The 72089-nt window shown below is 35.3% G+C and overlaps 6 protein-coding genes and 1 pseudogene across 11 annotated transcripts in view; 3 read left to right on the forward strand and 4 right to left on the reverse strand.

The window, feature by feature from the left end:
* Nucleotides 1-3773: 3773 nt before the first annotated feature.
* On the forward strand, nucleotides 3774-27996 carry LOC141847333 (mediator of RNA polymerase II transcription subunit 27-like). Of its 5 annotated transcripts, none has more exons than XM_074735391.1 (7): nucleotides 3774-4287; nucleotides 11219-11384; nucleotides 19255-19279; nucleotides 19499-19567; nucleotides 23388-23431; nucleotides 23511-24241; nucleotides 26297-27996. In XM_074735391.1, the coding sequence occupies exons 1-6, from the start codon at nucleotides 3987-3989 to the stop codon at nucleotides 23692-23694; spliced, it is 789 nt and encodes a 262-aa protein (XP_074591492.1). In that variant the 5' UTR covers nucleotides 3774-3986; the 3' UTR covers nucleotides 23695-24241; nucleotides 26297-27996. The 5 variants fall into 5 exon arrangements, with proteins under 5 accessions (XP_074591492.1, XP_074591642.1, XP_074591566.1 ...); XM_074735541.1 differs by having other exon boundaries at nucleotides 26575-27996; XM_074735465.1 differs by having other exon boundaries at nucleotides 23511-23781.
* Nucleotides 27997-29790: 1794 nt separating this feature from the next.
* On the reverse strand, nucleotides 29791-30998 carry LOC141847662 (uncharacterized). The gene is made up of 3 exons (XM_074735760.1): nucleotides 30758-30998; nucleotides 30254-30673; nucleotides 29791-30148 (listed from the first exon to the last, which is right to left on the reverse strand). Exons 1-3 carry the CDS (start codon nucleotides 30996-30998, stop codon nucleotides 29916-29918), a joined length of 894 nt encoding a protein of 297 aa, XP_074591861.1. The 3' UTR covers nucleotides 29791-29915.
* Nucleotides 30999-40402: 9404 nt separating this feature from the next.
* LOC141842975 (WUSCHEL-related homeobox 11-like) lies at nucleotides 40403-42187 on the reverse strand. Its single transcript, XM_074730986.1, has 3 exons — nucleotides 41440-42187; nucleotides 40810-40985; nucleotides 40403-40719 (listed from the first exon to the last, which is right to left on the reverse strand). The coding sequence occupies exons 1-3, from the start codon at nucleotides 42026-42028 to the stop codon at nucleotides 40702-40704; spliced, it is 783 nt and encodes a 260-aa protein (XP_074587087.1). The 5' UTR covers nucleotides 42029-42187; the 3' UTR covers nucleotides 40403-40701.
* A 9697-nt stretch (nucleotides 42188-51884) lies between these two features.
* Nucleotides 51885-54207, reverse strand: LOC141823772 (ribosomal RNA small subunit methyltransferase NEP1-like; annotated as a pseudogene).
* A 3286-nt stretch (nucleotides 54208-57493) lies between these two features.
* Nucleotides 57494-58300, forward strand: LOC141811642 (uncharacterized). The gene has a single exon (XM_074699666.1). It carries the CDS (start codon nucleotides 57560-57562, stop codon nucleotides 58112-58114), a length of 555 nt encoding a protein of 184 aa, XP_074555767.1. The 5' UTR covers nucleotides 57494-57559; the 3' UTR covers nucleotides 58115-58300.
* A 3052-nt stretch (nucleotides 58301-61352) lies between these two features.
* LOC141812309 (uncharacterized) lies at nucleotides 61353-62133 on the forward strand. Its single transcript, XM_074700355.1, has one exon. The coding sequence runs from the start codon at nucleotides 61428-61430 to the stop codon at nucleotides 61995-61997; it is 570 nt and encodes a 189-aa protein (XP_074556456.1). The 5' UTR covers nucleotides 61353-61427; the 3' UTR covers nucleotides 61998-62133.
* Nucleotides 62134-67222: 5089 nt separating this feature from the next.
* Nucleotides 67223-72089, reverse strand: part of LOC141836834 (SUN domain-containing protein 2-like) — a 5225-nt gene continuing 358 nt past the window's right edge. The window contains exons 2-3 of one of the 2 annotated variants that reach the window (XM_074724301.1): nucleotides 70836-72003; nucleotides 67223-67714 (exon numbers count right to left, since the gene is read on the reverse strand). In XM_074724301.1, coding sequence (XP_074580402.1) covers nucleotides 67421-67714; nucleotides 70836-71936 — 1395 coding nt within the window. In that variant the 5' untranslated portion in view covers nucleotides 71937-72003 and the 3' untranslated portion in view covers nucleotides 67223-67420. Of the gene's footprint in view, nucleotides 67715-70835; nucleotides 72049-72089 lie in introns of both variants that reach the window. The other variant, XM_074724310.1, reaches the window with a different exon arrangement.

Below are 72089 nucleotides of genomic sequence, written 5' to 3' on the forward strand. Positions count from 1 at the left end.
TGTAGGTAGTACTTTTACGAGCACCATACCTCTTTATATTCTTTTCTTGTCCGTAGACACCGTGGACAGGGGTGTCTTTGCATAGGCTCATCTTTTTGAATTTGCTCTGGAAAACAGCTTCCTGGCACATGTCAATAAGATAATTTTTTGTAAAGACAATTCTGGCAGATACTCCCACAGTATTAGTGGGATGCCTTTCTTTGAACGCCTTCTCAATTCTGTCACCAAGCGCTCTAGGCATTTTAGTAAAGAATTCAGAAGATAATTCTTCACTAGCCCATGGTCTGCCACATTTAGATGCTAAATGAAAATAATCATTCATATATCTAAATAAAGCCTTATCTGTCATTTCATTGCAGACCAGGCTTTTCAGTGTCTTGTATGCAGCATCCTGTTCATCTGTAGTTCCAGTCTTGGGATTTTCAAGAAAGAATATCATCCTTATTTGATTAAGGATGTTTTGTGTTCCATTCTGCCCTAATGCTGAAGATTTCAATGCTTCATACTCTGCGGGATAACTCATCCTCCAGGTCATAAACATCTTCTTCTCTGATTCGCCCAGTAGGTTTTCTATATACAAAACTTTATTTTCTGCATCCTCAATATTTTTGTCAGCCATTAATAATAAGGTTGAGCTTTCCCACCTTTCAAATACCTTGACATCGAAGTCATATGGCATGACAAATATGGAGCCTCTGTTGATGTTGGCAGTAGGTAATTGAAACCATTCGGAACTGTTATTCCATTTCGTTGGTTTCTTTGGCAGCAAGACATCATTTATATTAGAAGCCCATCCTCTTGCACCCACTGCTGGTGTGTATGCCGGTGCGTCCATCTCAGTATCCTGTGGAGGTCTATATGAACTAATTGCAGATTCATTAGTGGATAAGACCTTTTCAATATTTTGTAGTTCAGGGTAATCATCAAGATGATTAATTGCATAGTTACTCCTAAGTGATTCTGAGTAAATCATGGAGCTTTTGCTGCTAAATACATCATAGTCAGTTTCATAACCTGCCTCCGAATCATCATCTGATGACATTTGCTGCTGTAAAAATTGTGAAATTATATCTTCTTCTTCTTCTCCCACCATGTTTTCTGGATAAAGGGGTGGCTCTTTATTCACAGCTGCCAGCGCAGGATAGTCATCTTCAGAATCATCGAGAATGGTGATAACAGCGACTATATGTTGTTCATCATCAGTCTCATCATCATGTGAATTATACCGAGGTGGTTTTGAAGAGGACGCCGCTTGATAAGTATGGAATTGAAGCGTGTTGCTGCCATCATAGTTAGAAGAAGTAATGAATGAGGAGGGTAACATAGGGACAATTACCCTTGACGGCCGTAAGTTCCATGAAAGCCGTTGGAACTTTGTTGATGATTGTTTTGAGGCGTCTATAGCTTTAACACCTTTAGATCTTAGGTATTCCGCCACTTTGTTAACTTGAAATGCAAATCCAACATTAGGAGTGTTGGATAGTCGTGCGGTAATGCTTCTTGTAATTAGCAGATTAGCCTCTGCTTCCGTCCACGCTTCATAGCCACGCGTCTGTATGGATATCTGTATATGCCTAAAGAAATCCTTTATAGTCATCATTATGTCTGGCATAATATAGATTAATTGATTTCCTTCCGCTAAATCAACCTCCATAGCTGCTATGATACTTCGCTCATCAGAACTCCAGCGAGTATCCCTGAACACAATTAGTGCCATGGTTCCAGCATATCTTCTATGGAGTATTTGGAAACGTACCTGTAGTATACCCATATGGATATACTCTAGTCCCGCTTGAGCCAGTCGCTCATATGAATCCTCCATAATGAATGCCCTGTCTTGTTGGTCTGAACCAGTCACCAACATTCTTTCTTCCGCCCTGAAATGATAAACCCTATGATGTATAGTGTCACGGCGGGTCATATATAATACTTCTGCAGGCACCGTTCTTGCGCGTTGCTGCATGGATCTCCTGAGCTCAGTCTCAGGGTTCATTAGAAGAGCTAGGGTATGTTCCCTAGGTTGCAACCCAAGAATAGTCCTTCCGATGTTGGCAATATTTCTGCCAACCCTCTGCGCTTCATACCTGGCATGAGCAGTACGCCGGTAGCCTCTAATTTGATCCTCTACCAGCGGTGTTCCAGGAACTCTACTTGTTGCTGCTACTTCAGCTCCGGTGATGGATGGGAGATGAGACCTTTGTGAAGTCATTTTGAAATTTCCTTTAGCACATCAAAGGGATTTCTGTATACCTTGATGGTTCCCTTTTTCTTAGAGAAGGATGCTCCTTGAGGACTTAGGTGAGTCCTGTTGAGTTGCTCAATTAATGGAGAGAGGTCTTGAGCAGGGGCTTTGCCTCTGAGCTCCGCAACTTCTTGCCTAAGCTTAATAACAGTAAAGAGTATGGAATTAAGTTGTCTAGAAAGAGATGCTAGGTTTTGTACCGTCTCTTTCTCTGTTATGCCCACACCGTTCTCTGGCCAACCTTGAGATGTAGCGTTAACTGCCTCCTTGTATTCAGATGAGTCCTTTAAGGGGTTCATCCCATAATAGACTTCTTCAAATAATGAATCAGCTCCTCTACTTTATCAACCTTTTTTGACAGTTCTTCAGTAAGAGCTTCTGTTTGCTTGTTGATGGTTTTGGGTTGTTCACTGACTTTAACAACCAACTCTTCAACGTCCTTTTTAGACAAAGGTCGCCTTGCCAGATAATCTTGCCTAAGTTGCAAGATCTCTTCTTTCAGTAGGTCTTGCTTAGTTAGCAAATCTTTCAGATCTGCTCGCTGTTGCTTTATGATCTTCGCAAGTTTTGGAATCTCTTGTAGTTGACTTTCTTGCTCCTGCAATTTAGTTCGCAGATCTAAAATATTTATGCAGTTTTGCTTACTTATGGCAAAAAGAGCTTTGTTGCCAAGGTCAACTCTGTATGCAGTTACTTGTAGATTATGAGCAAAATCTTCTTTTGATAAGGATTCCAAGTTTAAGTAGTCTAGATTCTTTCTTTCGTACCAGTGATTTCTCCACAGATTAAACTGTTTTTCGAATTCTTTAAGGTCTGAATTCATGCAACAATTGACTTTTTAGTTAAAAGAACAGAATAGGTTTACCCTTCATAGGATGCTTACCTTTGCTTCTTATTATCCTCTGCTTCGTACGTCTTACCAGGTATGTATAATTCCTTCTGATCCTTAGGAGGCATCTATCATGCTAAGTATGACAAGTACTTCACGTGGTTCTACTTCTTGATGGAGGATACTAGAAGATCTCCGAGTCTTGACACGGTCTGAACGCCCTCCTTGGCTAAAGAGACCTTAAGCAAACAACTCCTCCGATTTTTCTTTTGTTGAGAGAAGATAGATGGTTTCTTTCTGCACCCTATAATTTTGGGGTCTCCTACAAAAAATGGACAAAATTCCAAGAAGTCGCACCTAAATCCATCGATTCATTAGCAGTAGAGTAATATCAGAAAGGTGGAAACAAAAATAATCCAACAATAAAACAATCCAACAAATAATTGACAGATTTGCAAACACCTTTCACTGAACACCAGTTGCAATCGCAATTTCGTGGTCCACTTTGCATGGCAGTGTCGCCGTTGGCCAATCTGGCTCAGTGGATAAGATAAAGGTGGAAAGTGAAGAAGTATTTTTGGAATCATGCGATTTGAAATATTTTTTTTTTAAAAAAATTAAGTAGGAAAAAAACTGAAGAATTACCTTATTATTAATAATTTGGTTTTATTTATTCCGCCAATCGCTCTTGAAAAAAAAAGACCTCTACTCGCCGAGAGTGGTCGTCGGCTTGTCGCCGCTGCAGTGAGCATTCCTCCGGGGAGGAGATCGAGGCTTTTTATCGTCGGTCTCCTTCTCCTTGTCCATCCCCAACTGCACCCCAAGTTGCCCTTTCGGTTATGGAAGTATCAAGCGGGTTCATCGCCGACCTAACAACGTAAGGTCCCCGACCATATCTGAAAGGCGCAGAGCGGGATGATACCGCAACCCCAACAGAAGATCTCTGCGGGGGCAGCGACGGAGCAGTCTCAGGATCCGATGGAATCTGGCGGTGAAGCTTCCACGGAGGCTCCTCCGAAGCAGGTGGCTCTGGCCGTGGAGCGGCTGGCGTCCGCCGCTCGTAAAATCGCTGATATCCGGCTGGGAGCAGACCGCCTCCTCGAGGCGATTTTCTTGGCGACCGGAGGTCCTCAGCAGTCGAGCAACAAGACCGTACAGTTCATCCTCAGGGAGGAAACCTCCATGCGCCAGCGCTTCCAGGATCTGAGCAGACTGGGTGACCTCTTCGTTCTTCCCCATACTCTTTTGTTTCTCTTCTTCTGGTTATTTTCTTCCAGAGCTTGTTGTTTCTGTTTACAGCTTCCATAGCTCGTCGGTCATTGATTTGCTATTTCCAGTATGGATCAAACAATTTTGTCTAAATTACTACTCAAACTGTTTGATTTAGCTTCCCTTGTTTTGGGGACTTGTTTTCCAATCCCATCTAGGCACGACAGAAGTGTTTGGCTTTGTTTCTTGGTTGTGATGTTTAATGTGGTCTTTAGAGAGTGAACATAGGCATTCCTATTAGTTTTAAGTAGATTTAACATCTCAAGCATGCTTGCTAGTTCAGTCTGTAATAATGCTAGAATTATTATGTAAAGGTCAAAAAGTGAACGGAAATGAGTAATTAACTCAAATTGTTCTTAATGTAATTGTTAAATCCCTAGGTTCCTTGTAGTTTTTTGGATCCCAGGTCTTATATAAGGGAGAATACTAGAAAATGGAAGGGGATGGTCACTTCCATGGGATGGACCTCCATTTGCCAAAAACTATATTTTTTTTATTAATTTGTTTGACACAAAAAGATGCATATTGTGATAATCTATAGGAATCCAAGAGGTTGCCTTGTTGATAAATTCTAGAGAAAATAATGCTAGGATCATAATTTTCTATTATGCTGGAACTTTATCTTCAAGATTGGCCAGAATGAACTCTTATTTTCTATTATTTTTTGACAATGGCTCAGGTATGGGCATTGGTAGATATGGAGTTATGGCATAAGGTTGCCTCATATCAAGTCTTCTTTGAGTAGATATGGGCATATTGAAATTTTCTTTGGATCAATTGAGGATAGGAGAATGCAATGTCTTGCAACGAGTTTTCATAGAGTTGTGGCCAAGACATTGAGACTTTTATTTGTAGAGTTTGGCAACATGAACACCTTGCGCCAAATCTTTATTTTAGAAGAGGTGGATGCATTAAGACTTCTTTGGGATCAAGAGAGTAGTTGGGGTATTCTTTGTCTTCCTTGAGCACAAGTGATTTTGGACATGTTGAAACGAGGGAGATACTGAAGGTCATTGACAAGGACCAGGTCTCCATTCTGAAAGAACTCTAACCTGCTGTGCAATCTCCTAGCTTGGTAACATTGAGGAAGATGTACTCTCATTGGAGGATGACATGGCTCAATACAAGTGATTTTAGAAAGAGATTTTTTTGCTTGATGCTTACATATGCTGGAACATGGAAATGATGAATGTGTGGTTACTGCATATGATTGTAGTGATTGGGTGGATGATGGAGACTTGTAGTAAGGATTAATACAAAAACTTCATGTAGTATGCCAGGATGACTATAATAAGTGAATATTTCTAACAAATATTATTATATTTGGATCCACATGAGGGTTACCTCTATAATCCTGTTCTAATTGTCAATTATTTTGCTCTATCTCTTCTTGTAATGTTCTTACCCATTTATTGATCGCTCACAACTTTTTTATTTCCTCATCCTTCTTTATTGATCTTCTCTTGTAGTTGTGAAACATAGGATGATCATGGTTTACATCTTAACCTTCTGTGGGATGTTAGGATAGTTCTTCAAACGTATCCAATAATTGTAGTTCCACCAATCATGATCTTAGTTAAAGAGTCTTTGGTACTTCAGTAGTATCATGCTTCATACACATTTGACCAACCTTTCATCTACACTCTCATAAAACAACTGAAATGGATAAAAAGACCAGCCATAAACTTTTTCTACGATGAATGCCCTCGAGATGACTCAAACTAATTGTCATGACACCACCTTCGATGTCCAAAAGGTTGATCTCCACCTTAGTACCACCTCCTGTATGGTGAAAGTGAAAATAAGAACTTTTTAGTTTTTGAAGTTTACTTAGTAGGGCCTTCACTTTTCCAATGGGTGAATTCTTCCTCCACTCAAGAAGGAAAGATTGTCTCAATCTTCCTTATGGTCATTTTTATGATTTTGTTGGAATTGTCTAGGTCGATGGGCCATCATCCTAGTCTATCCCTATACTCATGACAATATTCATCACTACATCATAACCATAGGTAATACTGTAAGGGTGCACAAGGTTGTAAAAAACATGAATACTTAATAATTTATCTAATGATATAGACAAATGTTAACTCAATAATGATATAAAGAAATGTTAACACAATGCACAACTCAAAATAATGACCTTATTAGACAAATGATGCCATACAAAACTAGACTCACGTTGACAATTGAAAAGAATGCACCAAAGTACTAAAATATCAGAATGCATAAAAGTAACAACCATGCACTAGAAAAATAAATAAAATAAATGAACCTTAATAGAAATTGACTCTAATACTATTGTCGAACATCTTTGAGTAAGATCATCCCATAATACTGTCCAAACCTCGAAGATTGCTTCATGTTTGGGAATTTAGAGGTTAAGGGAAAACAAGGAGCCAACACAAAAGGGGAAAGTGCGGTAAGAAGAGAAGTGCATGAAACCAATCACAAAAGACAACGACATAAGCTATAATTTCTATTCTCATATCCTTTAACATAATTACATCATTACTCCTTTCTCGTTATTCTTCTATCATTCCCATTTTAATTAGTTTAATCAAATTCTCGTTTATTTCCCCTTTTACAATGTTACAAAAAGTTTAATCTTACTTTATTCTTGAATCAATAATTTATTAAGACGTGAACGACCCGCAATCCACCCATTAAAGGATGTGTCGTATATGTAAAGGCGACTTGCAATTCACTTGATGCTCGAACAAATCATACATAAATATAAATAGGAGTGAATGACCCACAATTCACTCGATAAGGATGCATCGTATATAGGCTGCAATCTACTCGCAACAAAATGCATAATCCATCTGAAATGACCTACAATCCATCATATATATATATATATATATGCTGAATGACCTACAATCCATCTGAAATGTACCTCAGATAAGAATATGGTGAGCGATCCACAATCCACCAAGTGAGTAAAGTATCTTATGCAATAGGCTGAAATTTACAAATGCGCGAAAAGACTCAAGAATCTTTTTTGAGCGTGAAGCTAATGATCTATAAGTAATTAATTTGTTTATTAATTCACTTTATGTAGTCACATAACTCCTTTAGAGAACAGAAATCAATGCTCTACAATTTATAGAAGTTTATTAGATTTTTATTTAGCATAACTAATTTCGTAGCTCTTATAAATTATAAAGTTGTGGTACAAGGTTGCATTCATTTCCTTATTAATTTAGTTAAGAATTCACATAACTTCTTCAGAGCACAGAGTAGAAGCTCTCTCATATTATTCATCTATATGTGATTGGTTTAGCAGAATTAATTATGTTATTTGATCAATTATGGTTCTCATGATAGTTCCATTTTCTTTAGAGGGGCTACCCGAGGTTTTATTATCTTTCTTTTAAATTTCAAGTTGTCTCTTGGTAACTTAATCAATAAATTTCAATAGAGTAACAACAAATAGATAATCAACTAGAACATAAAAGGCAAGCATAGAATAGGAAACATTATCGAGCAATAGAAGTAGATATGAGTTTGTAACTAATTTTCTCCTAATAAAGATATAATTAAATCTTAAGGAATTTATTTTTATCAAATCATGCACTAGGTAAACTTTTAGAAACAAGTAGGAATATACACTTGAGCAGACGGTCCAAATCACTCTGGTTTGCTACAAGACAACCTTAGATTTGGTGGGTCTAAACTCAAAAACCTACGATTGTTAGAGAGGAGAATGATAACAACTAGGGGCAACATTGACAATTGAGGGGCCCTCGGTTGAGGTTCCTTTCACAATGATAATGTGCAATAATGGCGATGATGATGTCAGTGTGTGGTAGTGACAATAGTGTTGACTGCAATAGTGCAGTGGGGTTAGTGTGTGTAGTGGCGGTTGTGATGGTGTGTGCAACAATAACGGTAGAGACGCGGCGTGGATGTCGGCGGCTTGGGGGAAGAAGATAAGGGTTTGGATGGGAAGGAATGGAACACACTCTGTAGGAGGGAATGGGAGTGTGGGTTATTAAATTGTAATTTTGGAAAAAGTTCTAAATTTTTTAAGGAATCACAAATCGGCTCTTCAAAATTCTCAATAATATTAATCTTTGGGTCATGATTGTTGTGGAGTTTTAAAGTTGCTTAAATTTGGTTGTAAACTTAGCTTCTAGTTTTGCAACCTCCTTTACTTCTAGTTGGAATGTGGAGTTTTGAAGTTGCTCAAATTTTGTTGTAAAATTAGTTTCTAGTTTCATTGTTTACTTTGCTTCTAGTTGGAAACCTCCTACTGTTATGTTGGGATAAACTTTCTTTCTTTTTTTAAAGTTAAGACTAAGAACAATTTGTTTAAACAATAGTTTTTACTTTTTTATAATATAAATAAACAATAAAATGAAGAGTAAGTTTTAAAGATGAGAATTCATGAGAGAGATTTTAGCTCAAGGCATCGACGTCCTTTGATACTAATGATGGGCGTAGTCACGTTGCAATAGAATTCCAATTATGCATCCTAATGTGAAGACAATGATGAAGGATCATAGAAGCTAGGACAAATTGCATGGTATTGGTAGTGGACATGGTTTAAAATTTTGACTTATGTCGGAGTTTTGATACTGTGTCATGCTTATCGATTCAATTTCGATACTTTTTAAAATTTTTAAATGTAAGTGTATATTAATTTTATTAATATTTGATTATTAAATATGCTCTATATTTTGTGATGTTGAGTTCATATGTCAATATTTTCTCATAAGATAATGCCTATTTAATTTTTATAAAAATTATTTAAAAAATAAGTAATTCTCAAAATTCAAAACTAGATATAAAATTATAAAATCATTTGAAAGACTCAAAGATAATTATAAAATTATTTTTGAATGTATTTATAAATTTTTAAAATTTATTTGAAAGGTTTAAGAATTATAATTTTAAAAAATTTTAGATTATTTTAAATTTATATTCAATTTTCAATATATATTAAAAATTTTGAATTATTTTATAAAATATGTTATTGATTTTTAAAAATATTTAAAATATTTTTTAAATATTTTATAACTATTATTAATAATAATTATAACTATTATATATAATTAATAGTTTATGTATAATTAAAAAAGAAAAAATCACTACTGTCATGGCCCCGCGGAGGCTGTCGCAAGGTTGCGACACCCTCCGCCACCTCACGAGGCCCTCGTGATCGTGGTGCCAGTCCCACGCCGGAAGGGTAAATATCGATCGTTTCGGACAACACAATTTGACATTTCAAACATTGATAGTGGTGTTGCATAAAAACAGGAGGTAGTGGTGGAACTGGGAGGTGATGATGGTGTTGAAACTTTAAAAGGGGTTGTGTCAACTATGGTGTAGATGGATAGTGGTGGAGGAGAGGACAATATCTGTCTTAGTTGATAAGAATCCGAGTCCTATCCGAGGGAGGACACCAAAGAATGGTAGGGGAGAGAGATGATTACTTTGAGGGGATTTGGTTGACCTCTATATGTCAAATGCATTTATTTTTTTTCTTATTAAAAAAAGATCCATATATTGATTAAAGCATTCGAGAGGTCCCTTGTTTGCAATAAAATAGTTAATTTTAGAGAAAAATTATGGAAATGACTAATTCTAAGAAATAAAGGAATTAACTTAATCTACAATAAAAGGAGATACTTCTAAATTGAATTTTTAATTGAAATAATTATCTTTTTTATGATCATATCAATTTTACTATCTTCTAAATTAAGTTTTTAGTTGAAATAATTGTCTTTTTTATTATCATAACAATTTTACTATCTTGGAGCAATTGAGGGTAATGCCAATAGATGATAAAATAAAAAAAAAGTTCAGATGGTATGGATATTCAAAGGCGACCAATGAGTATCATAGTTAGATGAATTGAATTGATTAAAATTAAAGTTGAAATGGCTAGAAGAACAAAGAAAATTCTAGTTAATATAATGAAAAATAATTTTGTTGATTTGAATATTACTGGTGATATAACTTTGCAAAACATTTTATAGAGGTGTGTGTAATTTACTTGATTTTCTAGATCACGGGTTGTCTAAGTACATTGGATAATGAGATGTCTACATCAACACTCTACAGTAGTAGTATAACACTATTGCTGGGTGAATGGCATGAGAAGAAAACAATAATGTCTCCAAGTGTGTGTTTTCTTGAGAGAGAGAACAAGAGAGATAGAAAAAGGTAGAAATAGAAAATTAAGGGAAGTATAAGAAAAGTTATATTACTCTAGCCATGTTTCCTAAAGGGGATATGGAAACAAGGAAAAAACAAAATTCTTATCATACCATCATCTTCTTCTGAAGGCAGAGGAGTGGAGACATTAGACAGTTTTGTAGTGTAGAAGCAGTGTCAAAGGCAAGCGTACGTAGATGAGGTGACTATAATTTTCTCCAGATTTGGACAAATCAAATTTGAGGAAAAGGAAGACAAAGCTTTCATTTCATTTTTTCCGTCTCTCCACCTTTTCTTTTTTCTCATAGTAACATAGCCTCAATCCAGATTTTGGCTTATGATTGATCAATTTGTGCAGTTTTATTTTGATTTCGGTAATACTTTCTTGCAAAGGTATATGATTCTTGTAAAAAAAAAGTTTAAAATAGCTATTGACAAGCACTTATATTCTTAAATTTGATTTCCATTTATCTCTGTGGAGTGAGTTATTTAGTGACCATAAGAGCTAGAGAAATTTCCAGCCACAAAAACTTCTACCATATGAAAGTATTTAATCAACTGAGCTTGCATAATATTTTCTATCAATCTTACTCTGTTTTTTTTTCTGTTTTATTTGCCTATTACAATGGCATTGTCAAAGAAGTATTTCATTTAGCTTGCATATTTCAAGAACATGGCCCTTAGCCTATCAGTGTTATTATTCTCTCTGCTCTTAGGAAACCAACTGGAAACATCTGGAGTTTTGAATAGTGCTACCAAGCTACAAAGTAATTCTTGGGGTTTGCACATGCCCCTTATTTGTCCAGATGGTGCTGTTGTTGCATATACTTGGAAACGACAACTTGCAGGGCAAGCTGGCACATCAGCTGTTGACAGGACTAGGTTGGATTTAATTAGTTTTTTTACATTATATATACATGATCATGAGTTTGTAGACAGTGATTTTAACTTTTATTTTGGCTCTTCATTTAGGTTGCCTTTCAATCTTTTAGTCTGATTTTGTGTAAGTTACTATTTACTCTTTCAAATGCAAAGAACACTGCGATTTTTCCTTAACAATGTAGGATGTAGTCATTTTGTCTACTCATCTTACTTTTGTGGTTTCTTAGCTAGTAATATAATAGCGTGCCATTAAAATTGTTGGTCATCTTCTTAGTCATTGTCAGTATACACGGTTTCTATGTGCATTTGTCTCTGGGCAATGCTGCCTTTCAGATATTTCAACATCGGTGTCATAGTTATACAATATAGAACATATTATAAATTTGAACATGCGCTTGCTGGTTTGAAATTCTAACAGCTTATTATGAATTCATGGTGAAGATATCAAATAGTTTATTATAATTTATTGTTCTACCTTGTATTCACCCACAATTACTTCTCCGTACTTCCACTATTTTAGTAGTGCAGTGTTGGAAATGGTATTTGCTAAACTTTTTTGTGATTTCATTTTTCATGCTCAAATCATTTCTTCCAATTTCCGATCTGCATATAGCTAAAACTTGGATCAGTGTTCACCTTTTTTATTTAGTATAACACTATATCATTTGAAAATAAAACCATTAATTTAAACTATGACAGAATACATCCATTTGCTTTTTATCGGGCTAAAAGGCTAGGTTGTTTGCCTGAACCAGCATGTCCACCTGACAAGACTAGTCTCAGATGATTTATCTCAACTTCATTAAATTTCTATTACTGTGGTTCTTTGGGTATGCTGTGAATGGTAATGAGTGTAGGATCGAGTGCACGTGAGAGGGGGGGTGAATCACGTGCTTTTTAAAAATTCGTTCGTTTAAAAATCAGAGTTAGAAACTTTATGCTTTGAAAAGCGTGCAGCGGAAAATAAATAGAAGCGTACGAAAGACACAAGTGATTTTTTTACTTCGTTCGGAGCCGTCGACGACTCCTACTCGAAGGCCCAGGTCCCTTGGACCTTTCCTGTGGGCAATCCACTAAATCTCTCTACCAGACAAAAACTCTGGTAGAGTAGGCGAATACAATAATCAAAAGTGTGACAACCCCACACTTTTGACTTTTAAATAAGTGCCGAAAATAACTATAAAAAAAACTTCGTTACCCAACAATAGAAAATTCTGGATGCGCTCGGATGTTGGGGGTGATCTTCCGGCAGAAGTTGGACGTAGTCGTGTCAAAGCTCGGGCTGCCGCAGAAGAATGACGTTGGTCGAAGTTGTAGGATTCATGCACTGAACAAGGCTTTATATAGAAACTATTGAGTTTATCTAGATCTGCAAATGTTTAAAAAAAACTGCAAAACTTGATCCACACTTGCAGTTTATCTTATCTAGGATTAAAAGATAATTTAAAAATAATATATTATTTTATTCTCTTATAAATATTTATCCTCCTTTATATTAAATAAGAATGATTTTATCATTTAATAAAATTTCATATTAACAAAATAAATAATAATAAAGATTAATTTTGTTTTACATGCAAAATTAATTTTATCCATATACCAAATAAATCATATAAAATAGAGTTAGTATATAATAAAATATATTAAAATATAGAATATTTAAAATTAATTAGATCCTGTCAATCCAGACCAGGATCTAACCAGGACTCAACTTAGATCACCCAAGTGGGTCTAAGTTGGACCGCGCCTAAAGTCCAAAATTGGACTCGTCCTCACTGGTTCGCTCCTCCAGTGACTTACCTCACTTACCTCGTGCAGCTCTACTTGACTTCTTAACCCACCAGGACTTCCTGCCAAGGCTCAACCACCCTGGTCTTTCTGCCAAGTCTCAACCAACTTGGTCTTCGGCCAGTTGTCAGGCTCCGCGGACCCAACTGGACTTCCTGCCAGGGCTCAACCACCCTGGACTTCAGCCTGGTGTCTGGTTCTAAGTCTTTCGACCCTGCACACTTAGTAAAGAGATTAAAAACAACAACCTAACTTTAACCACTTTGTCATACATCAAAACCTGAGTTTGATCGTTAGTGCAAACTGCACCAACAATCTCCCCCTTTTTGATGTATTGACAACTCAGGTTAAAGTTAGAAAAAACAACAGATATATTACACATGCAAATGGATAGCACAAGACGTAAACATGAAAGTGCAAGGTGCAAGCAAACATCAAAAATAGGCTCATTTTTCTAGACTTTAACCCTACTCTCCCCCTTTGTCATTCATCAAAAATAAGTATACTGGGTCTAAGGGAGTAGAAATGAATGCTAAGAAAAAATAGGCTTTAGGCAAGAATTAGAGTCAATTATTTTTCAAAGAAAAAAAATGAAAAGCTGATATGATATTTTTTAAAAAAATTATTTCAAAAGAAATATCTCAATATTTAGTAGTTTTCAAAACTAGGCGACAAACTTCCAAGTATTTCAGCTTGAACTCCCCTTTAATCTGGCAGGCCCTTAGGATTCCTCATCAATTATAAGGTAAACATCCTATTGTGTCGTAGGGATATCCAAACTAGAAATACACTTAGAAGAAAAAAAATATTTCCAAAGAATCATTTATAGAAGTAAATCAATAAAACTATTTTGATAATTTTCAAAAATAATTATCAACTAACAGATTTTTAAGGGGAAAAAATATTTTTAAAAATAAGTTTCAAAAATAATTTTTAACTAACAGATTTGAAAGAACACAAAATAAGAATGTTTGACTCATGCTCCCCCTGCACCATGTAAGAATTTTAGCTCATTTAAGTGTCTAATCTTAGTTACTAGCTAACTATCTAGATGATTAGTCAAGTCAAGCACTAGTGTCTAGCTTGGATTTACAGAAAGACTATTTGACTTAATTAATATCAAGTTGGTATTTAACGCCCAGATTTGCTGTGGTGCACAGACTAAAGCACTCTGAAGTTCAGGCAAAGTCCTATGCATCTCATAACCTTTCTATGTTTTGCAAGCACCAACAAGTTAACCTTAATGTTTTGTAAAGATGCTGCTACCTAAATCTATGGGTTCCTGTAGTTCTAGGGGTCAGACTCAGGCTAAGTTCACCAATTTTGAAACTCAAGTTTGAAAACTAAATCAATTTTGAAAATCAAGTTTGAAAATCCAATTCAATTTTGAAGATCAATTAAGTTGATTTTTCAAAAGGTAAAAGTAATCAGGTTGGTCCTAGTCTACAACACATATTCCTATTAACCTTCTTAAGTTGCTAAATTTAGATTCAGGTAGTGGTTTAGTAAATATATATGCCAAGTTAGCCTGGGTTGTCAGTGTGTTTGATCAGACATTCATTGGACAAGAACCTAACCTAAGCCAATTACCTTAAATTTATCGTTGTTTCCAAAAGCAACGGTTCCTAGTCTTTTCTACTTGAGTTTTGTAAATTTGGTGGGATCCCAGTTATGTGCCTGGAGCACCCACTGTCGATAATCCATTTATTTTTCTATAGTTAAATAAGGAAAATTAAGGCTTTGCCCATTTAGGTTAAATTGAGGTTCACAATTAAAAAACTAAAGCACGGTTAAAAAAATAGAAATAATTTTGAAAATAGAATTTTGAATTTTAAAAACTTAAAAAGAATTTTGAAAGTAACATTTTGAATTTAAAAACTTAGAAATAATTTTGAAAGTAAAATTTAAAATTAAAAATTTAGAAATAATTTTTGAAGATAAAATTTTGAATTTAAAAATTTAGAAATAATTTTTGAAGACTAAATTTTGAATTAAAAAAAACTTAGAAAAAATTTAGAAAATAAAATTTTGAATTTTAAAAAATTTAGAAAGAATTTTGAAACAAAATTTAAAAATAATTTTGAAAAAAATTTTAAAACTTAAAAATTTTTTTTTTTGGAAAAGAAAAAATTTTGAATTGAAGTTGAATTTTTTTTGAATTTTGAATTTTAAATTGAATTTTGAATTAAATTTGAATTTTGAATTAAATTTGAATTTATTAATTCGAATTAAATTAAGATACGATTTTAAGTTCAGGTTTGAATTTTAAATTTTCAATACTACAAATTTAGTTATCCTTATTCATCTCACTTGGTCTAAGTTGTCAATCAAAGGAATCCTATGATTTGTGTGAGATGAGTTTGAGTTTGATTCATAAAGGTTGATCTGATTTTTATTTTGTTAGATTCAGGTTTAACAAGTAGTAGTTTAAAAATACACTTCAATAATTGGCTTCCAGGCAGTGGCGAGGCACAGGGGCCTTCTTTGGCCGAAGCCTTATTGGAACAACAACCACTTTCTAGACAAAGCCGCTTAAGGAAGTTGTACTTTTAACCTACTCATTGAAACACCCTGGTCTAACTAGTCTTAGGTACCCAAATGGGTAAAGGCTGACTTTGAGGTGCCAACTAATTTGGTGCCTCCCCCTAAATGATAGGTAGGGTGTTTAGGGTTAATGTAATGGATGTCATTTTGGGGAATATAATATTGGTTCTGCCCTACTTGCCTTGTTAGATAGGCTTTCGGGACCCATGCTTTTCGTTGATTTTTACGGGGGTGGAAAAAAGAGGTAAAGGATCTTTGGGTCGATCCTGATTTGTACCCTATCCCTGATTTGTTATACATGCCCTTTTGAGATCCAAGAATAAGGTCAAGATTCTTGGATCGGGTTGTAAAAGTTGCTAGTAAATCCTTAAGTTTTTGAACTTCACCCTTAAGGGTGGAGTTTTCATTTTCAAGTTAGTTTGATTTTGGGTTTGTTTAGTTAAGTTTTGATTAAGAATTTGCTCCTTAAGGTCTTGATTTTCCTTAAGGAGCTGATCAGCCCTAGATTCGGATGCAAGCAGTTTCTTATTTAAAACAGAAATAATTTTAAAAAACTTTTCATTAATCGAATCTAAGTATACCTCAGTCGAGTCGTCCGAAAAGAGTCCGACCTCTTGGCTCGACTCGTATTCGGAATCTTCATCGAGCTCCGAGTCCGATCCAGGTCCGGTTGCCATTAGCGCGAGGTAGCTTGAGTTCTTCGGTGGTTCATCATCGGAGTCGTCCGAGCTCTCGTCCCAAGTGGCTTGAAGAGCCTTCTTCTTCTTGCTCTTCTTGGATTGGTCCTCCTTCTTGTAAGGACATTCATGTCTGAAGTGCCCTTTTCTGTTGCAGCCAAAGCAGGTTATGTTGTTTTTACCTTCCAAGGGCTTCATCATCTTTTGAATGTCCTTCTTTGAAAATTTATTTTTTCTTCTGGTGAACATTTTCCTTACCAAGTTCACCATTTGTTCTTCTTCATCTAGAGTCTGACTCTAACTCTTCTTCGGATTCTTCTTGAATTTTGCTTTTCGACTTGACATCTTTTGAAGAACCTGCAAACAAAGCAATACCTTTCTCGGCCTTGGCGTTAGTTTGTTCGTGCAATTCAAGTTCACAGAAATAACTCATCTAAATTAATTTTAGACAAGTTCCTAGAAATTTTGTAGGCATCTACGATAGATGCCCATAGTGAATTTCTAGGAAATGCGTTCAGGGCATACCTTATGATGTCTCTGTTTTCTTGTTTGTGCCCAATCAGGTGGAGTCCATTCAGTATCTCCTTTATCCGAGCGTGGAGTTGGCTTGCCGATTCTCCTTCCTGCATTTTTATGTTGAAGAGTTTATTTAATAACAAATCACGCTTAGTTACCTTTGCGTCGTTTGTGCCTTCATGCAACTCTGATCAATTTGTCCCATAGTCTCTTTAGCTGAATTGGTTGGGCCGATTCGGTTCAACTCCTCTTTTGTTAAGTCCGCACTGAAGTGTATTCTGGGCCTTGAATTCAATTTGTGCTTTCCTTCTTCATTTCTGTGTTCCATCTTTCTGGTTTCAAGGGGGCATTTGCACCTTCGTCCATGGGTGGTTCATATCCAATCTGGATTGCGAACCACTGATCCATGTCGGTCTTCAGATAGACCTCCATCCTTCTCTTCCAATAGGGAAAGTCTTCCCCATTGAAAAGAGGAGGACGAGCGGTGCTATAGCCTTCGCCTTGGGCCATTTAGATCTTGCACACACAAAAAAAATAAATACAAAAGTTCCAAGACTGGGTCTTGGATTAGCAGTGCGGGAAGAGGTATAATAGAGAGAAAAAATGACTCGAATGGTGTTGCACCAGATTCGAGTAAAACCAACGAACGAAACAAAAAAAAAATAATTTAAACTTAGGCACGACTCGAATGGTGTTGCACCAGATTCGAGTAAATAAACGAACGAACGAAGAAAAAAAAAATCTAAACTCAGGCACCAATGCCTAATTTAGATTGTAAAAAAATTTGAAACACGAAAAAAATATGGATCTCCCCCGGCTCTTACGGTGGTTGCACCGATTCAGAGCAAACCGGGCTCTGATACCACTTGTAGGATCGAGTGCACGTGAGAGGGGGGGTGAATCACGTGCTTTTTAAAAATTCGTTCGTTTAAAAATCAGAGTTAGAAACTTTATGCTTTGAAAAGCGTGCAGCGAAAAAATAAATACGAAGCGTACGAAAGACACAAGTGATTTTTTTACTTCGTTCGGAGCCGTCGACGACTCCTACTCGAAGGCCCAGGTCCCTTGGACCTTTCCTGTGGGCAATCCACTAAATCTCTCTACCAGACAAAAACTCTGGTAGAGTAGGCGAATACAATAATCAAAAGTGTGACAACCCCACACTTTTAACTTTTAAATAAGTGCCGAAAATAAATATTAAAAAAACTTCGTTACCCAACAATAGAGAATTCTGGATGACGCTCGGATGTTGGGGGTGATCTTCCGGCAGAAATTGGACGTGGTCGTGTCAAAGCTCGGGCTGCCGCAGAAGAATGACGTTGGTCGAAGTTGTGGATTCATGCACTGAACAAGGCTTTATATAGAAACTATTGAGTTTATCTAGATCTGCAAATGTTTTAAAAAAACTGCAAAACTTGATCCACACTTGCAGTTTATCTTATCTAGGATTAAAAGATAATTTAAATAATATTATATTTTATTCTCTTTAAATATTTATTATAGATAGAAATAATTTTATCATTTAATAAAATTTCATATTAACAAAATAAATAATAATAAAGATTAATTTTGTTTTACATGCAAAATTAATTTTATCCATATACCAAATAAATCATATAAAATAGAGTTAGTATAATAATAAAATATATTAAAATATAGAATATTTAAAATTAATTAGATCCTGTCAATCCAGACCAGGATCTAACCAGGACTCAACTTAGATCACCCAAGTGGGTCTAAGTTGGACCGCGCCTAAAGTCCAAAATTGGACTCGTCCTCACTGGTTCGCTCCTCCAGTGACTTACCTCACTTACCTCGTGCAGCTCTACTTGACTTCTTAACCCACCAGGACTTCCTGCCAAGGCTCAACCACCCTGGTCTTTCTGCCAAGTCTCAACCAACTTGGTCTTCGGCCAGTTGTCAGGCTCCGCGGACCCAACTGGACTTCCTGCCAGGGCTCAACCACCCTGGACTTCAGCCTGGTGTCTGGTTCTAAGTCTTTCGACCCTGCACACTTAGTAAAGAGATTAAAAACAACAACCTAACTTTAACCACTTTGTCATACATCAAAACCTGAGTTTGATCGTTAGTGCAAACTGCACCAACATTATTCTGGTAAAAGCCAAATCTTCCTCTGGTGTTTCCATTATATACAAAGTAACTCTTTTGGTCCAAAAAAATGCTCCTAGTTCCCTTGCCTGCCCACGAATAATTATCAGAAGATTTATTGCTTGTATTCAATTCAAGTATTCAACTATTGAACATTCATGTGGTTTATGTGCCTAGTAATCATCTTCTATCCCTCTTTTTTTTTAGTGTTAATACTGACTGGGACATTTTGCTAGGGAGGGAGCTACATACATGCAAGGGGTATGTCAGTTCATCATGTATTTAGACACGTCACTGTAAGTTTTCTTTAGGTTCATATTTTCTACTGTTTTAATTAACTTAAGTAGACATTGTAGTCACTTGCTGATATGCTTGCATTTATTTAAATCAAGTTAAAATAAGTTATTGGAGTGAAGCTACTTGTTTCCTAATTTCTGTTAACAGTTGCACCTTGAGCTCAATTTCTTGATTCCTCTGCAGGAGCATGCTGATAGAGCACTGCAACACTTCCTCAGTGTAGAAAATGATCTTTCCCTTGCTCTTCTTCTGGTATGTTTAATTCTCTGGTAGTTCAAGGTGCTATTTTAACAATATGAGTATAACATCAGATTTCGTAAGACTCAGGATCTGCGACTCTGTTAGGTATTTGTTTTCTTCTTCAAACTAGGTTGAGTTGACTACCTAGTTGACATAACCAACATTAGTCGATTGGACTCATCCTTAGTCTCGAATAGAGCCTTTCTATTCCTCGGCCGAATCATTAGAGTCGATCCACTAGTTGACTGGTATGCTGACTATGACTAATCTAATGTTTCAGTCATGGATTAAAATACTGAGCCGTTCTGTTCGATACTTACGGCTTTTATTAAAATTTAGATTAATAATTTCAATTAACTCCTGGTTATATTTGAGATAATCTAAATAGGATTTATATATATATATATATATATATTATTTATTTTAATTCTAAAAATATATAATAAAATTTATTTATCATATTTATATATATTTTATTTTTTTCAGATTTTTTTATTTTTAAATATTTAAGTTAAATTATTTATTTTTAATATATTTTATATTAAAAAATACTGAAACCATATTGATACGACACGATACAGTACCAAAATTGTATCGTTCCGGTCATAGATCGAAACTCCGATACAACTCAAAATTTTAAATCAGGGTTTCAGTTCACCTAAGTTAAGAACTATCCTCTCTCAAGTATATGTGAACTCCATTCTCAAGTCACCATACAACTATTTCTGCAACAAATCCATCTCTCTCTAAGTTTCTCATCTCTTAGATGCACTTGAGCTTGTGGCTGCGTCCTTATGCTATCTTTTATGCTTTGCTTCCATAGTTAACCTCTCAGCCACACTTGCATCTTGATGCTCCTCATTCTGCGATAACTAGGATGTCCTGTGTTACCCTTTTTAATCTTTATAAACCTTGAGCCATTGAACTAATAAATACCTTAGTCATGCCAAGTCATCGTGTGTATAAACTAAGTCCTACATGGCTTCATACATTAAATACGACAATGAGCCTAACTTACTTTTTTTTGTCTAAAACATCAAAACCATGATGGTTCCTCTCAAAGGGTGATTGCACCAACAGAAGCTATGCCTTTTACTTAGTTGTTTCCATGCCTTTGTACAAAGCTTGAACTTAACTTGATCATCAATATGATATAAGTTTTTTAACCTTGATTTGATTAAAACAAGGATAAATTAGTTGATATTTTTCTTTTATATTTTATGTATAGTCCATTCTTGTAGATGTTTATTTTTTTTACTCAAATCACTGAAAAAAACTTAACCAACTGACATAGGTTAGCGGTGTTAGGTACACGCCTCAAAAATAGTATCAAAGAAAACATGCATGACTCCTAGGATTGAGTAGTGGAAGTTAAAGTATAGGAAGCAAAGTATCTTGAAGGAGAGTGTGGAAGCACAAGTATTAGGAGAAATATATGATGACTCGAATACGACATAAGATATGATCATATCAAATTTGAAAATAGTGGCCAAGAGCGTACTTGGTGAGTCAAGAGGACAGACACTACCAAATAAAAAATTTTGATGGTGGAATGAGGAAATACAGGAAATAGTGACAGGAAACGAATAATGTATAAGTTATTGTACATTTGTAAGAACAAAGAAAACTTAAAAAAGTATACATAGCTAAGAAAGAGGCCTAAAAAGTAGGGAGTGAAGTTAAGAATGAAGTTTTCGAACGTTTGTATCGCCAACTTGATACAAAAGAAGGGGAAAATGATATATATATATATAGAATAACAAAAATGAGAGAGAGGAAAACAAGAGATCTCACCTAAATAAGATGCATTAAAGATGAATCCAATAGGATAATAGTGAAGGATGAGGAAATAAAAAAACAATAGAAGAGGTATTTTCATCAACTTATTAATGGAGATTTAGGTAGTCAACTTAGCTTAGAAAATTTAAGTAGGTGAGAGGAACATATAAATTTATATTTTTATTAGAGAATTCAAATTCCAGAAGTAGAACAGACATTAAATGAAATACAAAATAAAAGTGGTTGGGTGGAATGATATTCCAATAGAGGTATGAAAGCGTCTATGGAAGTAAGGTATTAAATGATTTACAAAGTTATCGAATTTGATATTGAAAATGAAGAAAATGTCTTATTAATGGAGGGTAAGTATTCTTATCCCTTGTATAAAACAAAGGAGACGTACAAAATTATGTGAATCATAGTGACATTAAAAATAAGTCATACCATAAAACTTTAGGCTAGAGTGATAGAAACAAATTAAGAAAGGAGACCAAGTTGATCGAAAATTAATTTTGATTCATGCTTGAAGACCAACAATAAAAGTTATACATCTTCTTAGACAACTGATTGAAAAATATCCAAAAAAGAATCAAGACTTATACATATTGTTCATTAACCTAGAAAAAGCTTATGATAAAGAAAAATTATGTGGAGAATTAGAAAGGTGTTAGTGTAACTTATTTTGGAATGATTAAGCATATGTATGAAAATGTAATAATAAGAGTGAAGACTCTAAATAGATTAACTGAAATATTTTCTATAAAGATAGGGGTATATCAAGGATCAATTCGTCCATTTAGTTTTTACATTAGTCATGGATGAATTCACTAGATACATTCGAGACATGTTATCATGGTATATGTTTGCAGATAACATTATTTTGGTCGATGAGACATATGAAAGAGCAAATATTAAGCTTGAATCTTGATTGGAAATACTGAAAGTAAAATGTTTTAAGTTTAGTAGAGTAAAGATATAATATATGGAGAGTTTAAAGTATCTAGAATCATTTTTTGCAAAAGGATGAAGGTGTTAATAGAGATGCTTTACATGGGATACAAACGAGATTGTTGAAATAGAGGAGGGTGTCAAGTGTTCTTTGTGATTGTAAGGTACCTTTAAAGCATAAAGAGATGATTATATGAAGTTGAATGTTGAGCTATGAATTGCGCACACGAGCAGAAAATAAGTCACAGAGATAAGGATGTAAAAGTGTATGTGCAGACATATGAGGAAGGACATAATAAGAAATATGAATATTAGAGAGAAAATCTAGATTGTCTATCAAAGAAAAACTTTGAAAGATGCGTTTAAGATAGTATGAATATGTGCTTAGGCGACCAATCAATGCTTTGGTTAGGCGATGTGAGACCTTGATCAATACACACATTGATCGAGGAAAGGGAGATTAAAGAAGACTTAGTTAACAACGATAAAATAGGTCCATATAGCTGACCCCGCTTTGTGGGATGAAGGCTTGATGTTGTTGGTGTTGCTGGTGACTCAAATCCATTAAATTGACTAGGTTTATATGAGTTAATTGTTGGCTAAAACGATATCAGCCTATAATACACTATATGATCTACATATCTTTAACATGATTGCATATGGACTCGAATTGAGGAAAAGGGAGACCAAAGAAAACTTAGTTAACAACGATAAAACAAGTCCATATAGCTGACCTCGCTTAATGGAATGAAGGCTTGATGTTGTTGTTGTTGCTGTTGTTGTTGCTGGTGACTCAAATCCATTAAATTGATTGGGTTTATATGAGTTAATTGTCGGCTAAAATGATATCAGTCAGTCTAAAATATGCTTTATGATCTACATATCTTTAACATGATTGCATATGGACTCGAATTGCATATTTTTTATACCTCATGGAATCACATTATGCTGAAGTTCATATGCAATCAACTTAAATATATGCTTATGCATATCTTTATCTCATGGTACACTTTCTAAAAGTATGATATGAAGTTCTGCTAGATTGTTTTGCTGGTGGTATGATATGATAGTATTTGCTTTCATATTAACATAGTATTCTTTGCAGCATTGGATCTACTGCCATCATACTTTATTTTCAAAAGCATGCAGGTAAAATGATGACTATTTTGTAATATCAGCTTTAATGCTAGTAGTAGAAATACACTGATAATCCTTTGATTTACTACAGTAAATGTGGCCGTCTCTTAATGATAGACAAATCATTAGCTTTGCTTTTACCTCCTGTTCACCATGCCTATTGGGAAACCACTGTAACCAATTGTAGCTGGACAGAATTGGCTCAAATTATGGCTAACCAACCAGTTTCTGCTTATCATATTGGGTGCTCAGCTGGTAATGCCCGAGAAAATTGACACTGTGCAACAATGTTCATCTTGTTGTGTTCCCATTGTTGATCCACTTTGTCACTTCTAAGATTTGTCCTGATATGATGCTAACTGGTAAATATTCTCATAGACTTTCCTTTATACCCTTGTAATGACATTTTTAGGTCTGATTTTTTTTCAGTTGTAGAAATGTAGCTATGATAATAGATCTGCGTACATTTTCTTTTATTTTCTTCCGTGCCATTGTGTTTCCAGTTATTATATGATCAAGCCACTTGAATGAAATTAGATGCAGAGAACTTGGTATGCTCATCTTTTCATGTTAGCTAACTAGCTATTTTCCTATTGAAATTTGTACAATTTCTCATTTGTCACGGACCATATCTCTTGGCCGTTCTTTGTGGTTAAGTGTTTTCTCTTGAAATGTTTATTTATTTATTTATTTTAATTTTTTTTACATATTCTAATGAATAGTATGCTTTGTTTGTTCAGGACCGAAGGACCTAAGAGTAATTTTGTAAATATTCAAGGGTTTGATCATCACATGTCCAAAATTTGATGACTATTTATATAGGTATTGGAGACTTAATTAGATGTAAGATTCCCTGTTCATTTAATATGATATCAGAGTCCTAAGCCGACACAGCACTAGTACCTGTTGTGCTAGAGTCCACAGCTAGCTTGGTCTAGGTGGAAGCATTCTAATATAACCCTATCATTGGTCTCATCTACTAGTTCTAGAGTTGAGAAAAATTGACAAGGCATGCTTACACGACACAACCTGTAATGTTATCTTGCAATTTTGCCGGTTTAGATTTGAAGTATAATTAAAAATGCAGTATAATATTTTAATTAAAAATTCGGTATAAATATACAGTATATAGCATATATGTTATAACATATAATTAATTATATGGAATATATTTTAAGTTTTTTACATAATTAAAAAATATTTATCATATTGCTTGAATATAAAATTTACTTGAGTTTATTAAATGGGTCATGTCATTTAAACTATTGATCCTTGATGATTAGGTGGTGGAGAAGCAAGTGTTCATAGTGCATAATGTATGTAAGATATACTTTGCTAATTATAGCCATGTCTGGCTCACAAGCCATGCAATGGGGTCTCAGGTGGTAAATTTGTTTGAGGCTTGACCTCACATTTAGGTGTAATAGTCCTACCATAAGTTCAAATTCTCCGTTGACCGCCTTTTGTCATTGTCCAAGCATGACCTACTCTCAATAGACCCGGTCATCTCAACCTTGACAATCATAATATATGGTCAGGAGATATGATTTTAAAAGATTTCTCATTATTGAGTCTATATGGGAAAAGTCATTTATCTTATATTGTTATTGGGCGATATTTATGTTCTGCAGTAAGCTAGCTTATGCAAATGCCTCAGAAGTGTTGTTAGGAAGCAATGTTAAGAAGCTTGCAATATATTAAAAGGATCTCAAAGAAAAGGTCTATTGTATTAGAAATATGGATATAAAATATTAGTATTTTTTCTTATACTATTGATTTAAGTCTATATGTATACTAGAGGCAACCTATAAGAAACAAAGCATTGTAGCATAGTCCAATGCTGATGCAAAATACAGGGTAATGGCACAATTTATGAGATGACATGGATCAAGTCTTTATTAATGACCTTAGTTTTACTATTATCAAACTAATAAATATTCACTGCCACAATTAAACAACCTTTCATATTGCAAATAATCCTGTGTTTATTCCATGAACACATTAAATAAATTGAGGTTGGCTGCCATTTCGTCTGAGATGTCTTGTCTTAGAAGATCATCACACCATATACTTTTACCTGCTACTTGATATATGCGTATGTAACAAGTTTATATGTATATGCTTTAGTTTGAGGGAAGTGTTAGATTAATTGAGGAGCTTACTTTTAAGTCATAAGCTAATATAATGCCTTAATTTTAGATAAAATTAGTTATCCCACATCATCATCATCATCATCAAGCTATATTTCCCAAACTATAAAATTAGTCACCAAAAAGGCTACAAAGACAAATTGTGACATTATCTTTCAACACAATAATTTTGCACCGGGTTTTTAACTTCTATCATATAGCTTCTGTAGAATAAGGATTTCAATACCAGAGGTAACTTTGAACAGTAGACCAAGCATCAGTGTGAGATATATGCTAGTGTGAACTAATTCATGTTGGGTAGTATATACAGTTCCATATTGGAATCCATGATCTATGATGTGTTTTCTGCAACAGAGGTTTGATTCCATTTCATTGCTTGAATGAATTAATGTGAAATGGAATGCCTGTTTTCTGAGAATGATAATGTATACCATTCATTCTAGAATTGAACATATGGAATGCACATCTAACTTTCGGTACATAGTTCAATTATCTACCTCTAACATTATGCATATAAAGTGAAAGGGTATTTTCTAAAGAAACCAAATATCAGATTAGAAGTAATTATTTGATTTATCATTCCATTCTATTTCATTTCTGATTCTATTTATGTACATTGTATTATAAGTTATAACTAAGGTCGGCCTGGGATTTCGCACGTTGGATAGTGTCATTTACAGCTCATCTAGCAGGGTCTCTGTTTTTGAAATGAGTTGGCAACTTGCAGATTCTAATGTTTTTCCTCTTCAAGCTAACAAAATGTGGTCAACAACGATCAACAGATGTAACATTAAAGCTTGATGGACCTGCTCCCCTTGTTAGTAATTGAATTCATTATTCTAATTAATGAACAATTTCAGTCATCAAATAATTTTATTATAACAAAGGACCTTTCAACTAACTGTATAATCCCTGTCACTGTTTCTGTTTTGAACATAAACACATCAAATGTAGCCAAATCCTTGTGAAGCATAATGCAGGAGTCATCTTTTAGGTTTATTGCAGGTACTTAAAATGGAACCACTCAAGAGGAAGAAGGGGACAATACTGATTGCCGAATTGACTAATGATTCTTGTTTTTGCCAAACTACTTTTTGATTAATTGTTTATTGAGATGGCATCACCAAAGTCATTTTCTTCTTTTGTTTGGCAATAATTAACAGTTGTTGCACTTTGAAATTTAGTTTGTAATGAAAGAGATGCACACTTAATTGAATAGTTAGAACCATAATGACAGAAAACAAACATGACTCATGTGGACCCTTGACTTGATGACCGTCTTTATGCTTCTGCAGAGGAAGTTGATTGGTCCCTCTTGGCTCTTGCCATAGAGAGGAAATCTTCGACAATTGACTGAATAACCTACATTTTGTTGTATCTGTTGTGTTGTCTGCTTTTTTTTTTTTGGGTGGTTAAACGTTTTACATTTTTTTCATGACCATGTCAACATTTATGCTTGTATTGTCTTCCTCCAGATCCTTGGAAGTATTAAAGTTAAAGTTATTTGCTTATGGGCTTCTAGATAAGATATATTTGGATATTTTACAGATGGTTTACCAAGTTTTGTTCATGGATCTTAATGAGAGGGGTGATTATTATCTTAGATCATAACTTTCAGGAACTAGATAGGATTAAAATTTCTAGGTCAATCATCCATTTGTAGAACCATTTAGGAAGAGTATACAAACTTTTCTTGAGGAATCCTGTTTTTCTTAGTACATATATATTAATTACATGCTATGCTTGATCCTTTCATAGTCCTATTATCTTACTAGGTTTGCTGCATTATTAATAGTTCTTACGACATTTTAGTTTGAAGTCCCTCTCAAACTCCCATACAACATAGTATTATTAGTTATTTTGTTCAATCAAGGATTTTACTTGTTAGTGAAAAATGGTAAGTTCCAAAGCTTGAGTGTAGACCCCGCACAAATGTCATCAAAATGTCTATCCATAATCCATGTCAATCATTAGCGCCTATCCATCTGTTTAGCATTTGGAGTCTGAATTATTGAAATGTGCACATAGCATACTTCAGCTTGACCTATTTCTAATTTGTCTTCTCCAAGCGATATGTTGATATACTTGGAGCACGCTGGGTATTGCTTTGAAAAACCAGTCATTGCTATTACTTCTTGGTATTTATCACTTCTCCTTGCAATGAAAAACCAAATGTATCTTTTCGTGTTCAAGACTATCATATATTATGAGCCCCAGTGCTGGGAGGTTTGCCTGTCTCTATCTATGGTGCAATTCCTCGTATAGTCTCCTGTTTAGTTTTGTAGCACTGTCAAGTTTCCACTTGCAACGCCTCGTTGAAGTGGGGACAAATAAGTGAACGTCATGCCATTTATTAGACACTGACTAGTAATAACCTATTTGACATAAGAGTATATACTAGTACTGCCTTTTCTTCTTATCACTTAAAAAGACATGGAACCTTTTTCCATTATATTTTTTTTGCCTGTAACTTTATACGGTTATTTTCGTGTGCATCTCAACCTTCTTACGGCTTTATACTGTCATTATAGAATTTGTGGGTGCTGTTTAAATTATATGTTTGCTTACGAATATTTTTGTGTACGCACACACACACAAACTGTTGTGCTAGTTGTGTTATGCAAACTTCCGTCAAACTTGGATTCAAAGTTGTGCTGAAAGCCGCCCCTGCCATTCTGCCAAGATAGAAGAATGTTTGGCAAAAATGTTCTGACAAATTGTATTCGATGACAAAGCTTGTTAAATGTCCCAACTATGGCACAGTTTATTTATATTGTTTGGGACATGTTTTCTTGGGTGGATAGATAATAGGATAGGTGGTTGGGTTGGATGGATTTCTAACTAATATATTGATCAAGTTCGTCTTTATCTCTTTTTTGCTTCAATGTGTGAATGCTTCGGGCTATCTTGTCCTTGTGCAATATACATGCTCCTTTTTCCTTTTCCAATCATGCTTTCCTCTGTTTTGTTGTGTGGTCGCCACCAATTCTTGGCGTACTGGAGTAGTCACCAGGTTTTAACTCTTGTACATGCATTATCACCCTATTTTGTTGTATTATGTCCTCTTTGTTGGGGTTTAGGGGTTTGGGGTTTTGTTGTGTGGTCGCCACCAATTCTTGCCTGTGTGATCACCACCAATTCTTAGCACACCGGAGTTGTCTATGTGTCGTTGCCCCTCCTTTTTATGACTAATGGCTGCCTGACCCTCTTTTCTCACAAAACTCAATCTCATTCAAACCCTTACCTTCTACAGAAAGTGGTGTTTTTGCAAGTTCTGGCTATGCCAAGGTTGATTTCGCAAGGAGATACATGGGCACATTACAAGTTCGAGGTCAGGTTATTTTTTACTATAAACTAATGGATCAAACACCATTTTGATCTACCTAAGTTTCCGATCAGTTCGAGTAAACAAAGGAACATGTGGAATATTTAAATGGCTCATCGTCTTATTGATACAACGATACATTTGTCTACTTATGACCAAGCAAAAGATTGTTTAAGGTGGAAGCTAATGGCAATATTTATTTTGTAGCAGTAATATTGTTCAAATTTTCGGCAAACACTTTAGGAACTCAAAATCCTGAGTAGTAGATTTCAAAATTCAAGAACTGGTGTGAGTTTCTATAACTCACAAATAAAAGCATTCTACACCGGTGATAAAATTGGTTCCTATCGTCATTACCCTCTGATTTTTAGCACCCCCATAAATTCGGCATACAAGATAGCAAGCTCCTAAACACGGCTCGTTTTCTTATAAGCCAGTTTGTGTTGTCGCCTTGTTTCAATGGGAGAATGTCTTTTTTTTTTAATTATCTGCACTTGAGAATAAAATCAACATAATCCAAATCGTTTTAAACAACTCTAATCCTTAATCAACATTTATAGTGCTAATTATATTCCAGTTAATATTTTTTTAAAAATGCAAAAAAAAAAATTACCTAGTTGTTTCACGAGATGGCCGTACACAACAGTTCAAACTGTCCTTTTTAGCTGGCTAGTAACTATAGGAAGACCTCGAACCAACGCAACTAACGCCACTGTACGCCTACAATGACAAATCGCCCAAGGTCTTGTTTTGGATTAATTATGAGCACCCACAACAAGAAATAGTGCTGGTCTAGAAACCGTATGAGCATTCTCATCGGTATAATCATGCACTATAAATCTAATGAGAATACGTGATAACTATGTTCTTATGAGGTAACGTCAAACAGTATATTAATGAAGATCCAAAAGAACAGAATAGTTGCAGCAAAAGTTTTACTTTCCATTCATCATCTATCTTGTCACTTTTCCAAATCTCTCTCTATCTCGCCATTGATTTCTATACACTGAGACCCATTTTCCTATGTTGCACCGACACCAAGGAAATCAATGAAAGGCAACTTCATCTCATCCCTTGCGTAACTCGTCTCGCCATGCAATCGACCACTGTTTTCATTTGCTGAATTGGTTTCAGGATTTGCAGAGCAAGCAGCAGACTGAGCCAAACCAGGCAGCGAGCTGATGAGTCTCCTGCCACAGTCTGCAGTCTTCTGGTCGCATTGATTCCCGGCACCCAACACCCTTTTCCCGTATCCTATACAGGTAGACGGGCAATCCACAAAATACATCAGATTTCAAATATGAAAATTTTAAGTGGCGTCAAGGAGCAAGTAGTAAAAGAACGTATGTTTGTTTTTACCATTCAGGAGATCATGGAGGTGTGTGCGGCGAGAGCCGCATCTGAAGTGGAAAGGACTGGCGTTGGTGGTGGATTCACCACTGCTTGAGTTGGGAACCACCTCGGTGTTCTTCCCGGGGATGGCTTGGGCCTGATGAGAAGATGATGGTGACGGGGAAGAAAGATTGGAGATGAGGAGCCTCCTCCTCCTGTAGCAGCAGCCATTGGAGGACTTATCCCTTTGCCTCCTGGCCATGATGACGTGCCAGTGATTCTTGACTGCATTGTCTGTTCTTCCAGGGAAGAGCTTGGCAATCAATGCCCATTTGTTGCCATACACTCTGTTCGCTGCAAGAAGCCTCTCCTCTTCTCCCTCGCTGAACGCCCTTCTGTTGATTCTTGGGTCCAGTTGATTGAACCATCTTAGCCTGCAGCTCTTCCCTGCCAACATACACCAATCTACAATCACAATTCCAAAAAAAAAAAAAAACAAGAAGTTTTTTTTTTCGAGATTGGAGGACGCACCTGATCTGCCTTGCAACTTCTCAGCTATGAGATTCCAGTTTTGGGGTCCATATTGGTAGACCAACTGCTTCAGCTTGGCATCCTCAGCTGGCCTCCAATGACCCCTGACACACACCCTGTGATGTTGCTGCTGCTGCTGCGAGTTCTTATGATGCTCTTGCCCCTCCTTTGGGCTCTGAAACCCCCAACCCCGCTCAACACTAGCAGCCCTGCACCCTTCCTCTCCAGATGCAGAACCCATATGTTTCTTTCAAGCTAGAGGCGATGAAGAAAACAGAAGGCACTATAAATGGACTTTATAGGAAACACTAGCTGATGATGAGCATAGTTTGCAAGAGAAAGTCGAGAATGGGTGGTCTCTTAAAGCAGCAGGAAGGAGACAGCTATGGAGAACCCAAAGCAAGGAAACAACCTTGGTGGAGGAAAACCACAAATCACCCCTCCCTCCCTCACTGTGACTGAGCATATGGTTCACTTAGTTTGAGACGGTCAGAAATGGAGCTATGCTGAGTGCGTTGGGGTGCGTAAGCAAGCACAGTTTCAAAAATGGTACCCGCTCGTGTGGGTTTTGGAGTTTGAGTCACAACCCGGAAATAGTTTGTTTTTTACAAGAGAAAGAGAGCTCGTGTTGTGTGTGCGTGCGCGCGTCCCTCTGAGCCTTGACAGTACCACCAGGGCTCCATCCATCCCTTGTCTGCTTAGTTACAGCCCCGGGTCTGGCCTCTCTCCCTGTGCTTTGGCGTTTTCAATGCAAATAAACAAGTTGCAAAACCGATGAATTTAAAACGATGTCGACTTTGACCATTGCCACGGAAACTGCACATCGCTTTGGCGTTTCAGAGAGAGAAGAGCCCTGCTGCACTATTTTTTTTTTTTCCAAATTTTCTAAACGACAACGTACTTAATTTTTTTTTTAAGGCAAAGATGAAAAATACTTTTTTTAAGATAATAAAAATAAGGAGCACCTTTTAAATAAATATATATATAGAGTACTTTTTATGAGATGAAACTAATTTGAGTTTAGAATTAGTTAATTTGTTGACTTAAGTTGCAATGACATGCCAAGTTAAGTGGATAAAACCCTAATTGATATTGATTATGTTTGTTAGGTTAGAAGCTAAGGTAAGAAGGATGATGAAGTGATAGAAGGAAGCTGATCAACTAATTTAATATTAATTACATTGACATATAAAAATAACAAATTTAGTAATTAATTATATTTTAAATATGAGTAAAGATACACTACATGAAAATAATGACATGAAACTTAACATGAAAGACGTGGCAAGCCACGTGTGTCATGCCACGTGGCTTTTTCAGCTGAACATAATGTCCTTTTAATGATCCCGACAACGAAATTGTAGGATTTAGAATTTAGGATTTAGAGTTTAGAGTTCAAAATGTTGAAAGACATGGCAAGCCATGTGTGTCATGCCATGTGATCGAAAAAGTCACGTGGCATGACACACGTAATTTGCCACGTCTTTTATGTTAAATTTCATATCATTATTTTCATGTAGTGTATCTTTACTCTTTAAATATTAAAGTGAGGAGATAGTATGAGTAATATGATTTTAGTGGTCGTCGACGTGGGCCAAGTATTATGTTAGATCGAAAAACATTTTCTAAAGAAAAATGATTCACTACATGAAAAATATATCATGAAACTCAACATGACACGCTCAACTACATAGATGTGGACCCCACTGTATGGATGTGGGACCCATTGTACGGAGTGTGTCATGTTGAGTTTCCTATTCCATTTTTCATGTAGTGTATCATTATGTTTTTTTAAATAAATCAAATTATTTAATACTTTAAGAAAAAGAAATAAATCACATGCTAAATCTTTAATCCAAATAAGTTTGAGGAACTCTTTTGTAAAAAAAAAATTTGTAGAACTCCAACAACACACATGTAACACATCCAATCTCATAAATAAATATTAAATCATCTCGTCTAAAAACACATGGACTGTTTTGATAGCATGTACTTGTTTTTATTAACAAAAACAATTTGAATTGAATCTCAATCTATTAACTTTAAAAGAAAGAGAGAGAGCAATTTAAATAAAGAGAAGGAAAGCCATAACAATTTTAAATAAGAGGCACCATTTGTTTTCCTTTTTCATCTGTTCCTTCAATCGAGTAAGTACATGATCACTGTCAAAGAATAGTTGTTAGATTATTGGTGGGTCAAGGATTGCTGCCCCCGATTCACTCATACTGCCCCCCATTAATTTGTATCTGTAATCACTGATCCAGCCCTTTTAATGATTAGGTTAAAATATTGAACAAAAGTTGACTAATTGTCATTAATTAAACTTAATGGGGGCATGTTAACCACGTTTCTAGGCAATATGAGTTAATCCCATTCATTATATATGTTAAAACTCCACTGCAAAAATTGTTCTCGAGGGAGTAGATAATTAAGAAGCTTCATTACCTAAGAATGCATAAACTTTCCCCTAGTTTGACTTGTTCTAATATTAGGAATGCCATTCACCATAAAAATTCTAAATACACTGGTTCTTCAGAGCCTTCTTTCTCAATCAGTTCCTTCAATTTAGGAGGGCACAATGAAAGGTTTACGGATGAGATCGAGTAGTAGTGAAAAATGACTGAGAAATAGCTATTATGAACATTCGTTTTCTCTTAAAATATAGCAATAAAAAAAATTATATGGCCTTGTCGGCCTTAACTTTGATAACTACATTATCATTTAGTTCATCCATGAATTTTCCATCCGTTTTCATATGCATGGATATAGTTTCCTTTTTCCACTAAAATTTGACTGCCGACACAATTATTATGAGATCCTAAAAACTCCCCTTAGCAAATGGACATGTGTATATATTTCTCATTTCAATTTACTTTTAATGTTTGTTATTTTAAAAAAAATAGTATGTTGGCTATTTTTATATTTGAAACATTTATTGGTTATATCTGTGGCATTTAACTCGTCCAAGCACACCGCAAAGTCCACAGTCAGAAGACATTCTTTATCACTCGCATAATTTTAATACCTTTCTCCATCATCCTCCCCAACTATTATGGACAGTCCGTTTCTTGAATTCAGAAATATTGTATTGGTTCAGCAAGTGAACAAATTTAATTATATTCGTCCATGAATAGATGATAGGGAAAAAAGGCAGAAAATTAGGTCAAGTTAATGATTTGGATAAGAGGGGATTTGATTGCCTTTTCATCTGTTCTAATCCATTGTTCTTCGTTTTGTTCTACATTTCAGTTCTGTTTTACTTCATAAACTCAATGCTCCATTTCTACCCTTCTTGCTGCTCTGGAGTTGGTGCTATCTGTAGATTCATAATTAATTAGCTGAATAATTTTACAGTAAAATAATACAAAAATAACACAGGAACTGACACTCGAAACAAGAAGGTAGAGTACGTACTAGCATCCAAATAAAAGAAGTGATTGAGTGTTAATTTCTTTGAACCTTTATAAGTGGAGTTTTGCTAGACATGGGGGCAAAAGGAATCAACCATTGCCTTGATTTGCCCCAAACTCCACGACCAAGACAAGCCTTAGTCCTTATCAATATTTTTCCCCCGGCCAAATCTCTTTTGCAAGTCCCTATTTGATCACTTGATTCAAGATTGGCTTAGTGGTTAGCTAACAAACTGCCCTTGTCCTTCTCTTCCAAATTTTCATTTCCAAGAGTCATTGATAGCTAAACTTCAACACCTCTACTAGAATCGACAAAGTTAGCTAGCGGCTTAAGTTTGACATTAAGCATGCATGGCCAGGGTGTGATAATTTAGTCCCAACATGGTCATTTAATTGAAGATGTTAAAGGAGGAAAGTGGCATCTCTAGATACCTACGACTTGATGCATCATGAATCCAAATCCAAATTGTCCTCCTAATTACTTGAACCTTAATGAACCCAATTGCTCTGATAGTGTTGTGGAGAGTAGATCATGACAAATGCTGCTATGCAATCAACATCTGCCTGCATGCATGCACTATTTATTTAAGACAATGAACTCACGGTAACACCACGGGGCACTGTGGCATTGTCAAAGGCAGAGGGAGCATAGGAATTGGGACCATCAGTGTGCATCAAATGCGGAACAGGCGACAATATTAATTTGAACAAAACTGGTGCATCTGATTTGCCTTCATAAGCTTGTCCTTCTGAAATCAAGGGGACAGATTTAAAGGCTATACATCTAAATGTACACACCCTCACAACTCTTCAATCATCCCTTTAAGTCATGCAACTGTGGGGTTAATTTGCTCCACTGTTTCTGTCCTTAAATGTTGTGTCAGCTTCAGCATGGATTGACTTAAATATGCAGTAAGGAGTCCTGCACAAGCTTCTGTAGCATTCCCAGCACCAGGAAGGGTAGATTGTCATGTATTTGACTATCGTATTGATAGCAGACGTATTTATGGATTCACACTGGAAAAGGAAAGATAAATGAGCTCCTTTATCACATAATTAAAAAAAATCTCTTTTCCTGATGTGTGAATAAATGAATTTTGTTTTATGGCTTAGTTTTTAAGTAGCATTGGATTGGTCATTAGGACCTATGGCTCCATTGCTGAAGGTTGGAGTTAGTTACGTACGTTCTTTTTATGAATTTTATCCACTGAGTTTTTGTGCATTAGATATCTGCATAGTCTATATCTCTGAAATTGTCATGAATTTGCCGAGACTGTTCCAGTCTAATCCCAGGTCTGCCATGCCCAAGTTGATCTTACCGATCAGATGTTGTCGTTACGTTCCTTCTAGCAGCAAATAGTCCAGAATAATCATTGAATAAAATGGTCTCTCCACAGGTCTATAGAGACGCCGGTGCCGACTTCTTTTCTAATAGATATCATGAAGATGGCCAACACTACTTGCGTTAGGTCTTTTCATAAATAGGATCATTGTTGCTTGATCTGAGAGATATGCTTGTGGCTTGGGATTTTCTGGACTAGGAGTTCGGGCCAAGCAAGGGCTGTTGCTGCTTCACTGTGCTGCAGTAGAACACCACTATCATGCATCAGTTGAGACTGGTTATGCTTTTGTAAGTTTATGATGAACAAATCCCCGAGTGAAGTAGGGTTGGTGCAAATGGTCCATGCTACTGAGCAAGGTCCTTTCAACTGCTACTGTGATACCTAAAACAATAGGAAGGTTCTTCGAATTTTATCAATCTCTCTGATCATTCATGCAAGAAGCAGATAGACAGTCTCAGGATAAATCACTTCGTGAATCAAAGCACTGTAAATGAGAGTTAGCCTTCCTCCAGTGCTTAGGTATCTTTGTTTCCATGGGTCCAATTGAGATGCAACTTTTGCTATATCATCGTTCTCCAATATGCTTTTTTTGGCCTAATAACTTCCTCCTGCTTGAAAAGTACAACAAGAGGTTCTCTGAGTTTTATGAAACACCCAAAAGGTTCTTATAGTAGGCTGTGAATATTTTTCATTAAACCATTTTAATTTGGTCTGTAATAATTTGATTTGTGATCACTGCTACCAGTGTAAGCCTTGATTATGAATCATCGTATCGAGCTTTAATTTCACTGGGAAATTTCAGATATGGTGTTGAAGCTCTCTTTGGTAGGATAAAGTTGTTGGTGCAATCGGTGTCGGGTCAAAGTTGACCAAGTTCGAGAAGACTCAAATTGAGTTTAGATATTTGATCAATATATTAGTTGGTTGAGTAAAAATCAAGTAAATCATGCAAGGTTGACCGAAGACTTGACAAGAAGTAAAAAAGTCAAACAGGAATTAACTAAAGAAAAGTTCAACTGGGTCATGATTGACTGGACACTTGGTGATCGGAAGTCTAACGGCGAATTGGCAAGAGGAAAATCCAACTGGATCATGATTGATTAGACACTTGGTAATCGAAAATCCAATAGAAAGTTACCAAGAGTAAAACCTTAATGGGTCATAGTTGACCTGACACTTGGTGATCGGAAGACCAATAGGAAGTTGACATGAGAAGAAAATTCTAAAGGAATCATGGAGGACAAAACATTTGACAATGAGGAAAGTCCAATAGAGAGGTGACAAGGCGTGAAGTCCAAGTGGATTATAAAAGATTAGACACTTGGCACATGGATGAAGTCATGATAAGTCAAGGATGACCGGATGCTAAACAATGACTAAGTCCCAATAAATCAAGGTTGACCGAATATTAGACAATTAATAACCTCGACAAGTGCTGAGTAAAGGGGGGTCTTAATAGGTTGAGATCAACCAGATACTAAACAAGATAATAACTTAACCTTGAAAAGACTGAAACAAAGATAGCGATCGATTGATAGGGTGTATCGATCGACTAATGAACTCAAAATCTTAAAATTAGGATTTGAGATGTTTTTAGGATTTGCTACAGTAACTAAGATTTCTGCTACAATAACTAGGGTTGCTAGTTTGATGCAAGTTGCAAACCATAAAATTAATGCTATTATAGTAACTTCGAGGGTTGCTACAGTAACTTATGGATTTACTACAATGTCGGGGTTAGGGCTTTGCTACAGTAGCAATCGATTGCTTCATTCCAACAATCAATTGATGACACTATAATAATAGCTAACAAAATATTGCTAAATCAATTATTCGGTTCGACTATTGAGCTACCAATCAATTGCTAGATTCTAGCAATCGATTGCTGCACTATAGCAGCATACAGAGAGGTGTTGTAACTTATTGATATAGATTAACAATCGATTGATAGACTCAATAATCGATTGTTGGTGTTTAGCAATCGATTGCTAGAATCTACAGGTCAGATTTGTAGAGTAGCAATTGATTGAGTCATTAAGCTGCAAGTCAGAGCAACGGTTGAATTTGTAGAGCGACAATTGATTATTAGAGTTCAGCAATCGATTGCTAGATGGAAAATAAGCCCGAAAGCAACCCTATAAAAGAGGGTTTCGAGGAGAATTTGAGAAGTCAATTTTTGAGAGGTTGAGGACGAAGTGCTGTTGTATTTCCTACCACCAAAAGGTATTCCAAAGCGACAAAAGAGCAAGTAAAATCCTCATGAATTTATTTTTGAATTTTAACTAAAATATCTTATACCAATGAATTAAGATATCTTCCATCTTATAAATTTATGATTTTTTTATATATTTTTAATATGAGACTTTGATTGGATTCCCAATAGCAATTGATTGTCAGAGTTCAATAATCGATTGTTAGGTAAAAAATTAGCCCAAAAGCAACCCTATAAAAGAGGGGTTCGAGGAGAATTTGAGGCGTCGATTCTTGGAGAGGTTAGAAATGAAGTATTATTGAATTTTCCATCACCAAGAAGTATTCCAAAGTGACAACAAAGCAAGTAAAGTTAAGATCATTATGTAAACTTATTTTTATTTTTCATTTGTATTTGTATTGTTTGTATTTATTGTGAAATCATGTTACGTTGTAAGAGACTTCTCTGTCTTTGAAACGTATCCGAGAAGGAGAAGAATAGTGGAATAGTTGTTAAGACTAGACCTTAGATATAACAGTCTTGGAAGACGATGAATCAAGTAAACAAAAAATGTTAACATTTTACATTGGGCGTTGAGTTTGTTTTAAATTTTTCATGTGCAATCTATCGATGTGATCAAAATTAAATTATTCCTTCGTTTCTAGTTCACATGGATCCTAACAAAAGTCTCCTATCGTTGATGCTAGTGGTAGGATAAAGTCTCATGTTGTTGGCTGCCACTTCCGTTGGATACAATGTTCTAGAGTGTTATTGTCCCACTGAATGAGCGAGGACTCGATCCCCATTGGCTTGTCATGAGCCTCGAGCATGCATTCAGGAGTTCTATTTCTCTGATTTGAAGGCATAAAGGCCCAGTAAGGAGATGAAACTGTAAGATGCTAATTAATCTATTGCAAAAGCCTCATTGGAAGTTTTTAAGTAGAATATTAGGCTCATCGAGATTAAATTTGCTTGCAGGTAAGTGTCTAAGAGCATTCAAACATGATGAAGAAGACCAAGTGATGACATTTATCTTATTTTTTACTTTCTTCATACACAAATTTCAGAGGAATTGTTGCGTTAGGTTCTGATCGAATTAGAGAACTTGAATAAAAAGTTATATGGAGAATCACTTTATATATATTCAAGGTAATTGAAGCGTCAGAGGGGAAGATGAAATGTCAAACAACTCTATCACACTGTGCAACCATCATTCAATGTCATTATTTTGGAAGGATGAAGAATCGCGAAATGGGCAACGATTTTTTAAATTTTGTGACAATATTTGACATTTTCCTGAGTTATTGAAATAACATTATTATTCAATATGAATAGTTTAAGGATTATGCTTCACTTTGGGTTATGTTAATTTAGGGTAAAAATTAAAAGGGTATTATTTTTATTAAAATCATCAAAAGACGTTTCTTTTTTATTTTTTATCAAAATAATATTCCATCCTAACTCAACTCATTTTAATTTTCAAAAATATTTTTTTAATGCTATCGCGATAAGTTGATATACAATTATAGCGATTATGACATTATAACTACTACACAATTATAGTATGTATGATCCTACAATTACTACAACATAATATTGACTTATGTTGATTAAAGATGAAATATTTAAGATTCATAGTTGCTAGAATAGAATATTCATCATTGTTGATCAAAAATAAAATATTCATATTGTAACAGTTATAAATTGTAATTACTATAATATAATTTTACAATAATTATGAATCCATAGATGTTACAACAGTGGTGAAAAATGATATTTAAAAAAATAAAAATAAGGTAAAACGAGATGAAATACTATTTTGATGATAAATAAAAAAAGTATGCTCTTTCTACGATTCCATTAAAAAAGAGACAGAGTTTTATACAATTTAATTGAACAAAGAAAGGAAAACGATGAAAATCAATGAAAGGGAGAAAGGAGAAAGGTCTTAAATGAGGAGGTTAGGGAAATCAAAGAACGTTGATCGAAAGAAAAAAAAAAATCTTTTGTTATTTCACAAAGACAATTAGCACTTTTAGTGATGTGTATAATGTTGTATGGAAGTCATGGCATATCATTCCTTTTGTGATAGCTTGGTTCTCATCGCTAAATGTTAAAGTAGATTTATGATAAAGCTAGTATTCCTCTAAATCATGACAAATTGTAAAAGACATTTTTATACAGTGAAAATTTTATTACCAATATAATATTTTAGTTGAAAATTGATTCTCTCAAGTAATTGGGTTAATCAGATTACTTTAATATATTTTGACAACCTAGATTTCTGAGTTGTTTTTTACTATATGCATCAAGTGTGCAGGTATTTGTAACACCACTGTGCCCACTGAACTGCAAATACTGTCTGAGGGGCCAAAAGAGACTCTGCCAATTAACTGTATCTATTTTCTTGCATCTTCCTATTCCAAAATTAAAATAGTGAACATTAATCTCAGCAGTCTGCGAAAATTGATAAAGGTTCTCTCAAATGGGCCTGCAAATTAAATATGGGTTGTGTTCGTCCATAGAAAAACAAAACTTAATAAGACTTTTGTCATTTTGCTGTATAAATACTGAACCAACATTGCATTGAAATTAAGAATAGAAGTTTCTAAAGTATCAGAATTAGTATATCTAATGTAACAGAACTTCGCTATAAACTTAATTATTCTGGTCTTATCAGTCAAAAATTAAAATTCATTGATTATGACAACACCCACTTAATTATAAGAACATCAGTGCAGGATTACAACATAGAATATCTAATTTGAACATGAAATGACTGCATTCAGCTAGGCCTACTCAAACTCTGAAATTAAGTTTGTTTAATTTGCTGGTACGGCCCTGCAAATATTTAAAAAGCTTCAACCCATATGATAAACATAATGCAGATATATATTCTATATAATCTTCAAGTCTCTGCTTTCAAGTAGTGCAAGTAGTGAACATGCTAGCTATTTGCTCTCTTGTTGGCACATCTTTAACTGATGCAGCTTGTAGTAATTAAGTAGATGAACAAACCTGCATAAAGGATAAACATAGTCTCAGAGTGAAGCCAATTAAGCTTGATCATCTTAATGTAATTGTAAAGATCTAGAAGAGAAATCCGACCAGGAAGTAACTTTCACCCATCTCCAAGCTCTGCATTACGAAACCATACTCATCGACTGGAACAACTTCTCCAGAGGAATGGACAAGCATCACATTATAACCAAACATGGATCTCATGTTGAACGACCCCCTCGGCACCTCTGAGAGGATTCCATTAATGAACACTGTGATTGTTCCTACAGCAGTTGATGGCGTTAATTGATAGTATTTGTACTAATGTGTTGGAGTGGTATAAAATTCAGTAGTCGCAAATGAAATAACGTGTTTCAAAGAAAAAAAATAGTAAGCAAATTAATGTGACAAATTTAGTAGAGTTTTACTTAGTTAACCCCAATACTGAAAGAATAAAGTGAAGGAGCTCAAGATGTGTATTTTTTTTTAAATCTAACTCATGTTTTCGAGTAATTAATTATGAAATTAAAAGCAATATTAAAGCTTTGATCTGAATTAATCTTAAGAAGGAGCTATAGGAAAGCTTGCATTCAGTATCACGTCGAATGAATTAATAGGGAAACTTCCAAGCATGTTATTCTTTCAAAATAAAGAATGTAGATGAGAAAATCAACCAAATATGCATCAAATAAATATACGTATCGCGATTCATCTGATGCATCAGTAGTGAATACTGACCGGAAGGTTGATATTGCAACTGAGGTGCCGTGTGAGAAGAGAACTCAAAAGGATTCATATCCTGGTCTCTCCTCTGAGGGAATCCCATGTGGCTAGAGATCGAGAAAAGATCATCTCCTCTTTCATCGCCCACATAGCAATACGAAGAAGATGATGACGACGACGGCAAAGAAGAAGAAGAAGAAGAAGAAGAAGAAGGTGCATAAGGAAAGAAGCCACTGGAAAGGGACGCAAAGGTATCATTGGCCGACGACGCGCTGGAGACCGAGGAGGAGGAGGAGAGCACAAGCTGATCCTGCGAGCTCCCAACCGCCGCAGCGATGCCGGCCTGCAGCTGCCGCTGTCGGCGGCGAGACCGCGACCGCCTGTTCTGGAACCAGTAGAAGACGTTGGCGTCGCCCACGGCGCCGAACTTCTCCAGAAGGCGGCGGATCCTGGCCGTCTCCTCCTTAGGCGGGTTGACCATGCCGCTGTTGAAAATGGACTCCAGTATCAGGATCTGCTCGGGCTTCGGTGTCCACCGGGAGCGGACGGCCGGTTCCGCGGCCTCCGGGTCATCCTTCTTGCCATCTGGGGTCCGGCCATCCATGGCTATACCTATCAACTAGGGGAGAGACCAGGCAGCAGAAGGTGCATGTGGCAGGAGGAAGTGCAAGTGAAATCACCGGGGATAAATAAGGCTCTGCACAGTAACTGATTAGGCCGATGAGAGTGAGTACCCCAGCCAAAACCAAAAGCATACTACCCAAAAAGGCTTGTCTCCTCCCCCGGTCATGGTGGGGGGTTTCATGTTCATGTTCAATTAAGTGAAAGCAGCTAAGCGTACGTTAAGTAAATAAAAGGGTCATGTGCTGTTTCATTTATGAGAGGCAGAGATATACAGATGGAAAAGGGGAAGAAGCATCCGAGCCGATGGTCAAAGAAAAGTACAAATAGCTAATTGTGCATATTATAGGATATTAGGGCTGACGTAGATGGCGGAAAGGAAGCTAAAATCCAAAGCCTGGACACATGGAGACGGAGGAGGAGGAGGGCGAAGAGGGTTGGTGGCCAGGTCGGTCTGATCTGCCTTCTTTCTCACAGTGATCACATGCATGCACCAGCCGACATCGCGGAGACTGCGGAGCTAACTCGCTCTTTCTTCTCTCCTCTCCTCTTCTCTTCTCTTCTCTTCTCTTCTCTCCTCTTCTCTTCTCTTCTTTTGTCTTTTGATTTCAGTTCAATCCCATTTTAGATACGATCAGCAAGTGTACAGCTGCAGCCATGCATTCTCGCGCCGAGAATTAATATAGTCATTAATTAAATTAAAATGGGAAAGGATATACAAAGTCGTGATTAGTAGAAGCATGTTGGCAATTACGTGCAGGAAAATTCCACTGAGACGAGAAAACTTCATCAGACCTAGCTGGCTATCATTTAATTTTATCGCAATAATTTTACTAGAGTTTGATTAGTTTTTGTAATCCCTGGTTTTCTTTAAATAAAACACTACTGTGCAGATAGGAAATTCTGTACTTTTTTATATATACCTTTGTTCGGTTGACGAGTGACCGCGTAGCTCTGGGCTCACGAGATAAAAAAATTATATTTTAAAAAAATATTAAAACAACAAAAATTATTTTTAAAATGGGGAAAAGAGGGAATATTAAAATATCTTAAAATTTAGGAAATAGAAAAAAAATTGAAAAACAAATAGAAATAATAAAAAAAAATAAAACTATAAATTTTATTTACATTTTTTTTATATTTATATGCCTATAACATTGCTTTTTGTTTATATATGCAATATAAATAATTTAATATAATATAAATTGAAGTGCCTTCCTTTGAAGGATGAAATCAACTTAATTCTATTTACTTTGCTTATTATATATGAGGGTGATCAAGGAAAGCCTTAGTGTAAAAATAAAATTGTTATTAATTATATGACTTGGTGGGTCATAGGTTATGAGTTAAAGTCGTGAAAATAACCTCTTACAAAGTATGGTAAAATTATATACAACATATAGATCATTCCTTGGAGACCTCCATTGATGAAAATTTCGTACATCATACTATCCTTTATCATATATAAGAGTGAGAGGCAGAGGTGGATCAAAGATGGTTTGATTTTGTTGTATCATTTGAATCTATTTTATTAGACTTTTAAGTCTGAAATGCTACTCTACATCCAATCAAATTTTGAGACATGCACATCCAATCAAAGTTTTGAGACGTGCACATATCTCTAAGGGATGCTTCTTTAACCAACTTCTCTCGCCATCCAAGATCCTATTATTGTAGACTAAGGATTGTTTAAGGCAATAAGAGTCATGGCGACAAAGATAGGGTTTGTAGATGCAATCTTCCCCACCATTCTAATATATTTAAGTCTTCATATATAATTTTTTAAACTATTAAATATTTTGGGTAAAAATTTACCTCAATTTTAAAGATCAACATCTAAGATTCCACTTGATTAGCTCAAATGAGAGTACTAGCATAACTAAAGTTCGAACAAAATGTGGCCATTATATTTTAACCTCCTATATTGTGAATTTTGTATTTTTATATTTTTATTTGTTTATAATATTATACAAATTTTTACATAGTTTTAGGATTTAAAATCATAGCTATATATAGCTACATACACCTAATTAGTAAATTTGTTTTTTTAATATCTTTTATAACTTTATTAAAACAGTTTATTATATTTATAATTTTAGTGCATAAAAGATGAAGCAGTGTAAATTCCACTTACATGCTACATCATAGAATATTTTCTTATATTTAATGTATATTTATCTATAACTTTTTGAAATATAAGTCTTAATTAGAGAACCATGAATAAATAAATCTAATTTATTCTTAATTATTCATAGTTTGTTTTGTATTTGTATACATAGATTCAATATATATATATATATATATATATATATATATATATATATATATATATATATATATATATATAGCATTAATTTTTTATTTTAAGTTAATCAAATTTTTTATGTATGTGATACAAATGAGCCACAAGAAATAGTGGGACTAATTAGTATAAAAATTTAAAATATTATTTGTTTGATTAATTATCGTCTATCCAAAGTGAAATATATTACTACTACTGCTATTCCTCCAAACTTTTCATTCAAGTTAAGTAATGAAAATAATTACTCGGGATTCATATTAAATTTTGTAAAACATTTTTTCACTTCCTCATTTGAAAATATAAAATTTATAAGCTCGTCACCAACAAAGGATCGATCGATAATGTTGCTTGAGTAACTATTCTATTGTTATGTGATTTTATATGATGATGAGCAATTAAGACAATCATTTTCATAAAAAGATTTACAGATTTATTAGTATTATTATTATTTTTTGCAACCCTTGTACTTGATCATTTCTTTAACCTCTGTATATATGATATTCAAATGATCTCAAACCTAGCTTTTAGGTTAAAATTAAATTGCGTCTCTAACTTCAATTCTTGCCACCACCTCTAGCTTTGACATGATAATGGAGGAAGATTGGTGTTAACTATGCATCGGTAGCCGCCTTCGAACCTTGCCCTTGTTCCAACTTGAGTATGCAACTCTGATAATGGACGACTGACATGGTCCAAGCTTTAGAGGACCGGCCGGTAACCTTGCCAGCACTAGACGACTACACTAGGTCAAATCACTTGTGGTCCAACCCATTTGTTGCTGCTGGGTTAATAATACGATATTTACTCTTTTTTTTTGGTAATCAAAATATTTAATTTTTAATGATCTGATTAATTTTGAAAGGTGATCGATTTGATCCTATAGAAATTTTTCATGATTACTAGAGTAAATTAGAAAATACAAATAAATTTTGATGACTCAACATGATAAATTTTTTAAATTTCTCATATATAACATACCCTAAACTCTCATGCATGGTTTAAGAAATTTATCTCAGCTCTTGCCATTACACAATAACTCAGGACAAAACCAATCTATACCAGGACAAGCATGCGAGTGATATCCCTTACACCTTGGGAAGGTAAGCAATCGTCTGCTACTTCTCCCATCTATAGATGACAAAATTAATGATGCCACTCCCTATACTGTAAAATCTGCATGTCCTTGGATGAGGGAGAGTATTCGGTTAAACCAACTAATTATTGTTTAAACCAATCGAATCAATCAAATTTTATTATTAAAATCAAACAAACAGAATCCATATGAAATCGATCGATTAATTCAATTTATAATCAAATTAATATATATATAGATAGAGAGATAGAGGGAGAGCATATATAGAAGTTGATGCATCTCTTTTCTGGCTAAAAGGACTAAACAGTAACACAAAAAATCCAAACAAAGCGGTAGCGTTCAGAATAGTGGATCGAATAGTGGATCTACAGAAAAATGTTCGTCTTTTATTAGCTTCGACCCGACACATAATTTAGTCCCAATTCCGCAGTGAATTAAGGAGTGACATTTCGTCTTTCACCATGTATATAAAATTAAGAATATAATTAAATCCATGTGAATTTGTAACCGAACAATTTAACCTTGTTTGGTTCCCGATCTCTGCCATGGGTAGAAAATATATACATATATATCCACTGGAAACTACTGTATAGTCCAAATCGTTTGTCAGCACATACATTTATGTGTGCGTAATGATAAAATAATAATGATCTTCATATATTCTCAGCTCAGCTCTCAAGATCAGTTCAGCTCGCATTATAAAACTCGATATGTATTCACCGATCGCAGAACCAATTAGACGGTGGCAGGGTGGAAGCTAGAGGACAAACCGCCGATGGAAATGGGAACTGATCCTGATTCCTGAACCTCCCTCCCACCTACAGTTTCTCTGCATGCACTTCTGAAAGCGTGCACAAGGCAGGCAGTGGAGTCTGCCTAACCCTTGCTTTAGCCTTTAGCGCCCTTAAGAAAATGCACAATTATCTTCTTTTGTCTACCCTAAAGTGATGATTTAAGCCGGCCAATCATGGCCTCTGCTTGCATGAATCGAATATTTGTTCTTGGTGGATCACAAAGTCAAGACTGTGGGCTTGCATATCCATTATATTCACCTCATGTTGTTTCTGTCATTCCACGAATTTTATCATTGCTTGTCTGCTTCTTACGCAAAAGGTCCCTTCCTGATTACTCTGCGCATGGACCCTCCATGTGCTGTCCATTTGACATTTACCTCACATTTAATTAGTGTTCGATCGATGGATTGAACTTCCATGGTTCTTGATGCTTTTGCATGCCGAAAAGATAATTTAAATTTTCTTTAATCTACTCTGACTCATCTTGATGTTAAAAATAAGAGCAACATAATTAATACTACCTCAAAGCCACTTTATCTGAAAGTAATATTCCTTGTCACATATTTGCAGGCAATTAATTTTTGTGTGTGCACTTACATGACATGATTATAACCGTAAGCGAGGTTTTTGGCTGGCTGTCGGATGCTGCGGCTAATCCTTTAATTGTGCCACTGAAATCATGACTTGTTAACTTTAAAGCTCAGTCAAGTGCAGTTTTGATCAAAGTGGTTGATATATATATTGGGAGGAAGTACATATATACATAAATGTCGTAACTCGTAAATGATTAACAAGTGCCATACTGTGCTTGGCTTTTCTTTCTGTTCACATGTATACACCAAGATACAGGGAGCATCGATCTATTTATTTCTTTTTTAAGAAAAAAAATGCATATAAAAAACATTGGGAAGGCAATGTTCTAGAGAAAGGTAGTTTGGTCTGTGTATCAGCGAGTGCACAAATGTTTAATGTATATTTTTGCAAAAACATGTCTCTTTGTGTTGTTGTTGCTGCTGCCGAATCTGGTTACCTCTTTGTCATACCACTATTTCTATAGGCCCCTTATCACAAGTGCATCTAAATTAATTAATAGGTGGGCCTAATTAAAAAAAGTATGGATTTGTAATATCTATCATAAAATATTATTTCGATCTGGAAGAAAGAAATTATTAAGAAAATTCATAAACAAGTGTATATATATATCCATTTTAATTCAATACGTGTGACTTTAATTAAGTGAAATATTGTTGTAATTACAAGTGAAACTATGAAGAACTTGAATGCAATATAAGTGGCATGTTGTTGTAAGTATGAGTGAAACTAAACAGCATGACTATTAATTATAAGACGAAACACTTTGCGTTAGCCACACAAATTTGACCTGACAATTATGAAAAAGTGGAGGTAGAAATCATCTTGTTTGTAAAAACTGAATTAACCTTTGGCTTTTGAGCCATCTTCTTTGCCTCGAGTATATTGGTTTCTTTTCAATGTTATGCAAGGCCATAGTGCAAACAGAGCAACACAAAAAGCCATGATTTCTAGCGAATGTGGGGCATGAAGATTCAACGTAAATTAATTATATGCAATGCAACTGGATCGCTTTTCCCGTGTCCGTCCACAATAAGACCAATCCCTGCTTATTTGTCTCGATCAAGCTACTCCTTTGGATGTTGTACCCATTTTTTCCCACCATAGAACATGGAAGCATGCACTCTTCTTCCAAAACAGCTGGTGTCCAAGGATCTATGCCTGCCTGGAAGAATGTAAACTCCACACCCTCAATTTTTGACTGACATGACCCCGCCAGTCATGGAAGGTTGGAGAACAACATAACATACCACCATAACTGCACTGCGCCACCTTTGCGGAATATAATCCCCACTTGCTATAGGCCTTGGAATGCATATGCTTGCACCAAACACAACTAGCTGTCCCTACAAAGTTTAAGTGGCAAATACTATATAGTTTAAGCTTCGAAGTCATGCATGCCATGCCCATTGTCTACCCACTCGAAATGCTTGATGCTTGATGTCCATGGTCTGCATAAGGAAAAGGCAATTATTAAAGGACATTAATTCAGCATGCTTCATTAATTTTTAAATGTGTAACAACATATAGTGATGCACAATTTTAGTTAGGCGCGTGCCTATGTAAAATGCGAGCCAACAAATTTGCCATAGCATAACATGTAATGTTGAGCAAGCACCCAACTCTCTTGTGGCTTAAGAAAATGTTCTCCTAGTCAATTTGTTGTATTAGTCACTAAATATAAATTAATTTGATTATATATATAGTGTGACTATGACATGGATATCAATAGCTGACCCATTTTGCAACCTTGCATTTGATATTAAGTGATAATAACATAGCAATGAATATAGATTACACTGCAGTGCATAAAGCTAAGTTATACCAACACAAATAAACCAGGGTTGGAATATGAAAAAGAAAAGATAAAAACCTACTATTGTTACTTTGCATGTATTGAGGGGAATACATGAAAGATAATAATGCCCAAACTCTTGAAAGCATAAACGGCAAGCTAAATATTAATTTGTAGTCTTGTGAAGTACCTTCTACTATTTCAGAATCGTATATAAAGTATTAATATTGCATGCCACTTCGAAAGAAAGATTACTTTGATTTTCAAATTGAAACTATTCATAATTGCAAGCAATTGGAAGAATGAGAACTTTTGAGCATTCCACCACTAGCGTCACCTGATGCCTCTCTATTGGGTCAATATTTGATTGTAACAAAAAATAAAAATTCTGCAATGAAAATCTGCTATAATTTTAAAATTATGTAGATAGCTAATGCCATCGCACACATATGTACCTCATTTTTGCAAGGTATTCCACTGCAGAGGCATATGCTATGTAAGATTATGACATTTAGGTCATCACAATAATTATTTGAGATGGTAGCAACACCATCGCAGATAAATATTTAAGGATGCTATAATGAAAAGAAAGTAAATTTAATAGTTTTTAATAACATAAAAAACTTATGATATATAAAAAATAAACATTAAGAATTATTTTTTTATTTTTAGTAAAGCAATCGAACAAACTCAGTTGTTATATTCCTGCTTGGTTTGGACAAAAGTTAAATGGAAACCCTTTGCCTACTCTTTCTCTGCCTGTCTTTTCCTAAGAGGAAAACACAGCCACAAGTTCTCGTTGCAATGCATTGATCACCCATCCTAATAATTCATCTGCCATGTTTCAATTAACCCCTAGGGTTACAACATATGCTAGACAGAACAAAGTTTCAAAAACTCCAAAAATGAGCTCTTAGCATATAAATAATGCTCGATTGGTTTAGCAATGACTAGTTTAATAATAGTAGTTTATAGTAGGGCTCACTAATCTGGGCAAGAGAGGTGAAAATAATCAGATTAGGTTCAAGTGATCCTCCATTTCTGTTCAAAGGCACTGCAAATCCTATTCAAACAGCATGTTGCCCACAGAGGGTATTCTTATACAACAAAATCAAAACCATACCTTTAACTAGCAGTATCAGTTTAGTAATTAGAGATCCAGTGATTACTGATATCTTCCTCTATAAATTGACGTTTGAGCAATGTAGTTAATTGATCATATATTGTGGTGTGATTCATCAATGTTCTTGAACTTGGTTAGTATTCATATATGAAATACAAAATCAAAAAATAAAACAAGGAATCATGTACATTTTTCCATTCAGGTCAGCCATTTTGTTATCATTTTTAGATTTTTCATATTGTGGCCTACTAAAACTTATGTCAGACTCATGCTACACTTGTTCTATGTTCACTCTTCCACCATTCAGTAAAAAGCATGCCACGATCTATCTTCCACCATTCAGTAAAAAGCACACGATGGCCTTTCTTCCAATTTTCAGTAAAAAGCATTGAATATGCCAATAATGAAGATATCAGCTATCAAGAATTGATAACATGTCATATGCTGGGGCCAAGCATGGCCAGAGGATTTTTTTTATAAAAAAATCATATATATGAATAATGTTTTATTATTTTTCAAGAATTATAATGTTTTTCTTTGAAGAAATACAAATCAACACGAACATGTAATTAATGCATTCTGATTGTCTAATGCCTATAGACCTTGAATAATGTTATTACTGCCTTAGTGCCTTTTATCTCTAAAATTGTGGAACATTGGGGAATCTCTAAAAAATTTGACTTGTGAATATAAGAGATGAGATTGAGAGACGAGGGATTGAGGATGAACAATTAGAGATAGAGGATTTTGATAGAGGAGAGTGGAGGAAGCGGATGATATTTTTTGTATTTCTAGAATTGGTTAATCATTTTAATGATAAAATTATCATTAAAAATCTTCACAATGCTCTTTTTATCTATTTTTTTAAAAATAAAATATTTACAGGGGTACAAAGGGCATGCCACGGGAAAATAAGATATGAGAATGAGAGATGAGGGATTGAGGATGAAGAATTAGAGAAGGAATTTGAAAGAGGAAGGTGGGGCAAGGGGAGGATATGTTTTTGTATTTTCTAGAATCCTTTAATGATAAAATTATCATAAGAAATCATCATAATGCTCTTTTTTAATCTAATTTTAAAAATATTTTATAGGGATACAAAGGAAATGTCATGGGAAAATAACGTCAGGCATAAGCTTGGGTTGCGCTCGACACATGGGTGAGGAGACTCAACTCTGCCCGAGAGCCAAGTAGAACACACACAACTCAACCCATTTAGGGTGGGCTCATGTTGAGTTGTGGGTTACTCAACCCATTTGACACCTAAAATAGCATGTAAGATGTCCTATCATGGAAAAAAAACTTGGTAGCATAAAAAATGATCTGCCTGATGCATGAAACTCTTGTCAATGCAGGATTTCAGAGAAGAGTCGGACTACATTGGATATATTGTAAGCAACTTTATCCATTGCATTTTCCACGACTTGAACCCGTGACCACAAGGTTACACAGCAGGAACTTTACCGCTGCATCAAGACTCCCTTTCAAAAAAGCTTAATAGCATAAATGAGAGAGAAATACATTCTTCAAAATTCTAATTATGAGATAAGTGTTGTGAAATCATTGTGCATAAAATTAATTGGTATGTATATACATGCAGTTCATATTGCATATAATATACTCAGTTTTAAAAACACATGAAGAAAATATGTGATCCAGGCATATCGCAGAGCATTGACCTACCTAGGCATTTCATATAAAAGAATGCTTTAAATAAGATAAGAAATTCATATAATATGTTCTTTCTTTATTTGCTGAAACTAGTTTGAAAACTAGTCTTAACATGGATTTTACCAAAATAGTGAATTAACTAGGCCAAAAAATGTTTTTATGTGTCCATGTGGTGTAAGCTAACTACCTAATGAGCATAACCATATCAACAGGTACTGCATTGCATATACCAAATTGCCACTGCATATGCATTATGCAACATGATCCCTCACACCAGACACTATGTTGCTTCTCAAAATAATGAAATATACTTGCCACCTAGAACAGTAATGAGTTCGTACCCACCCTCCTATTTATTCAACAAATATCATGCAGATATTTCAAAAAATAATGCAGCAATATCCAATAGTTTACATTATTTTGGGAAATAATTGTTGAAAAAATGTCAATATTAAATTGAGCCTCAAAAATTATTGTTGCATGTTGAATGGCATGGGACTTAAGTTTATCAATTTTCCTGACCTATAAGAGAGATCTGCTAAGTCAAGACTACAAGAATAGAGAAGATGACAATTATAAAACTTTTTGAAAAATAAAAAATGGAAAATAAGAAATCACTATTTTTTTGGAATTTATTGGTGAGTGGCGAGTAACAAGGTTCTTTATTACATCAAGAAGCGTCTCGAGCTTACCACAGCTAGGGATGTAAATAAACCAAATGTTCGTGAACAAGCTTGGTGTTCGACTTGGTAAGAGTTTGTTTATGTTCGTTCAATACACAAAAGATCAATTAAATAAACAAGCTTGAACAACTCGTTAAACTAAACAAACAAGCTTAAACACATATGTGTTCAGCTCGTTAATATTTGTGAACAACAACATTCGTGAACAACGCTCGTGAACAATATTCGTAAACAACGTTCGTGAATAATATTTGTGAACCATGTTGATCAATAAAACTTTTATCAACATGTTAAATAAAAAAGAAAATTTTAAAATGAATAAATAAATTTATATTATCAAGCTCAATAACCAATCAAATTTAAAATATAAAAGTTTCAAGCAATCAAACAAGCTTGAATTGAGAAGTTGATAACAACTAAACAAACCAAGCTTAAGCCAAGCTTAAACCAAGCTCAAGCTCATAAAAAAGAAATCAAGCCAAACTTGAACAATTATTTCAAAATCTTGGTTCATTTTAGGCTCGACTTGGCTTGACTTAATTATCTTATCAAATAAACTTGAATACCATAAAACTTGGCTCAACTTAGCTTGTTTACAACCCTACCAACAGCCGTTATGCTTAACTTTTACAACAATTGTGTTGCAACACTCAGGATGTGAGTATTTCAACGAAATTAAATGTGGCATTAATGGAAAATCTTCATACTTAAACATAAGACCATAGAAGTGCTTGAAAGCCCTTGGTATATGGACATATGGTTTAATTTTGAAAATAACACCTTTCTCTGTTTTCACATGCACAGCTTGCAGCCTACAGCCTTAACTAAGGGACTATTGAATATTGCAAGAAGTGCCTAACATCATAGTCAGTTTGTGTGTCAATTTTTACTATAGTTGCAAACTCCCAAAGCAAATATTTTAATTAGCATACGAACACAAACATTCCAATAGGTAAACATAGAAAATGAACATCTAATGGTAACCAGAACTATTCAATCAGAATGAACAGCTCATGAGGGAGTTTGAAATGGGCTTCTTGTGACAAGACAAGCTATACAATTTGACAAAAATGTTTCAAGTGCACTTCTTAATGCTAAATCAAAATGTGTCAATTTATGATATAGATGTCAATAAAGACAAGGCAATTCAGTTGTCATAAGAAGAAGATAATTCAAAACAGATCAAAAACACAACATCGGTAACAAATCAACTAACCAGGTGAATGATGCCAGGTCTATAATCTGCACGGTCGCAATCCTGCTTCTTCAGATAATTAGCATAGTCGTCTGAGTTCAGGATTTGCAAATTCTGAAGACAGAGAAAAACAGTTTATTAAACAAACATGAGCAATGAATGCTTTGCCTAATTGATCTTATAAAAAAACAATTGAAATGAAACTATTTACTTCATAAACCTTATCTGTTTTCTTAAAAGTAAAACCAAAATCGGAGGAAAAATATGAATTACTGTATGAGCAAATTCTTTTGCCTTCAACTAAACTATGAGAATTCACACAGAACATTTTATGTAGGAGCTCGAGCTCACTGACATCATCAAGGAAGTCACTGTCTAGTTCGGACCTATATAAGGTCGAAAACTTAATCACATTGCAGGAATAAATGTAAACGTCTAACAAAACCATATCTCCTGCCATTTACGACGATAACGAATGGAAGATAAAACATAACCTTTTACATCCTACCAGAACTGGGAGTGTCAAACACTATCCGTAGAGTAAAGCTAGAAGCCCTAGCTTTTCTTTCCAACTTTCTCACCTCAAGACAAGCCTTTTCGAGGACGAATATGACTCCAGACCGCTTACTTCTGTCAATCGGAGCCACGATCAGGATCCAGGGAATCAGGTCAAGGCCTCATTCCCTCTCCTCTTTTCCTCGTTCTCATCTACCTCAGTTACACTTTCAATTTCCTATTCATCCGCTTCTTGTTCTCCCCAGTCGAAGGCCTCGTTCTTCTCCACCTCAACCAGAGACGGTTCTTAGACTCTCCTTTTCTTGAGGTTTCTCCCCTTCACTCCATGCGTCGAACCATCTCTACCAGGCGGCGATCGGCGGGCAAGTGGAGAAGCGGAGACGGGGAGAGGGAGGGCATGAACATTTTTTAGTAAGAAAAAATAGATTGGAAATTCTTAAATACAATCTATTTGATTTTTTTTCAAAACAATTTGATTTTTTATGAACAAACTATTTGTTTTTTTTACAAAAATATGTATAATTTAAATTGCAAATTCAAATTCACATTTTGAATCCAATTTTTTAGAATAATTATTCATAAAACTAACATATTTGATTTATTTATACAAATAATTTTACTTTTATAAAATATAAATTTATAAAAGAGATCATAAAATTTAGATTTTATAATTTTTATACGAATTTTGTTTGAAATATAAGATCTTATGAGAAATATAAAATAATTTTTATTATTTGTCATAACTTTATATAAATTATTTTTCATCAAAAATATGAGCAGAAGATGATACGAGCTAAGCTGTCAAACGGATTAATTTATAACAGAGTCGATCAACCCATTAGAAACTCATCATATGATGAAGCGGGACCGGCTAACCCACCAACTTGGCGGGTTGAAAAATCTCTAACCCAATTCAAACTCAAGACGAGTTGTAGATTAGGCGGGCCAACCCACGGGCCTGTCAAAAAATAAAAAAATATATTAAAAAATTTAAAAAATTGTAAGTTTAGATTATAGTTGAAATGGATTTGAATTGAAAATTTTAAGTTTTGATTATGGTTTAGATGGGTAAAGCCCACTAATCCATTGAGGTTTATACTTTAATTTTATTTTTTTAATAAATTTTCTCAATCCACGGACTAACCCATACAAGTCGCTAGTCTAGGTAGGTCGGCCCACCTAAACCCACCTTAAAATAGGTTAATAAAATTTCAATCAATCTCGTTTAAATTGTTTGACGGGGTGGATCAATTTAACAGGTCTAATCCAAATTAACGGCTCTAATACGAGCAAAAGATGAGACTCATAGAGATGAAGATATTAAAGTAAAAATATAAACATAAGAAGATGAATAAAATAAGATATAAGAACTTTAGAGGAAAAGTTGAAGTCACGCTTATTGAAAAAAATTTAATATACGTTTAAAATGATATGAATATATACTTAGATGATTAATAAAAATTCAATTATACGATATAAAATATAATAAATACACATATTAAACGAGGAATATCAAAAGAAAACTTTATTAATAATAATAAAATAGGATAAAATTTATTTAAATATAAATAATGAAATAATAGAAGATAATACATAATGACATAGAAAAATCTATAAAATCCATCTCATCTAATGAGATAAGGCTTAATTGCTATAGTTGAATTCATACAACTAAAATTGAACGATGGGAATGAGAATGATCTATATTTCTATCGCATAAAGAAGCTAAGAACTATTCAATCTATGTATTTGGTCATAGATCGTAGATGTGCAAAGTTGACAATTAACACATAAGTCTTTGAGTCTATCTTCAAACTTGATGATGATCTACAAGCTTGGAGGCTCTTTATAACTTCACACTCGATCCATAAAATCTATCATCTAAATTTTGAAGCCCTAAACTCAAATGCTAATTAGTTTAAATCGTATTGTCAAACCATCAAAATATTATGCTTAGACTTAACCAAAATGGAGAAACTATATATCATTCCAATATTAATGTCTATTGTCTATATAAAACTTTTAAACTTGTTTGTAAACGAACATAGTAATTAGTGAATTGATGAGGAGATTTAATATTCACACAATATACATGACTTATTCCCCGAATTCTAACTCTATTTATATTCCAAGAAATGAATACTGAATAAACAATGTGAATTAACAAATTGAATAGATCAATGAGCAAAATAAGAAGCTTAGGTGAACCACAAGGGTCAATTGAGCAAAACATACCAAGCAAGCAATTACAACAACTTATGCATATTGATTGAGTTAGTTGGATGAGTCAAAGAAATTTTCATATACCAACAAATTAAAGGAATCAAGCCAATCAAACACATCAAATAGATCCAACATATCATTTGTTGTTCAAAATAGGCACAACAAGATAACAATATATATAGAGAAAATTTTAAATTTTAGCCGCCATATTTCACCTAAAACATCGATATCATACAAAAATACAGCCTATGATCATCTTCATTGCTCGTCAAGTAGCATTTGGAATTTGAACTTTTTTAACATAAAAAATTTACCTATATTATTTTAAACAGCCCACTGCTAATAGTCAGTCAATTAACAGCTAACAGCAACCTATTACTTGTATAGTATGACTAACTCTAATTAATGACTTAAAAAATTCTCCCTCCCAACACATCTCTGATCGAATCAAAGGGGATAATAACTCAATTTTTGCTCCAAAATATCTATCTGTGTTTTATTTTAAAGCGTCCTTATCACAAACACTTGACGGGCAATCTGTTGTCGAATCTGAGGGAAGTCCTCCATATGGACTTTGACTAATTCCTACTGCTGAGGTCCATCCATATATGCTTAGCGACTCCAGTCTTTCTTTTGATACAGAGGAAAGTAAAAAAGAACAGAGGAAAGTAAAAAAGAACAGGAGAAGATTTCTTTTGATTCCAGATTAGATATCTTTTGTCGCTGAAATGTTGGGTCTAAACGCGTTAAAAGTGATGATCGAACAATGGTGATCATTCCACACGGCAAGTCGGACTTAGTGTTCCAATTATAACAGTTGAGGCTTTTTGTTAACCAAACTCTACGTTTTCCCTCAGTAAAGTTTGAGCCCTTGTTAACTGTACTTAGGCACGATATATTTGTTGACCGGTTGGAATTTCCTGAGACGAGGAAAAGGACGAGAAAACTTAATTGCTGTTTATTATTTGCAACGCCATTTTAAGTGCAGTCGCCATCACACTCGGTAAGCATGTGGAAAGTTGCACCTTCGTTGACGAGGACTTTGACTGCTTCCTACGATTGGGAGCTAGGCCCATCCTGAATTCTTTTTTGTTTTTTCGAGAAAATTAATTTTTTGCGAGCCTTTCAGTAAAAATATTAGTAGATTATTATTACATGAACAAATTTAGGAGAGAAATAATTCTCATTTAAACGGCCTTGGTAGTCATAAACACATTTAATAAAAATATTCACGAGGCCTCAAACAACGATCACAGAAAATCAGAAGTTGTAATAATTGGCAATTCCAAAATATAATTAGTTATGGACGAGCAAACGCCCAGGTAATTGAGGCAGTGCCCCTGTTCGTTTCCATAGAAAGAAAAAGAAAAAAAAAACTAACCAATTAATTACCTTGGGAGGCTACTGCTTGCACACTGCTATATAAACCTCTGATGAATCTTCCTCGCACCCCGCACACTCTCCTCTTCTCTTCTTCCCTCAGCAAGCCGAGGTGGAGAAATAAGTGTCGATATATATAATAAACAAAATGTTGTCTCTGCCTTCTCCAATTCCTAAGCCAGTATTTTCTGTTACCATTCCCACGAGAAAGCTTCGGCTCGCATCGCTGGCTCCGCGCGCGGCAGCCGCCCAAACCGCCACCATGTATGATCTGCTGTCGGTGGCGGAGACGGCGGGGCCGGAGGAGATCAAGGCGGCGTTCAAGCTGCAGGCGCGTCGGTGGCACCCGGACGCTTGCCGCAGGGAGGGGGACCAGGGCGCCTTCGCAGAGCGCTTCAAGCAAGCGCGCGAGGCCTACGAGGTTCTCTCCGATCCGGACCTCCGCCGCGAGTACGACCGCATGCTGCTCTTCTCCGACGGCTGGGCCACCGCCGGTGGCTCCGGAGGGGTCGTCCTCCGGCGCAACCGCGACCGCCGCACCGGGTTCGGCGACTGGGAGGACCAGCTGGATGGGCTGTCGCGGCGGCGGGAGCCGTGGTGGGTTGCCAACGCGGCGGGGCGGAGGAGGGCCGCTGGCGGCGTGGGGGAGAGTTGGGGGAGCAGGGCGAGGAGGGCCCACGCTGCTGCAGAGACTTCCGAATGATGGGGCCCATCTCCGAGGTCAGATGGGTGGGAAAAGGGTGTTCGTGAATTAGGTAGCGCTGTTATTGTAAGCAGTGATGTCAGCAATCTATGATAGATTTAAGCAATCTATCTACTACATCTATTTCTGCAAGACCAGCATTTTGTAAATTAACCCTTGTGCTTTTGCTAAATCTTTTAAGTTCTTGCTCTTCTATCTTGGCTAAAAATGTGTCCAACTAAAGTTTACTAGAGTATTTGATCAGTGCATCGGATATTCTACATATTAATATTGTACAAAATGAAAAGAGATTTCTTAAAACAATAATATCATTTAAGTGAATGGGCGATGGTTGTTGACTCAGAAAGTTTTTAAACCACACATAAAATAGAAAAATATTCAGCAACTACACTTAATTTTATGAATTTCCAGCGCTTTGTTAAATAATAGTTCCCAAAAGCCCTTTTATTTCACCTTGCCATCCCAATCAACGCTTACAAAAGTCAGATTACTTTGGATAGATCATGGATGGAAAGTAAAATTGGAGTGTGAAGCCATAGGTGACTTTCATCAATGTGATCTCTATCAGCTACACTAGCTGTTTCATACTTGCATTTTAACTTTTACAAGTTTATCAGTGTGAAATGAATAAGAGGTTAAGGTAAGATAAAGTCTAAATATCAATTCTAGTTGAATTAGAAGAAGTAAATAACCACATCCCTCTCACTTCGTGTTATTGTCAACACCACCTCGTAGTTGTCATGATGTTACCTTTTGAGCTAATTATATTGACAATTCTTGTCTTGTTTGTAGCGTGGAGTTATGGGGAGGCCCAAGAGGTCTCCAACTCAGGCCACCTAGTTCGGAGCACCCAAAAAATTTATTGTAGATTAGTTATAGGTTTTAAAAAATAATTTTAATCATTTTAATCTTAGATAACCTAATTATCCAAGCATATAGGATCAAAAAAATTTTTTGAGGCCCCTCTTAAAAATAATTTACAACACAAATATGATGATGTTTAAGCGATGATATTGATAGGTGATCAATCTGTCGGTGATACAATCTACTTCTTTTAATAGTTATGGCTCCTTCATTTAATCAGAGTCAAGACTCAATAGGTGTATTTTTTTAATTATTTATTATACTCCATGGAACTTGAGATCTATTTTCTTTTAATTTTGATAGATATGCCTTTTTCTTATGTAAATTATTTAATTTTGATGAATGTTGTGAGAGTGTACATAGAGAATTTTTAATCTGTTCCACTTAATAAATTTGTAAAATGTGCGCAATTGATCTAGATTACTTTGAGATATTATAGACATTAGACAGATTTTATAAAGTAAGTGAATGCTTCAAGTTTAAAAATAATCATAGAAAAATTAATCATTAATTTTAATTATATTTTATAGCTACAATATATTCCAATTTATTTAGTTGCTCTTTCTTGTGCAAGTATATATATCATTCATGTTAGAATTTTGACATCGTTAGAGGAGGTGAATAACGATTTACTATTTTTAAGTTCATAGTTCATTGTGCTCATCTACAAAGTGACGCACAATGGAAAATACAAAAAAAATACATAATAGAAATAAGAACATACAAATCGATTTTACATAGTTTGAATTGTTAGTTTTTACTCCATGACCTACCATCCTAGAAATAATACCATTATCTTTCTCCTTATTAGAAATCTTTCAAAAAGTAAAGAAATCTCTTACCAACTCATTCTTACAAATAATATAACAATCAAATACAAAGATACGAAAAAAAATAAGAATAATGCAAATGAAATGTTGATGCATCGATCGTCAAGGTTATTCAAGCTTAGTTTAACTTGAGTTGCATTTCAATTTCTTATTAATTATTATTTTTTTAAAATCTAGATGTTCATCTCCTACGATTCGATTACTCTTAGAGGTGGACGGTTGGCCATAAACCACTCATCAAGGAAATATAGAAGCAAATGTAACTTCTTACCTAGCAGCCAACATCCTAAATTTTTCATTCCACTAAAAACAAATATCTTACAGTGTTATAATTGGAACTTGAAATGTGGATGTCTTAGTAACCTATTAAGCATCTGCACCTTGCTTGGGGTGTTTGAAACTTATTATTTGTTTATTTTTTATTTTTTTAAAATAATATAGGTATCTCACTCTTATGATTCAATTAATCTTAGTTGATCGGTCTAGTCCTATGAAAATTTTCTATGAGCCATCAAGATAAATCAAAAAATATAGATGAGTCATAAGGAATAATTCAGGGTCATAAGTTTTTAAACCTCTCTAAATGTAATGTATTTTTGATAAAATTTAAATTAGAGTTGTCTAAGAAATTCATTTTACCATGCAATTATGTCGCACCCTGCATAGTTCCAAGGGTATTTGATTTTTTTTTTTTATAATTTAAATATTTAAATTTTATTGAATTATTTTTGGAGATGGACGGTAGTACTTGGGAATAGACATTTTCAAGCGTTCTAAATCATAATATACAGAAGTGGGCTGCACGTTTATTGCCCTAATAAATGTTTTTTGTCATGATCAAAGTGCATGACTTATGACTTTATATATATATATATATATATATGCGCTGTACGTTTATTGGCCTAATAAATATTCGGTGTTGATCGAAATGTACGACACGTCATTACTTTGGATAGTATATTGGACAAGTCGATCCAACCGGAAATGTGAAAGAGAAAGAATACCAACTACATTTCAATAATGTTCCGATCGTTAATGCTCAACTCTATGCAACAGTTGCCACGCTGTTACCATAAACTAATAATTATTTATGTTTCCTTATATTTAAGTAGCTTTTTAATGACATATGAGGATTTAAATTCATATAAAAAATTTATATCCGATATATATATATATATATATATATATATATATAATAATAAAATTAGCATGGACAATCAGATCTTGAAAATATAGTTAATTAAAAAGATAAATGTTATAAATCATGGTTTATGTGTAGTAGATTCAAAGCTTTGGTTGTATAAACTTCTGAACCTGATGGTTATGGTCAACAGATATCAGTTGACAAATTATCATGCCTTTTCCCATAAGTTAAGAAATCATCATTGGAAAAAACTATTCGAAGAGGAGAATTTTATTTATTATTTTAATAAAAATTGAAATGAATTAAATATTCTTTTATACTTTCGGCTTTTGCTCTTTTGCAGTTCCACACCGCTATATCAACCAGCTCATGAGTCTCCGCCAAACCACACAAACTCTCTCTCTCTCTCTCTCTCTCTCTCTCTCTATGCGAGAGGAGAAGCGCAGAGAAAGTTGCAAATAAAGTGTCAAAAAAAATGTTGCCTCTGCTTTCTCCCACTGTCGAGCCAGCCTTCGCCGTCGCAATTCCCAGGAGAAAGCTTAGACTTGAATCTCTCGCTCGGCGTGCGTCGGCATCGGCGTCGGCCTCGGCGGGGGCATCCACCATGTACGATCTCCTATCGGTGGCGGAGACGGCAGGGCCGGAGGAGATCAAGGCGGCGTTCAAGCTGCAGGCGCGGCGGTGGCACCCGGACGCCTGCCGCAGGGCCGGGGAGGAGGGCGTGTTCGCCGAGCGCTTCAAGCTCGCGCGCGAGGCCTACGAAGTGCTCTCCGACCCCGAACTCCGCCGGGAGTACGACCACCTACTGCTCTTCTCCGACGGATGGGTCCCGGCCGGCGGCTCCGGGGGGGTCGTCCCCCGGCGCAACCGGGAACGCCACACGGGGTTTGGAGACTGGGAGAGCCAGCTGGATGGGCTGTCGAGGAGGCGGGAGCCGTGGTGGGCTGCGGCTAGCGCGGCGGGGCGGAGGAGGGCCGCCAACGGCGAGGGTGAGAGCTGGGGTAGCCGCTCCAGGAGGGCCCACGCTGCGGAGACTTCCGAATGATGGGTCCCACCTGCTCCAAGGCCGACGGTTGAATAAATGTAGATAATTTCAGAGCTGCCTAATATTTATCAATATTTTAGCAAAAACAACATTTTGTAAATTAACCATCGTTGTGCTGCTTGTTTGAAAACAAAAAAAAGAGGCAACTTTATTTGGTTATGTTTATCCTTTTTAAAGTATACATTTTTCTATTTTTCGCTAAAAAAAGAGTGTAATTGAAGTGAATATTCTTAACATTAACATATTAAAATACAAATTCTAAGAAGTCTTTTTATATATATATATAATTTAAGAATCTAACTCTTGTGATCTAATTAATCAGGAAGATAATTGATCCAATCTCACAACAAATTTTTATCGATCACAAAGCTGAATTAACTATTTAGCAAAATGAAAAGCCAATTAGTTGCACAAAGCTAAATTGTAGATAATTAGTCGCACAAAGTCCATTCCAATTTTGATACAGTATTTTGAGAATAGTTTTTGATACAATTAATATTTTGAGGAGACATGAATGCATTTTTATGTCTGTTTGGTCTATCTATGTATATAATTTATTCATTTGTTTGTTTATCTATTGTTTCTTTTAATCTGTTTCTAATTTATAATTTCTGGGTTCTAGTTCAAGTTTTAGTTTATGAGTTCTGATTTTTTTAGTTTGGGTTCTATTTTAGACTAGTTTCTATTTTGGTTCTAGTTTTAATTATATATGATTTTTGGATTCTAATTTTTGGGGGTTCTGTTCTAGGTTTCTATTATTTTCTTTTTTTCACATTAAGTAGGAATATAGAGAGAGAGAGAGTTGTATTATCTTATACATCCATTCGTGAACATCTAATATTATTATATTTTTAATTTTTATTTCTTTTAATTTAAATATTAAATTTTAAATCATAAATAAAAAATTAATATTAAATACTCACATGATTCTCTTAAATAAATGTACATAATAATATTTTACTAAATATTTATATATTTAATTTAAAATTAGAAAAAGGTAAAATTTAGTGGTGCACATATTGGATGGGTTGATTTAAATATAGTCAGATCTAGTCAATTTGTTAGATGACTGACAGACAATTTTTAAACATTAATGATGCAAACTTATTTTTCTAATAAAATTAAAAAGATTCATAAAAAAATAAAATAGTGACTTTTTAAATAATAAAAATTCTACACTGTTAATTATACTAGCTACTAAGTTTATTAGATCTAGATTAATTAATTATTATATATCATTGGCCCCATCACTAATGAAAGGAATCAGTTTAGCTAGTTCAGAGAAAGCGAAGTTTGGTAATTTGTCATTGCAGAAGAAGAGAAAGCGAAGTTTGGTAATTTGTCAATCTTCTTAAAAACAACAAGTCCGTAGGAAAAAGAAAGACAGACAGAAAGAAAGAAAGAAAGAAATTAAAGAAGAAAAAGCCGAAATGTGTGGTAGCTGAAAATTAGGCAAATGGCGATGAATAATGCAGTGGCCATGCAGGGTGCAAGAAAATATATACCTCAACTTGACAATTAACGATTGCCGAGACTCGAGCTTTTCAAGATATACATATACGCGTGAAACTTGAGCTGTCAGTCCTCATGGAAGTGAAGTATGTGTCGAGCAATTGAAGTCAACTTGAAATTAAGGTCCCTGTAACCTAGCTAACCAAGTATCTAGGAGAAGAATTATATATTAATAATGATTATCTTCATTAATAAGTCGTTTAGTACTTGGACTTTAATTAACACCACTAGCATGCAATTGACAATATAGTAGGTTTAAAATGAAGACGTGGCCATGTCGTCTTCCTCAAATTTAATTTATGATAATCCCCAGCCATACATAATATATGGTGTTTGATACAATAGAAGACTTCTTGTGCATGAATCTGCACTGATTTGATTTGAACTTGCAAAATGGGAAAAGATACGTGATCATAAACAAGTGGCCGGAGATATAAAACTTGTATATCACGTCTGATTGGGACTTGACTGGTCGTCGATCGTGTTTGGAATAAGTACTGTTAATTTGTTTTGTTTTCTTTTTCTTTGACTGGACCATTTTAGAAGAATTTTAAGCTAGATTAATTGCATGTTATTCATCAAAAGGTCTTGTTGATCTTCTTTTATTTAAATTTAATTATGAAATAAAATCTGATCATATATAGCTAGTTAAAGCTGCAATTAGGAGTAGTATCAAAATTAATGGCATTTATAAGTAGACTTCATAACATTTCTTTTAGTAGAAATTAAACAATAAAATCATTTTTAATATCATAACGAGTTAACCCACAAATTCACAAATAAAATCCATACAAATTATAAAAATTAAAAATATGAACTTACATAAATCTGTTTGGTATATATGATTTGCGAGTATTATTTTATTTTGTGAGATGGTTTCTCTTAAGTATATCAAAATGTCATTTTGCGATCTATAATTTTAAAGATTGTTTTGTTAATCTACTTTTTTTTTTCCATCGTAACTTTTGATGTAGCTTTTGACAAATGAATAGTAGAAGGTCTGTAGTGTCGGCCTTGGGCTCAAATGGGCTGCACAGCGAGCGGCCCAGCCCAACAGAGGCAAACATGCAAATGGACATCGCAGCGAGAGCGCATAAGAAGCTATAGTTTGGTTTTCAACTTCTTGAAACAAAATGAACTTGTAAAAATTCACATAAGTGAGGAGCAAAAATATGCATTAGCATTAAAAGTATAATATATACAAACTGTTGCAAGGCTAAAGCTCAAACAAGTACATCAAAGATGAGTAAACCCAATGCATTGTGCTACCTGACAGGGATCAGGTGCAGGCATGTCATAGTTAGGCATACAAAGTATGGGAAGACACTCATATTCTACACACAATGTGGTACTTGATACATATCATCATATGAGCACTGGGTTGCATAAGTAAACCTGAATCCTAACTAGAACAATTGCATCCTTCCAAGAAATAGTAACATAACATTAACCAAGACTACATCTACAGTACTCAAAATCCTTGTAGCAGCAAGTCAGTAGCAACAACAACTACGATAAAGCATTTTAGTCTCAACTATTTGGGGCTTCTACAATGATATCATTCTTCTACTGAACCCTGTCAATGCTATGATTTAATTTGTCTAACTATGATAAACATGCCCATATCATCTCAATCTAATTTCTATCATTTAATTATCTATTGAAACTTAATCTAATTTTTACAAGGTAGTAACAATACATTGATCAAATAAGAGGCAACTTACTCTGTAACACTGGTGAAGGACCCTTTTCCCCTGCAAAATACCTTATCAAATGGAGCTCAGTTAATAGAACCATGAAGGCAGATGAGTTAGGCATCCTCAATGTAAAATCAGAAAACCAGGCCTTGCTTTGCACTTGATGGTAGCACTATGTTACCCTTAATGGAGATCTGCCATGGATTTCACAAATATGCAAAGTAACCAGGTATTCCTGGTCAGAACCAGTACAAATTCAAATTGGTCCTATATCAAAAAGAACCTGCTCTCAGTATGAGGATTCTTTTTCTTTAATATAAGACAACGTTTTCAACAGGAGAAACACTACTAACAAATCAATAACTCTCCCCCCATCTCTCATCTCGTTGTGGGGCCGGAGATGAGGGGCGCTCGGGGTGAGCGACATCACCTTTTTGCTGCATTGGAATCTGTCGTACAACTATTTCATTTGTCTCAAGCGGCACATGATGGATGAAACTTTATCAGCAATCTTCATGGCATTAGCATCTCAGAATGTTTTGATATGGTTTTCAAAGGACAAGGTCAACAAAATATCAAAGGATTGAGGGAATTACATTTTAATTATGCCTCTGTATATTGCTACATTGTTGATCTGTTACAATTACTTCCTCTTTTTATTGTTCTTTTAGCCCTTTTTGTCTCTCTTCGAACTCCTGATACTCAGTTACTGCAACAAGTTTTTTCTTTCAAATGGTACCATTCACTAATGTTGACGCAACCTATGGCGGGCTTGCTCTCCACTTATCTTGTTGAAAAGGAAAAACAAAACAAAAAAAAAAGTCTTATGTTCAACCTGAACAAAAAGTTTGCCATTTCTAAGATGGCACCCAATTACTGTTCCTTGTTCACGTTAAGGCATGCAATGGAACGTTTAAACCAAATAATTAAAGAGGAAATCCACGTTAGGTTCAAAATAAAGAAAATGACCAATAATTCAAAGCAAACTTGGTAGCATAGCAAACTTGATCTTATAACCTTTCAAAGCACAACCAGGTCTTACCCCCATAGTTCTGTATGAGAAAGAATACACAACCATTACGTGCAAGAAATTTAGCTAATTGGACAATGAATAAGCAAAAATCAGGTTGTTTCTTTGCACGGTCAGACATAAACAACCACATAACTTTGATAGCGTTAGCTGCAAAATAATACGCGCCTGTACCTAATTCGTCCTTAATTCAGCAAAGATTTTTAATTTCCTGAGTAATCAATACTCCAGAAGACCATTAGTGCCTCATGACGAAAACCTCTAATACTGGAGATTTTCTAAATCTTAAGCTTCAGCTAGAGTGGTACCTTCGAAGCTTGGCGTAAGCTTCAGCCCTCCTTTGTTGGACGTCGAGGAAACTCCGAAGTAGACTGACGATCATGGCCGAGCGAAATCGACCATCATCGAGCTCCATGAATTTGATCCTTTCGATTAAATACCTCTCACAAAATTAGAGGTGTCCCCTGAGGGTGGACATTAATTGGGTTGGACGATTTTTTAAAAATAATTCAATCCTCGTATCCAACTGACATATAAATATATATAATCATCCTTTAATTTAATAGGAAAAAACTGAAATTATTTTTATTTCATATGGTGTTTACATCATTTATTATTTTTTTAAAATTTTAGAGAATTTGAGGATTTCGAAGCTTTTTTATATTAGCCCTTGAGAGAAATTAAAAATATATAAACTGTGATTTAACAAAAAATAAACATATTTGATCTTTTGTCAAATACAACCTTTGCAACTTCTAGTAGCTTCTCAGTCAGGTTCACATGAATACTAAGGTCGAACATAACAACATTCTCTTGTTCAAGACCATTTAGGCTGCACTATTGTATCTGAAGATCTCACAAGGCAAGGTTGGCACCACTGAATAGAAAACAAAGGGAGACCGTTTATGTTCTATCGCAACAGCATCATAATCTACCAATCTGATGTCAGCTAGGCTACAATTTAGTCAGTTAATAACACTAAAAGCTTAATGGAAATGACATACTCGATAAAGAACTACAGTTAGTTACAACTATTCGCACAATCATGTGTCTCACTCAACGTTTAGTGTAGTCGCTACTGCCTCTAGAAAGACCCAAGTGGTGAAGACTGAAGTCACTGTTACAGACAAAGAAGTACAACAGAAGGTTCAGCTGAGCTCAAAACAAGAACTAGCACATGCTTACTAGCGCATGGTTGCTGGTGAGCTGGGTTCATAACCATGAACCCTGAACCGATAGATGCAAGTTAGAGCTGAGTTCCCATGATTGGAGGTGAAGTCAAATCGAACCATGTTAACTACGCCACAGTCGGTTGTCTCGACATTGTAGGTTTGTGCGTTACTCTTCTCTAGGTCGTAGGAGAACTCAGTTAAGATGGAAATCTTCTTGGCATTGCTGGACGGATCATCATCAGGTGATTCAAACCAGCCAGATACCCGGCAATCTTTAGGGGCACTTGACATGTCGTAGGCAACATTCTGCATATCATACATTCAAGGAGGAGCATCAGGAATCATGTTGCAGCCAAAAATGTAACATCGCACAAGAGATCAACTATGCATTTGCATCTAGTAGGGTGAGATTTATTGCCTTAAAGATACAGAAGGCATAACAGAGTTGACCATCAAATTAGAAGCTTAAAGGAACATGAGGTTGCATTTGAAAGAACAAAGCAAGCTATATATATGATTGAATATAGATTTGCTAAAATATTTGAGAACAATAATGAAAAATATAATTTAACAAATATACGCTCATAATGATAATATCCACCTGAAGCCTCAAACTCAAAATATAACCTCTTCAAAATTAGAAGCTTCCTTGGCACTTGGTCTGTTGAACGAGGATACTGATAGGAGAGGGATATGTAATAGTGTACTGGTGTATTAACCTCTTCAGTAAAAATATGAGCATTTTACAGTCCCCTTTTTACCAAAAATATAAATTTAAGAATTCAAAGGTGCATCCATGCTAGTACTATGGGTTATTGGATTTAATCGAGTGTAGACCCTGCTGGGCTATGTTTTACACGTTAAGGATACCTCATAGCATTTCCAGATTTTACTATGGAACCAATTAACATATACTTGGTCTGCATTTTCTCTCCATTTCTTAACTTTCCAATTAATAATAATGCTCCTAAATTTATCCAAGTTTCAATTCACTGGCCATGCAATAATAGCTTGCTTATTCCTTGTATTTCTAGAGTTGTTACATTGGCTATCATCTGTTTCTGTCACAATCGGTAGCTAGATATTTAACCATAAACCTTCTAAGCAACTTAATTTGGTTGATTTACAGAATTCTTATGTCACATTCCCTGTTTCCTTTGAATACCTAATCTGAACTTGTACTTTCTCTCATCTGAATACCACACATGTTCACAAATTAAAGGTAAAAGGATTTACAGACAGGTATAGCACAAAAGAATATGAAATCAGATCAGAAAGAGATTACTCCAAAGGGAAATCACGGATTCAAGAATAGGCAGATCAGAAAAAGAGTACCGTAGTCAAAGAGAAACCATGGGCTCAAGAATAGGCTTAGAATGGACCTGAAAGAGCAAACAATCCCAATTAGTTATTGCTCCTAGTGCCTCCTGAGTAATCATCAATCTCTCTTGCGATCTCCCAGATCACCAAGATTTGATATGCTCGCAATCTCCAAATGTGGTGCACCTCCTCCTATGAAGTTGTCTTTGGATAAAAAAACAAAAATACCCTAAAATATTCACCTAATTGCTGTTTAAATACAATCTGAACACTAGACTTGACTAGTCTCCACTTAGCACTAGGTTGGGCTTAAGTTGTGCTCTAGAATGAGTTTGCTGCTTAAATACAATCTGAACAGTAGACTTGACTAGTCTCCACTTAGCACTAGGTTGGGCTTAAGTTGTGCTCTAGAATGAGCTCTTACCTAAATCATGGCTCCAATTTAAAGGTCTCACATCCACAACTCTATGCAGCTATGCTTCACAAACAAACCCATCAAAATATAATTTCAGTCCTCCAACTTGATTAAGCATCAATGTGAAAATCTTCCATTACTTGCATGTTGGAGAAACCTAATTTGGACAAAAAAATAGTTAATGTAAAATTGAAATTTTAGTGATAGTTTATACATGATTTTTTTAGTTAATCCTTTCTCTAAGTGCATCTTAACATTCACGTAATTTGAATCCTTGGCTTTATTCCCCAACAACTAAATGTATATTTTAACTTGTTCATTTAATCGCTCAGCAGAGAACAGATATAGGAATTAGGCATTGCGATACAAAAGAAACCACAATAAAGGCTAATTTTATGTATTATCATAATTGCTTCAGTTTATAAAACCTGACTAACAGATGACTAAATTTTACAAATGCTTCAATCTGGCACCATATAGCCAACAAAACATGTGAAGCATGCCATGACATTAAAGGTGCTTGAGCACTTACTCAGGTGCCCAATCCAGGTGAAGTGAGAAGAATCTCGAGGACCTTAGTTGCCCTTGCATAGATGCTTGCCTCATGCAACACCTAGACAAAGCATTGATTGAGGTGTTCGAGTGGTGCTATAAACTTTGCCTGACCTTTAATGCCAAGTTTTTAAAATTTGAACCTCCACTTCAGTAGTATGGCATGCATGGGTCTATGCAAATATAGAATTTAGGCTCACTGAGGGAGCTTGACCCAACATGAATTGACTCAATCCAAATCGTATTAGCAGATCAAATTGAATCCAACTTCGGTCTCCAAAAGTTTTTCATCTTTGAATGTTGGAACTCCCGCTCTTGCAGCGGCACTAACACCTTGTTCCCCAATAAATCAGTAAAACAACAGTTCTGTTGGTTATGTCTATTGTCAGATGAATATGCATATAAACATACGCCCTAACCCTAATTAAGAGTCGAGTTGGACTTGAAAAGCTGTAAGTTGCATATCTTAGAGTCTAGAATACTCTTATTTTAATTATGGGTGTTTCTAATGCTAGTATGTGTGTGTGTGTGTGTGTGCGTGTGTGCGAGGAGAGCTTGATGTCCTACTTCACTAGGATGAGAACCTGATTTCTCACAATCCAGTAATTTATTACTAATTGCCAGCCACATATGAGAATCAAAACATTGCGAGAAAACAAAATTATAAATGGAAATGGAAATGGTTGTATATTCTTTAAAGGGTAGCCCGGTGCACGAAGCTCTCACCAGTGCGAGGTCCCAGGGAAGGGTCGGATCATATTATGTCTATTGTACACAACCTTATCTTGCATTTTGGTTATGACTCAAACCCATGACCTCAAGGTCACATGGCAGCAACTTTACCGTTACGTCAAGACTCCTTTTCAAATGGTTGTATATTATTTCAATTTAGAAAATTAACATTATAAAGTTATACTGCCTGTGTGTGAATCCTGTACATTTACGATATATCAAGGATAGCATACTGATTGTTTACACCTAGTTCTATCTTATCATTGTGTTCTTGTAGTAACATAAACTGAAGAGGCATAATAGAAGTATGCTTTGGTAATAGAAAAGCCAGTACAATTACAAAGGACAGTTAGCAATGAAGCAAGAGCAACAAAGAAACATAAGGAAGAAAGTGGGGGAAAGACACACCTTTGAGACATGCTCTAAAGTTACAGCCTCGGGAATGATCCCTGTTCGTAGCCTAATTTCAACAAATCCACTGCTTCCTTGCAAAGAAAAACACTGCCCAGGTTCTCCAAAGCTCGGAGATAGCATCTTATGTGAATTAGCATGAACTCCATTGCGACCTGTAGCACTAGTAAACCAATTGGAACCTTTTCCAAGACTATAAGGTGTTGAGTGCCTGACCACCTTAGCCCCACCAGAAGCTAAAGCATAATCAACTCTTCCAAGACCATCAGCAGCATGCTTTTCTAGCTCTTTTTGAACAATATCACTAGCAAAAGCCCTAATTTGATCCAAGTCAAATTTCATACTTGTGTCATCCATATTTTTACTGTTCTTTAACTCAAGTATGAGTTTCTCAAATTCTTCCCTTGAGATGAGATCCATTTCATTCAATTCACCCAAAGATTTCCCCAAAGAATCAGCTTTAGATTCCAACTTCTTGAGTTGCTCCTCAAAGAATGCTCCTTTGTCTCTGACTTGCTTAAAAATTTCTTGGGTTGCGATGCTTATTTCACTCCCAATTTTCTTGTCAATTCCGTCTAACTGGATCTGTAACATCTTGGCAGTCTTCTTTAAAGATGTCTCCACTTCGGAAATTCTGCTTTCATACTCCAAAGCAGCTAAGGGAGAGTTAACATTCTCCCCAGTGCTATAAGTCCATCTCCAAATTGTCTGTCCCAACCATAATATTGAAGCAAGAAGCAAACAGTTTTTGGTAAGAATGCTCAGTACAATCTGCCATTTGGATTTTTCAGGTTTTCGTACAAGTTTCTTGCGCTGTGGAGATACCGTGGATGAAGCAACCAACCCTTTCCTCAATGTTGAATAATCTTTTGTTCTCTCAACCACAGTTTCTCCTCTTACTGTATGGTTCAGATCCTTCCCGTTCAAAACTCCATTGATTCCTCCTTTAGAAAGCCCATCAGCAGTTAATCTCTTCTCCACTGCTACCATTGTTCTCCTTCGTGCATTTGGTTTCCCATTTGCATCTAAACCTAGAGAGACGCTATTGTTAGCAACTGGCGATGCAGCAGCTACTCCAGCAGGAGTGGAAGCAGACATGGCTTCAAGATGATGCTCGTTCAATCACTACTAAGGAGATAAACCATCAAAAGTTCAGCAACACAACCTAAAAATTCAAAACAAGAGACTCCATCAGTCGATTCTCCTATCCCTGGATACGAAAGTCAAAATGAAAATTTCATTAAGCAAGAA

This window comes from Curcuma longa, chromosome 1 (genome assembly GCF_044706935.1).
Source record: "Curcuma longa cultivar G26 ecotype Majalengka, Jawa Barat chromosome 1, ITB_CL_G26_1.1, whole genome shotgun sequence".
In the NCBI taxonomy this organism is placed as follows: domain Eukaryota; kingdom Viridiplantae; phylum Streptophyta; class Magnoliopsida; order Zingiberales; family Zingiberaceae; genus Curcuma; species Curcuma longa.

Excerpts from the sequence above, each read along its gene's own strand:
- LOC141847333 (XM_074735391.1), top strand. The coding sequence starts at position 3,987 with ATGATACCGCAACCCCAACAGAAGATCTCTGCGGGGGCAGCGACGGAG. Across the intron at positions 11,385-19,254 it reads TCAGCTGTTGACAGGACTAG|GGAGGGAGCTACATACATGC; the intron begins GTTGGATTTAAT and ends ACATTTTGCTAG. Across the intron at positions 19,280-19,498 it reads GAGCTACATACATGCAAGGG|GAGCATGCTGATAGAGCACT; the intron begins GTATGTCAGTTC and ends ATTCCTCTGCAG.
- LOC141847662 (XM_074735760.1), bottom strand. The coding sequence starts at position 30,998 with ATGGGTTCTGCATCTGGAGAGGAAGGGTGCAGGGCTGCTAGTGTTGAG. Across the intron at positions 30,674-30,757 it reads GAAGTTGCAAGGCAGATCAG|GGAAGAGCTGCAGGCTAAGA; the intron begins GTGCGTCCTCCA and ends GTATGTTGGCAG. Across the intron at positions 30,149-30,253 it reads CCTCCATGATCTCCTGAATG|GATACGGGAAAAGGGTGTTG; the intron begins GTAAAAACAAAC and ends CTACCTGTATAG.
- LOC141842975 (XM_074730986.1), bottom strand. The coding sequence starts at position 42,028 with ATGGATGGCCGGACCCCAGATGGCAAGAAGGATGACCCGGAGGCCGCG. Across the intron at positions 40,986-41,439 it reads GTTGCAATATCAACCTTCCG|GAACAATCACAGTGTTCATT; the intron begins GTCAGTATTCAC and ends CAACTGCTGTAG.
- LOC141811642 (XM_074699666.1), top strand. The coding sequence starts at position 57,560 with ATGTTGTCTCTGCCTTCTCCAATTCCTAAGCCAGTATTTTCTGTTACC.
- LOC141812309 (XM_074700355.1), top strand. The coding sequence starts at position 61,428 with ATGTTGCCTCTGCTTTCTCCCACTGTCGAGCCAGCCTTCGCCGTCGCA.